Source organism: Salarias fasciatus, chromosome 8, assembly GCF_902148845.1.
Source record: "Salarias fasciatus chromosome 8, fSalaFa1.1, whole genome shotgun sequence".
NCBI lineage: Eukaryota > Metazoa > Chordata > Actinopteri > Blenniiformes > Blenniidae > Salarias > Salarias fasciatus.
The window spans coordinates 4,133,217-4,195,533 of record NC_043752.1 but is presented as its reverse complement, the minus strand read 5'-3'; the positions used below and the strand labels follow the sequence as shown (position 1 = coordinate 4,195,533).

Sequence of the window (62,317 nt, the reverse complement as noted above, 5' to 3'; positions counted from 1 at the left end):
TCTCTTCATCCGTAGTGCTTTTCTGTCCTGACCTAGAACATTTCTGTTTACTCAAGTTACTTTTCTGCCCCCTTGTAGTGTTTTATTTTTTCTTCCCTCACATGGTGCACTTGTGATGTCTTGTTGCACATTTCCAGTCACTCGTACACATTTTGTTTCCTCGTATAATAGCTGTATTCTTTTGATGTGTTTTGGCGTCTCTTATTTTGATAAATACTATTGCATTTTTGGTACGTTTGTATTTTTTTTCATCGTATTTCTGTTCCCTCTCATCACTTCCGTTCGTTTCTACTGAATACTCTTTTTTAAATTGCGTTCACTTTCAATGCTTTTCATCTTTTACAGCGACTTATATGTTTCTTCTTCCTATTTCATTCCTCATCTTCCTCATCTTTCACCTTTTTCTGATTGTCTTTTTTTCCTACTGTACATTTGCTCCTCCTCCTCCTCCTCCTCCTCCTCCTCCTCTCAGGCTGGATTTGTTTTTCTCTCTGGAGCACATGAGGTTCAATGTGACCTGCTGCAGGAGGGAGGAGGAGGAGGAGGATGAGGAGGCGGGAGGAGGAAGAGCGCTGCAGACGGAGGCCTCTGATTGGGTGAAAGTAGGTCAGGCCCGCCCACCGCTGCGAGCAGTATCCTCTGAGTGGGGCCTCAACATCTGATGGAAATCATGAATGAAGCTTGAACATAAGTCAAACACAAGTCCAGACAGATAAAGACATATTATAACATCTCCATCCCACACCTTTAATCGCAGCATGGCACTCTCTGTTCTTTTATTTTGATTAATATTCAGTCTCTTTAGTCTCTTCTAGAAATCAATTGTATTTACTTACTCTTTTCTTGTGTCTGTCTGGTGTGTTTTCATAACCTTTGTACTGTTTTTTTTAAAGCATTCTAGTTCACTGTGGTCTATTTTTCATCCTATTTCATTAAAATCAAGTCTCCTTCTCAGTTTTGCATACGTTTTACTGTCGTTATTAACATCTTTGCTCATTTTCTGGGCCGAACCTTGCCTGTTATGACATTGTTTCATAAATAACCATTTGATTTGTTTCATTATTGATTAAAACTTCCATCATGTAATTATTTCACTGCTTCAACATGATGGATGGACTCACATTACCGCCAGGTACATGTCTTTAAGTATGAAAGTATTACGCTTTGCTCAATAAAGTCGTGATTTGTGTTTGAATCACTTCATCATAGATTTAATTTACATAATCAATAAATCATGAAAATAATGGATTACAAGTACTTGTATACTGTAATCCAGTTATATTATGAGTATTTGTACATTTATGACTTTTTTAGGTCAAAAAAATGCAATGTTACTCACACTGCATTACAATTAATACCTAAATATACTTAATAAAAATACTGACGCTGCTGTAATCACTGGTACATTCATGGTGAGTGTGTTGTTCTAACGAGTGTGTGTTCTGTCGGAGTGTGTGTGTTCTGTCGGAGTGTGTGTGTTCTGTGGAGTGTGTTGAAGCAGCAGGATGAAACCTGAACAGCTGAACCTGCGGGGCTCCACGTGCACAGGGAAGGCGTGCGCGCGTGTGAGTGCGCGTGATGTGGAGGGAGGGAGGGAGGGGGGGGGGGGGGGGGGACGCAGGTTTGACGTCAGCGGTCCTGCGCTGTCACACGCGGACTCAGAGCTGCCTGCTGCTCGCTGCTCGGTCCCCGGTGCTCGGTCCCGGTCCCCGGTGCTCGGTGTGCCCGCCTCCCGCAGCCTCCGCTCCGGTTCCGACTCGTTCCTCCCGGCGGCTCCCTCCCGCCGTGGCTTTTGTTTTTCCTCCGCCGGTTCCACGGACGCAGACAGGCGCGATGGAGAAGATGAGCCCGGCTTTCGTGCCCGCGGCGACGCACGGAGTCCTGAAGTCTCTGCTGGAGAACCCCGTCAAGCTGCCGCTGCACCACCAAGGTGACGGTCCGTCCGCCCCGGGAATCGAACCCCCGACCCGAAAACTTTTATTCCTCTTCGCACAGAAAGCCTGCCCAGTGCACGCAGTGCGTTTAATTTATTGAGATATTTATTAAGATTTCAAAATGTTTCACATTTATATATGTTTATTTATAAACGATTCAATGCCTGTGTAATTTGAAAACAAGTTGATATTTAACTGTTTAGTTTGCAGATAATTTGTCACATTAAGTCAAGAGTGCTGATTTTTCACTCCAGAATAACTCCTTAACAACATATGTTACTGATACCTGAAACAGTTTATCCCTTCTGCACTGTTTATGAGCTGTTTTACCCAGTTGGTCCTGTTTTTTATCTTTATTTTGCCCATTTTACCCCATATGTGGTAGACGTTTTACCCATTTTGCTGGGTGAACTGTTTTATCCCTTCTGCCCTGAGAAGCAGACTGAACAGTAACTTGCTTTATTAGTTCCACAGAGGGGAAATGGCACAAATATGTAAAACAGTAGACAGATGCTGACTGATGCTTCAGTGTGTAGAGTAAAGAAGTGTGACTCTTCTGACCTCCTACAGCTTTCAGTAAGGAGCAGGAGAAGGAGAAGAGCCTGGAGGAGGAGCGCAGCGCCCCCCAGTCGGCCTTCCTGGGACCCACGCTGTGGGACAAGACACTGCCCTACGATGGAGACGGCTTCCAGCTGGAGTACATGGACCTGGAGGAGTTCCTGTCTGAGAACGGGATCCCCTCCAGCCCGTCCCACCACCACCACCACCACCAGCACCAGCACGCCCTGCCGCGCCAGCCTCCCGTCATGGCCCCGCCCCCACCCACACCCTCCGTGATGGACCTCAGCAGCCATGCCTCCACCTCCGTCCACACCGGCGTCATGTCTCCTAACTGCCTTCACAGCAGCCCAGCCAGAGCAGGTACCCCCCCCCCCACCTGAACATCTCTGACGGGCTCCATCCTCATCACCTCCACCCAGAGTTTTCACCATCTTCAGTCACTTTTACATCATTATGAGTTCATTTCTCGGCTCATTTATTCTTTTAAGTCTGAGATTTTGAAAGAAAAATAGTCCATTCACTGATTCTGTGTATCATTACAACGTAATTATTCAATAATTAACTGAGGTATACCGTACTCTAAATATGAATTATTCAGTGATTACAAAGCAGAGTGTCATCAGTGAAAAATGGAAGGCCCAGGACATTTACCTTGATGTACTTTAAACTAGGATTACACAAACACCATTGTTGGATTTTGGGTCTGCTGTTGACCACAGGTACTCATCAGAACTAAAACCAAACTCTGTGAGCATGAGCACTGGAGTGAGCAGGTTTCATAAATCAGATTGGCGGATTCCGGCACATCCTTTCAAATTTTCCTGTGTTTTTCTGAGAGCTGCTTGGTTTGTGTAGGTGGCTTCTCACTGCTGGAATCTGTTTTTATCAAAAGACAAAAAAAACAAAAAAAACAACAAAAACAAAACAGACATGCTGACAGCAGGATGGAGGGGCTAAATCTTTGTTTAGAAAAATCAATCAGCTCAGCGGTGAGGCGTTCACTGACTCACCGACGAGGAGGAGGAAACAGGTGAATAGGCTGCCCGTATCCCTGCTGTCACCTTTTTTTTAACTCGTAAATATATTTGTACTCAAATGAAATATGGAGCAAATGCAGAGATCATGAACAGTTTTTTTTTTCTTGTGAATCTCCGTAAGGAAATTGAACGAGAATGAAATCAACTAAAGATATCAATTTTTTCAATAAATGTTGCAAAAGACCCAACAGATACTGTATGTTGCTTGGTTGCTTGGGCAGTTGGTTGTTTTCTTGGTTTGTTGGTTGATAGCTGGATTGTTGGCTGCTTGGTTGATTGGTTGGTTGGTGGGTCGGATGTTTGGTTTATTGGTTGTTTTGTGAGTTGGTTGATTGGTTGGTTGGTAGTTTTGTGAGTTGGTTGGTTGTTTAGTTGTTTACTGAGTTGGTTGCTTGGTTTGTTGGTTGCTTGATTGGTTGGTTGGTGGTTTTCTCGGTTAGTTGGGTGGTTGTTGGCGAGATATCTCAATCAGAATGGTTGACCTCCAGTCTTGTGATTTTAGGGGAATTTGAAGAACATACCATTCTGATTCAGTTTTCTTTCAATATTAACTTTTAAAGTAGTTTGATGGTATGAAAAAAAACAAGAAGGTGTTTGTTTCTTCCTGAATCATTGATCGTCTCCTGGACGTTCTCTTTGACAGCTCAGCCGAAACTGTCACGTATGCAACTCTGTTTAGTGTCAGAATCCATTTTTTCAATGACCTTGCATATTTTCTCGCACTTTGTTGTACAACGTCAATCAAAAAGATTGAAATCATCAGAGTGATGTGGTTATACAGCGGTAGAGTTTTTACCTTTCTGCAGATTACTATACTGAGAGATTAAAGCTGCTTTCTGTGAGGGTCTGATGCTTCCTACTCTCCAAATGCTGCTATCGCAGATATTACAAGTTGAACCATTCTCATTTCCTTCTTTAAAAGATTTCTACATTTCTACCTCTGTGGGATTCGACTCCTGTGGCGTTGTTACATGAACATTCACAGCACGTTTCCAACAATGCTCAGCTTCTGGAAGAAAAAAAAAACACAACTGATTGGCTCAATTTGTTGATGTCCAAGCAATTAAAAAGCTTCACTCAGATGAAGACGAATGGACCTCAGCAAAATTTTTCACCCAAACACAACTCAGAACAAACACAAAGTTCTCCTGAAAATAAAAGCGTGTGTCGTGACGTTTCCACTCTAGAAGAATCTGCTGCTGCGCCTCCAAATATAGAAACTTAATCTGCTCAATAATCTCACATATCTGTTTTCCACCTCATGACTGCTGAGGGGGAGGAGGAGGGGTGGTGGACGGAGGAGGTCAGCCGGCAGTCAGAGGAGGAGGTAGACTAGAGGAAGGAGGAGGAGGAGACGGAGGAAGACTAAGAGGAGGGGGGATCTTCTTCACAGTTCCATCCTGCTTATTCAGATCAACAAACTGCAGCAGTTCACATCAATGTGATGAGATTTTCTTTTTACATTTGAAGAGATTTAAGTCTGAAACTGGTCTGAAACTGGTTGAAATTGTTCTGATACTATCTTAAATGGGTCTGAAACGAGCTTAGAACTAGTCTACTCCACATTTGCATTGCCCTAATGTGGAGTGGGCGGGGCTGGTTTATGAGGCTAAGTTTAAACTGGTCTTACACTAGTATAAATGGGTTGGAAAAGTAGCTTAAAGCTAGTATGAAATTGGTTTAAACTGGTCTGAAAGAGGTTTAAATGTGATCTCAGCTGGTTAGTTGAGATACTAATAAGTCAGTTAATAATCTGAAACTATTCAAATCATTTTAATCAAGCTGGTATGAAAAACAAGATTAAAATGGTCTGGAATTGACCTGAACTTGGTCCAAACTGCTTTAAAATTGGATTGAGTTTCTAAAAAAACACATTTGTTGATGAAAAGATAATGTAGAAAATTTGTGGTTTTCTTATCTTTGCTACCAAACCCCTTCAAAATACAGATAAAATACATCTGCTTGATTGCACTGTTGATCTAATAGAAATGTAAAAAGTGAGTGAGGACTCGTTCTGGGGATTTGTCTCCATCTGGCGGCTGAAGCTCAAACCAGCTGAAATTCAAATTGTATCAAAGAATTGCAAAGTGAAAAACTGGCTGTAATCTGATCTCAGATCAAAGATGCAACTGTTACCTGAAATGAGCTGCCTTGGCTGTAATCTGATCTCAGATCAAAGATGCAACTGTTACCTGAAATGAGCTGCCGTGACAGATGTGCATCTGCTAAACGCCGCTGTCCCCTCCTTCCTCTCAGGCCTCCCAGGCTCCAGAAACACTCCCAGTCCCATCGATCCGGACTCCATCCAGGTCCCGGTGGGCTACGAGCCGGACCCGGCCGACCTGGCTCTGTCTAGCGTGCCGGGTCAGGAGATCTTTGATCCACGCAAGCGGAAGTTCTCGGCCGAGGAGCTCAAACCTCAGCCCATGATCAAGAAAGCTCGAAAGGTCTTCATCCCCGAGGACCTGAAGGTAAGTGGGAGCCAGTTCTGAATGGAGAAACTCTTCAGACCTCCGCAGGGCAAAAAAAAAAAAAAAATCTATATATATATATTTACACACACATATATATATATATATATATATATATATATATATATATATATATATATATATATATATATATATATATATATATATATGTATATAAAATATGTAATTGTAAAAAGTCAGTGAATATTAGGATTCACTTTCTGGAAGACAGTGTTAATCTGTTTATTTCTGAAAATATTTAAAATTTGGATATTTTAATCTTAGTAGAAAATGTAAATGAAATTAAAACACACATTTTATAACACTGAAAATGTTTCTTTTTCATAAAATAGCTGCTTTGTCTGGAGCTTCTTTGGCTGCAGAAAATTTAAATGCATTTGTTAAATTAACCAAATAATTCTCTGATTTTCTGTGGATTTCTATTGTTAATCATGTCCTTTTCACAATTGTTCAAACAGTGAAACAAAACAATAGTGTGAGAATATTTTTAAGGAAACAATGATTTCCTGTTGAATTTATTTTTGATTTATGATTTTGAAATTATTGTTTTCATGAATGTATTTCATTTAAGATAATTTCCTTAAGTCTTTGACTTGAAAAATATAAGTATTATCATCTTTATCTTTTAAATTCTTTAATGAAGGAAACAGTTTACCTGTAATTTATTTTTGAAGAATAAATTTTTTTCTAAAAGAGACATAGTATTCCTAAATTTTGGTATTAATGTCAACAAATCTGAAATCATATATCAGGATTTTATGTTTGTTTGCAGATGACACTGAGTTCTTCTCTTCAGAAAAACATTAATATAACAGAGCAGACAGAGAAATGTCTGTATCATTTCATGTGTGATCCTGACTGATTCAAATGAAATTAATGCCCCTCCAGTACCACACAGGCAGTTGTATTGCTCAAAGTTTTGAGTATGTCACACTGAACTTTTGAAGTAATCCCTCCGTCTCTCTCCGACCCCCTCCTCCTCCCCCTTTGAGCAGGATGACAAATACTGGGCTCGGCGCAGGAAGAACAACATGGCGGCCAAACGCTCGCGTGACGCGCGGCGGCTAAAGGAAAACCAGATCGCCATCCGAGCAGGATTCCTGGAGAAGGAGAACTTGGCTCTGAGGCAGGAAGTGGCCGACCTGAGGAAAGAGCTCGGACGCACCAAGAACATCCTGTCCAAGTACGAGGCGCAGCACGGGCCTCTGTGAAAACACACACACACACAAACACACACAGACACTCCTCTGAGCTCACGGTTTCAGCGACTCGGCTTGCAGCAGGTCGAACGATGACGTCCTCTGCTGTGAATCACTTCATGTGAACACAAACATGTCCAGCGTCTTTTGTGTTCTCACAGATCAACACAAAGTTCTCAGAGTTCCCATCAAAGAAATCTCACACAGTCAAACCCAAAGTGACCCTCTGTCAAATGGTTATCCTGTTTTGAATGCAGGGATTCGGTGTTCCTCAGGGATCATTGCTAGGGCTCCTGAAGTTCTGTTTATTCCAAAGACTGAGGCTGGAACTAATTAATGGTTACATGATTTTTCAGTTTATTCATTCAAATGTCACAAAAGCATTAACAGAAATCGTGAAAGAAGAACATATACAAGTAGATGTACATATACTGATTTAGAAAAATGTTCTTGGTTTTTATTAGAAGTTATAAAATAGAGGAAGGTATCAAAAAACATGTGAGAAATGTTTATTAAACCCAGGATGCACTTTTGTTTCTAGTGTGGTGTACCAGGTGTACCACAGAGATCAACTCTGGGATACATAAATCTTTATTTACACGACCATTGAACCTGCCAATGATCACTAATAGGATGGATCACTGGATTAGATTCTTGATGATAAGGCTTGGAGTTCTAAGGTTTTCCAGTGTTTCTGAAACAGTCCAACATAAATTCAAAACTTAGATCTCAAAAGTTATGAAAATCTCAGAATTAAAAACAATTAATTGAATTTAAAGCATTACGTCTTGCTTGGTTTCAATATTAAAATGTAAATTTTTGATGAAAAAAAAAAAGAATTATCGAACTTTGAATTGAATTGATTTAATCTGGCATTCCACAGGGATCAACCCTCGAGACCTCTGGAGTTTATATTTATTCCAGCCTCATTTTTCATTATGGATAAGTCATCTGATTTTTCTAAACATAACTTTGCGATTCATAGTTTTGTCCATCAAAAAATTAGTTAGGTCTTGACTAAAATATTTTGGTGTTTGTTTTTTTTTAAGTATATTTACAGTCTATAGTGAAAAAATTCCAAATGAATTCATAATCTGAATTCAAAAGAAGATTATTAAAGTATTGTTTGAATCATTTAAAAAAAAAGTTTGTTTTTTTATTGATAGAAATATTGATTGTAGATTACTTGAGCACTTTTTGTTTGTTTTCAACCTTACTTTCTGCTGCGAGTTGACTTTAACACACCAACACCAGTTCCTCCTCACAAACTCCTCCTACTCCTCCTCAGCTCATCACGCCAACACCAGCTACTGACCTCTGGTCTCTGACCTTTGACCCCGCCTCCTCGGCACTTTAGCACTACTGCAGACTCCACCCCTTTACCTGCAAGGCCGCTCCTGTCTGTCCAGACCTTCTTTTCTTCTTTTTGTTTGTTGCTCTTGGAGCCTTTTGTTTCTCTCAGCAGTATTCAGTTATTCACAAAAACATAAAAACTATTCTGATATTTCCACACAAGAAAAATCCCCAAATTGCCAAATGAGTTTCGATTTGAAACATTTTTGTAAAAGCTTGTTACATAAGCTGTCTTCTTGTTTATTTTTTAAGGCAAACTGGGACAAAAAATGAATATTTGCCTTTATTTTCTCTAAATGTAATATTTTTCTCAATGTATTTTCATGTAGGTTTTTTTTTTTTTGCTTTAATTTCTTCATTTCATTGTAAAAAATTTTCTTAAGTTTTTCGGCATTTTAACATTAATTCAAAAACATATGAACTTCTGAAGTTATTTTTAACTATGTTGTCAAATATCTACAGTTTTTTCTGTGTGGAATTTGATCTCTTTAAAAAAAAATACCTTAGTTTTAAGGCATCAGATTTTTCCATCATTCTCAGAACATAAAAACAAATCATTCTCAGTTTGGAGTTTCTCCTTAAGTTGAATACATTTCAACTTTTCTACAAATTATCTGTGAATTTCAATTTTTTTTTCCTTGGTAACTTCATTTTATTTTTCCATAAAATGTGAAGAAAACCCAGAAAATATAGAAACCTTCTACATTTTAAGCATTTCGATAGTTCTCTTTGGGTTTTTTGGTGCAATAGCAGCTTCTTTATCAACACCTTTAATTTCATTCAGAGACAAGTGCACCCCCCGGTGGCCAAGCAAGACATGAATGTATATTTGTAATGTGTTTTACTTCTCAGTACTCTTTACTACCGACCAAAAAGGATCCGTGATATGAATATAAATATAAAGAGGATATATTACTACGATGAAGGTTTTAATGTTTTTACAGACTTTTTTTTTTGTACAGTCTCTTTTCCTACGTAGATCTCTCTTTGTGTGTATTTTGGAAACGTTTTCATTGGGAGGAGTGTATGAACTCAGAATATATATCATCAGACAGATGTATAGCCACAGATGGATGTATAGATATAGATATGTGTCAGGGTGAAGTGTGGGTATTATGGAAACCCTGTGCAGTTTCAACATACGGAAAGGCCTTGACCTTTCTGTTTTTACTTTGTAGGTTGATTGTGAGGAATGTATTCAACCAATGCTGCATTTCTCTGTTTGTTCGTTTGTTTGAGCTGAGACTTTTTTCTCCTGTATTTTAAAGGATATTAAAGAAAAAGTTCACATTCAGTCTGTTTTTTGTTTTTTTCTTGGGGGGGGGGGGGGGGGGGGGGGGGGGGGGGGAGTGTCTAGTTTGTCTTAAAAACTACTAAAACCCCAAATTTTCTAGCCATAATTCCCAATCTGACCACTGGGTGTCACTATTTCAATAAAAATACAGAATGTCACTTCAGTCATCTGACTGTGAAGGTCACCAAAGGAAAAAATACAACTTGGAAACTTAAAAAATTAGGTCATATAGCAGTGTGTGAAAAAGTGTGATCACACTGTATTTTGGTGTATGGCAGTGTTGAATTATTAGCAACTCTCCATGTGAAATTTCAGTAAAGTTAAAGTAATGTAAACGTTGTAATTCTTTCTTCTTCACTTGGAAATGAATAAAATCTGACCATGGACATGAAGATTTAACGTAAATAATGTAAATAAAGAAAAATACACAAGACAATCCTGAAAACATCAGCAGCAGTGAGGCTAAATTACCTAGAAAACACGTACCCACACACATTCGCAGTCATACCACACTTTTGGAAATTGTTTTATGGATGACCAGCAGGTGGCAGCATCAACTGAAACATTTCACTTAATATATTAATATGAGCAATAGACAGTAACACACACACACACACACACACACACACACACACACACACACACACACACACACACACACACAAAACATGATTCAAAATGATAAAGAAGCTAAACTATTTCTGCGGTTGTTTTCTGTCTTTCTTGTGTGTTGTTTTAGTATCACGTTATGTTTGGACTCTCGACTTTTTTTGGTTTCAGACATGTGTGTGTGTGTGTGTGTGTGTGTGTGTGTGTGTGTGTGTGTGTGTGTGTGTGTGTCTGTGCTCAGATTTCATGACAGACACCAAATAAAACTGCCAAGTTCAACAGAAAACAGGTTGTTCAGAGTTCTTGGGGACGGATTCGGAACGACGTGTCCCAGTTTGACCTTCTCATCTGAAACAGTTTCTCTTCAGCTTTTTCAGCCATCTGTCGTCTGGTTTTCCTTTTAAAAAATACCCGCAGATGGAGGACTGACTGAATAAAGAGTGCGTGAGGAATTAGCCTCGTTCCTGACGGCACTTTATCCTCCACATGTGCACACGAGCTCCGTCTCAAACCCAAACCCTCCCGTTTTAAAGACATCCCACGTTTCTTCCATTAAACAGCTTTAAGAGAGACGTCACAGCTAAAGCCCATCGAATTAACACACAACTGCGGGTTATATTCTTGAGAGGTTTTTTTTTTTTTTTTTTTAGTCAGAGTTTAACAAGCTCTGAATATAAAGCAATAAAATAAGCAGTTACTGTTAAGATTCACACTTCAAACATCTTGAGACTGCAGTTTGACTTCAGTTCTTCGTCCTTTCAGTGACATGAAACATCTTTAGATGAACTACTAGCTGTTAAATGTTAGTTATAGAGTTGGCTTGGACAAGTCTCTTGGGTATTTTTAGATTAGTCATTGTCTTGGGGGGGAAGTGATTGGATTTCTTTGTGAGAGTTTTGTTCATTCAAATGTAATTTCAAACAACATCAAGATCAAGAAACAGTTTCTATCCAGTCCAAAACCAGTTTAAAACCACTTTAGATATCAGCTTTAGAAGACTCCAATCGCCTTTTTTCCAAATTGGACTTAAACCAGTTTCAAACCAGTTCAAAAAACAACTTAACAGCAGCCCAGAGCCATTTTCAAACCAGGAGACATCAGATTCAGAGAAGTCTAATCACCTTTTTCTAATTGGAACTAAACCAGATTTGGAGCAGTCCAAACCTCAGGGTTCCTGTTTCGTGCTCATGATTCAGTGTTTTAGTCTCCTTGACTTCCCCTCCTTGTGTCTGATTGCTTCTCACTGCCCTGACGTCTTTCACTTGTGCTTCAGTGTTTGGGTGTCTTCACCTGAGGACTGTGGCATACGGTGGACTTTTCATGGCAAATTGTCCGTGCTTCAGCGTTGGTTGTGTACTTGTGATTTCTGCATTCCTTGTGCTGTGGAGTTTTGGATTAAAGACCTCAACTTTTCAAAGTGCTTCAAATAAAATAAGGAATTTAAGCGTCAGTGTCTGATCTAACGATCCTTCCTCAATCAGCGACCCTTGGAACTTCGAACTGATTTCAAACCAGTTTGCAAATCAGTTTCAGAGGAGCACAATCTACTTTTTCAAAATTGGACCTAAACCAGTATCAAAGCAGCCCAAAACCTGATCTGAAGCCATCCTAAAAGCAGTTTCAAACCAACACAGAAGCAGTTTCCATCCATCTTCCAAAACCATATTCAAACCAGCTTACAAAGCAGTTTCATAATTACCTTTTTCAAACTGGATCCAAACCAGATTCAAAGTTCCATAAAAAATTCTTCCACACTGGTTTCAAACCAGTCCAAAAATCAGCTTCATGGTATCTTAAAACCAGTCTAGAAAAGTTTTTCTAATCCGTCTGTAACTAATTGAAACCATTTTACTGAGCAGTCCAAATCCAGTTAAAAAAAAAAAAAAAGCCCAGTCTGAGGCAAGTTTCCTGGCAGTTTAAAGACAGTTTGAAGACTGGTGGAGACGAGTGGATACTGTTGTAGACTAGTGGAGACTGATGTAGACTGGTGTAGACTAGTAGAGGCTGGTATAGACTGTTGGAGACTCGTAAAAACTGGTGTAGACTGGTGGAGACTGGTGGAGACGAGTGTAGGCTGTGGAGACTGCAAACTGGTGGAGGCTGGCAGAGTGAAGGTGAGGTGACTGTGTCTGTGAGTCTGACTCGGGGTTAAAATGTTGCCTGTGGTTTGTTCTGCTTTGCTTTCAGAGTAATTTAATTTCAGATGTGGACTGTGTTGGCTCGCAGTCGCATCACACGGCGGCTGTTTAATTCGTGTTACGTGACGAGATGCGCTGACAGGTGTGCGCTCGCTCCTCCATTTGGCTGAGTGTGGTTTGGCCGGCGGCTCTCTAAAGTGTGCGGCCGCTGAAATCAAAATGGCAGCTTAAGTTATTAAAACTGAGCAGCTTTCATCATCATTGGCTGCCGGGAGTCCAGGTCGGAGGATTAATGTCCTTTAAAGCCTCACATCCACCAGCCTGCTGTCACCCACCCCCCTCCTCCCCCGGCCTCCCCCCTTCTCACCCATCCTCTCATCCCTCATTTCACCCCCCGCCGCTCTCTTTCTGCTCTTTCTGCTCTCTTTCTGCTCGCTCCGGTCAGCCGTCCGTCGGTCGTCACGCTCTCCTCCCCGGTCCTGCGGACTGATTTCTGGCGGACCCCCCCGGACCCGGGGCGAGATATGAAGCGCCATCATGGGTTTTATGGAGTTCTACCTGGAGATTGACCCCGTCACCCTCAACCTCATCATCCTGGTGGCCAGCTATGTCATCCTGCTCCTGGTCTTCCTCATCTCCTGCATCCTGTACGACTGTCGCGGCAAGGACCCCACCAAGGAGTACGCCCCCGACAACGCCCCGCCGCCGCCCACACAGTCGCCCATCCGCCTCGTGGTCATGCAGAACTCTCCCGCCTCGTCCCGCTACGAGCCCAACAACACAGCCGGCCACGGCGAGCCACCCACTCCCGACCTGAGCCGGGAGCGAGGGGAGAGGGAGCGCGAGAGGGAGAAGAGGAGCACGCTCGTCTGAGGAGGAGGAGGAGGAGGAGGAGGGGGGGATGGAATCCTTCTAGCATGTCAGCAAGGTCACGGTGAGTCGTTCAATGGAATTTTTTTAAAAAAAGTGAAAATCTACTGAAACCAAGCAGTAAAGTTAACAAAAACTAAATTCCATAGATTCATCTTATGTGTTACTGATTTTAATATATCAATATATTACCTAAGATATATTGAGAATATAAATAATCTAGAGAAAATGTAAATGGAATTTAAAAATTCTGAGCATGCCACAATAAAATTTTGTTGACAACTTGATTATTATTGACAAAAACATCATCAAGCATGAAAAAAATGACAAAGTTCTCATTGTTATGTATTTATTTCAACCCCCAAAAAATGCACAAATATTGAAAACATTTTTTTTCAGGGATGATTATCTAATAATTTATCAAGTTTTAATAAGTATAAACCGCAACTCAAAGTTGTAACGTTACATAAATTTATTTCAACAAGTGTCAGTGTGACCATACATTCAAGCTGTGAACACACATCTGCCAGGTTACAAATAAAGTGGGGACTCACAGATTGTCATTTACACACACACACACACACACACACACACACACACATATATATATATATATATATATATATATATATATATATATATATATATATATATATATATATATATATATATACACACATACACATATATTTAGGGGTATATAGGCACAAAGCACAACGCATGGGGGGAGCTGGGGGGGGCCGAGGGTTTTGTACAGGGACCCACGGTGCATGTTTTTGGCTGTGGAAGGAAACCTGAGGAAACCCGAGCACATATGGAGGAGAACATGCAGACTCCACAAAGAAAGTCAGCTGAACGGCGTTTGAATAAGGACGTTCTCACAGAGTGGACACACACACACACACACACACACACACACACACACACACACACACACACACACATAAATACGTTTCAATTTACCAACAACGTGGGGACACAACTCTGACTTCGCCAACAAAGTGTGGACACACACCTGTCGGTTTAGGAATGAAACGGGGACACACATCTGTCAACTCATAATCTGGGGACACACAACTGTGAGTTTACATTCTAAATAAGGACACACACGATGTACACCGAGCAATTGACTACAAAGTGAGGACACACCATTTAATTACTATAAAATTTGGGCACACACCAGACAAAATGGGGACACACACACACGTTGATTCATAGACTAAATAGGGACTCCTGACTTAACGGAAACACACGAGTCAATTTAACAACAGTGTGGGCATTCATGTCAATTATTTACCTACAGAGTTTTCTCTCTCTCTCTCACACATACCCCTCAGTTTTTGTGAAATAAAAAGGGGACTCCTGACCTGTGCCCATCACTTAGGACCCATGTGGGGGTCTTGTGAAGTGGATAATTCTGCGGTGTTGGGATTCATTTGGACTCACATTCTGTGCTATTACTGTCTTTTAAACGACACATCTGCTGGACAAAATGTTTTTGTCGGACATCACTTCTGGTACAGTGGCTGCAGCAAAAACACTCTGAGTAGTGCTCGCCGTCTGTCCCATGAGGATTAAAAACAAGATCAAAACCATGAGGGGAAACAAACTGAGGGGATTTGTTGGTTTGAAAATGGCAGATACAGAGTTGAGAAAAATAGAGTTGTGTGAAAGAACCTGCAGCTCTTGCGGTCATTAGTGGCGGTTCACGCTGTGCTGAGGGCATCTGGTCCATACAATCATACATGAATATGGGACACATTCAGGCGGTAATCCATCATACATATGTACAAATGCATGGGAATCAATGGCGAGCGACACACTGGGTGTCTCAGTGTGACATTGACGGAGGTCGCAGGCAACTACTGTTGCTCGTTAATCTCATTATCAGCAAATCTAAACCTTGTTAGTTAACATGACCCATTAGTTTCTGATCTGTGGGCACTTAAGAGACTGATCTTTTTTTAACCTTTCTTCAAGCTTTAACACTTCGCAAGCATGCACATGAATGAATTTAATACTCTCGATATCATCCTGAAATTAGCAAATATATGCTGTCTTCTGCAGCATCTGCACACAGCAGCTTTGATAAGACCAGATTATCTCATAATATGGATTTTCAAAAGGAAAACACCATCAAGTCATTAATGCATGGTTAAAACTGTATGGATTTCTCTGGTGGTGATAAGTATTCCCTCATAATGCTCCTTATATGAATCTGTAACTTGTGATGAAAGTTAAACTTTTTATTTCGTTAATTCACTTCTAATTCACTACTTTACTTATATATATATATTCACTGATGTCATAATAAAATACAACTTAAAAAAACAGGAAATATGTTGGCTCATATTATAAAACAACATTTTTTTGGGGGGGTATGGAACACTTTTTTCTGTTTTTCCATGCTATCTGACCAAATATTGAAAAAAATGCCTTTATAATAATAATAATAATAATAATAATAATAATAATAATAATAATAATGACAATAATAAGTATAAATATTATTTTATAAACTGTCATGGTCTCTGTGCAGAGATTACACACATATATACGGAACACCTGAAAACAATACAGTAAACTGATTATCTCTCACTATTACAAAGCATCACATTCATGTTTGATTCAAATGTAATCAAAGCACTTAATTACATTACACCAAATACAACTTTATACCATCTTTACTTGTGTTTCCTCTAATTCCATTCTGATTCTATTAAACTGAAACTTAATGAAATTACAAAATGTTTCAATTAAATCAAACATCAATAAAAATCAATCAAGGAATTTCAAAAAAATATTAATGATAAACAAAAATTGAAAAACTATAACAAACAAATCATTCGTTTATATTAATAATTAAAAAAAATACAATTACATTTTGGATATGAAACATTGGAAAATGAGTTGAACTAAACTAAAAAACTTAGCTTATCCCAAGAAATCACTGAACTGATTCGTCTCAGTTCGACTGGACACACTCTTCCAGCGGAATGATTACTTTCCCTGCAGGAACACGGACACAAGACCACGACTGTTTCATATAAATCATGTTTATGTAACAGCTTTATGCATCACACTTCCTGAACACTGTAATCGGATGTTACAGAAACGTCCATTGACTGAGCGAACAATTCACCACAAAGACAAAAAAAAAGGGAAATCATATTGATTCATAAACATCAGATTTGAACTGAGACTGAAAAGGATATCAGGGATGAAATGTCACATTAATCAAATAATCCTAAAGTCCATGAGAGTCATCCTCAGATTCTTTTCCACGGTGTGTTTCAGTGTATTTCGTTCGGTGTTTGACGTTCACAGATTCACATTTAATACATTTTCTCAGTCAGCACAGCACATGAGCATAACATTATGTCTGAATGTCTGTGGGAAACAGTAACTTCTGTCAGTACATTTGCAATCAGGCTTGATAAATTGCCCTGGCTGTCCTGTTTGCATGTGTCTGATTTAAAACAATGAGACGTTTTATGTTGACCAGTGTAACCACTGCTAACTGTTCCACACAATTCCCCCAGGTTTGGACGTATGGTTGTGAAATCAAACAACACATGAGACTGGAGGTAGTATCCAAAGCATCTTGGCCTTGTTAATTAATATAACTACTGTCCATTTTACCCAACAACCACCTGTCTCACTGCACTGACTCTCTACAGCCTTGAAGACTGTCATTTCAGGCTTAGAGGCGAAGGTTTCGGACTAAAGTTTTCACTGCCGTGGTGACCTGTGTGACAGTACAGATCACTCAGTTTTACTTTAACTAAACACACAACGAAAGTTCACTGCCACACTAGCGTTACCTGTTGAGATCTGTGCTGTGTGATGGAGATCAATTCCTCGGCTCTGATGAGACCAACACTCCTGTGATGGAGATCAATGTTCCAAAGAGTTTTGGCAGTAATTTCACAGTAACAGAACCCAGTTAAACGTTTTGAGTAATTGGTATCAGATGGTTTGGTTTTTTAGGTATATTCCATTTGAGACTATATTCAGCTGGTTTAGTTTTGTCTCCAAGGCTAAAGAGAACTGCAGAGATAGCAGCAGCAGCAGCAGCAGTGTGTTAATCGGTGTGTGAGGTCTACAAAATGTGATATTTGCAGCATCAAACCTGATCACCAACCCCAAACACTGGCGATCCTCACGTCCCCGACTCTAAGCCTCCTTTTCTGCTGCATGAAGATCTGAGTCAACCCGTAAGACCCCAACCCCTCCGCCCTCCCCCTCCTCCCCCGCCCAACGCACAGATGAAGTGAGCTGACAACATAAACCCTCAGCTGACAGAGAAGTAATGAATGGACAGACAAATCCCTTTGACGTATGGCGGACAGTCGCACTAACCCTTTGGTGGCCCCGGCAGTGGCTGGGTGGGGGGTTGGGGGGTGGCAGCAGATGTTGGTGCGTGTGGAGATTGTATCGTGTTAAAGAAGATGATGGAGAAAGTCTGATGACGTGAGCCTTAAGGGAAACCTACCGACCTCTGCCTGAGTGGCTAAAAACATCCCTTATCCCTGCCGTACGTGAACATGAAAAGGAATCACACAAACTGTCTCAGGAGGGGTTCAGGTACAAGGCTGCACAATGAAGAACCAAAATATTAAGTTGGAAACATGCAGTTCTAATCACTGCATTTGTTTTTTCAGGGTTTCAACCTCATCTGCGAATCGAAGAATCCCCGAGCTCCACCCTTTAACTCCACCCACCTGCCGGGACTCCTGCAGGCTGATGGGAACCCGACGAGGCCTGATGCTTCTCTGGATATTCTTGGATTGTAAATTCCATCTGGATTAGCAATGGCTGACTGTGCGTCACGACAGCGAACCAGAACCGTGAATATTGGCTGCTGACAGTGACTAACGGCGGCTATTTTCTTCTCCTACCAATCAGACTGTGTGTGAGGTAAAGCAGCCATGTGACGTTGTATAAAAAAAAGGAATCGGAGTCATGATTGCTGATCACAGACACAAACAAGAATGCTTGTGATCACAGCTCCTCCTACAGCCTCACTTTACGTTATTTGCATGTCAAAAGTAACTGTGAAAATCTAAGCGATCAAAGCTGACACAAGCAAAATGAAGCTAACTGGAGCTAACGAGCTGATGGGAACCTGATGAAATCAGGTCTTGATCGTAGCTCCTCCTACAGTTTCACTTTGTGTTGTTTTCACGTTGTGTACGAAGAAAAGTGACAGTGTTGGTCTGGAACGAATGAAAGCTAAAACTACACAAACAGAATGAAGCTCGCCGGAGTGAAAGAGCCAACAAACTGATTAAAAACACTTGAAAAAAGCAACAAGAAAAACATCAATGCAGCTTCAACTTTTATTGACTGGAGGGAGAGCCGTGACGTCAAAGATCGGGAAAAACGGCAAACTGGCACTTTAATCCCTCTTCCTTCCTGAAACCATGAAATCCTCCTCCACCAAAAAGACTCTCGCCATCGAGCCCCCCCCCCAGGGTCTGTCCCCTCCACTCATTGGCTGTGGCATTGCCTGACGGATGATCCCCCGACCATCATCACCAGCACCAACTTGTTCGTGTGCTCGTGCCACCAAGGCCCTGGATGGGACAAATCCTCTTACATAAAAAAAAAAAAAAAAACCCACCAGCAGCTGAGCAGCCCTCCGACAGCGGCATCCCATCCATCATATTTGTTGCACAACCCCGCCCCCCCACTTCACATTTCATGTTAGTGGATTATGTGAAGCCTGTATTAGGAGCATGTATTATGTGTTTCCTCTGCTGCAGGGTTTTTTTTTCTTTTTTTGTCCACGGGGAACGTTACGTAAGCTCCAGGTTGTCAAAGGGCGCAGATTTTGTCGTGTTCAGGTTTGACCTGTCGACTCATCTCAAACCACCACGAGGCTCAGGGCGCACCGAGCACGCAACGCCAACGCCTGGAACCCATCTGTGATGTAATCCAAACCGCAGAGGGAGGAAACACTGAAGATCAAAACCTTTTTCAAATAAAGAATTAGTTTTTTTTTTTTTTTTTGAAGTATTAATAATCAAATTTAACATGATAACAGATGTTTAACCTACAGTAGATCACAGACATGATTGTTCACATCTGAGAGAAACTTATACTGGACTAAATTTTTACTGTTCTCATGCTTGAAGCCTACAAACTGAGCTATTTTTTTTTTTAAATGGATATTTGAGGGAGGCAATATATATATACATACACACACACACACACACACACACACACACACACACACACACACACACACACACACACACACACACACATATGTATAAGGGTCCAATCTGAGAACAGAAAGCAACTTAAGGACTTTTAAAGTAATTATCAATGTAGATTCATGAAATCTGAAAAACCTGGATGTCACTTTCCATTTATACAAAGAAAATTGTTATATTTCACAGTGTAGGAATTCTAATTCTTGAACCTTTAAACGACAGTAACATTAAAAGCACTGAAAATCAACAGAGTGATTGATAAAATACTTCCAATCAGAGTGCTTATCAGGGTTTGTAACAGTGTGGGAGAGAAGACCGGAGGCCACCACAAAACCATAAAGACATTTACTTTCAGGAAAACAAACCTTGCTAAATATGTCATATGGAATATTATCTATGAGAAATTTCTTGGACTAAAATAAAACAAAATGCTAAATATAACAAAGATCAGCTTGTGGTTGAAGAATAAACTCAGTTTCAACAGTTTTACAGTCACAAGAAAAGAAAAGCGAAACACCTATTCAGAAGTTGCCTTGGATTCACCGAACTCCTCTTTATGTTTCCTCGATGTTTGAATCTCAGTCTGTGCTCCTCTGTAATGCATTAAAAATAACTGTGCATCTGTAACTTCACGATCTTTATCAATATTAAGTCAATAACAGATTACGATCATAACTCAGTTACTGAATCCTCAGTGGCTTCATTAACTATGTTCTGGATCAGAAGTGTGTTTACATCGCCTTTTGCGTACCTTTCTGAGAGTCTCTTCTTATAAGAATCAATTAAAATGAGGTAAAAACAACAAGTGTCGATATGAGTTTAAAGAAAGGGTTCCTAACATTTTAAAACAGAAGCCGCATAATTAGTTCAGCAAAGGCAACAATAGAAATCATTTAAAATATTGTCATCTACCAATCTGTTTACTGTAAGATTTGGCATTATCTGTATTGAGTTCTGAGCTCTTATTTGAAGGATACATTTGTATTTTTCCTGAAAGATGTTGATGAATAAAATCTGATTCGATGTAGCAGATTAAAAATGGAAGCATGACTGAGTGTAAAACCAAGTAAAATTAAGTTTTTTGCCATTTGAGACATTTCAAGTGATAATATTTTAGCTTTCATTGTTGAGAAAATTCCCGTTATCACAGCTGTGTTTCGAAAACAATGTCTTTTACATGGAAATTGTCACAGTTCAGACTCAGGCGCAGACAGAGACACAGCAGATCAGTCATTTCCAAAAAAAAAAAAAAAAACAGCAGCACAACACCAGTTCAACTGACTGTTAAAAGTTTTATGGTCCGACGCTGCATTCAGGTCTGAGCCAGCTTTATCGGGAGACAATCGTTTGTAGACCACGCCCCACCGCAGGTGAAAGCACTCGGGTAATCAGCTGCTCCCCTGCACCAGTCCCCACCAGAAGCACACGCCCACCTAAAGAAAAGGAAGGCAGGGAGAAAGCAGAAGCAAAGGCCTGCCACTAGCTGGAGCCAGAGGGAGGGGGCGCGACAGAAACAGCAGAAACACTGAAAAACATGTGGTTTCCATGTCATTCCCGGAGCTGCTGCAGTTGGTTGTCTTTATAATGAAACCACGTGCACACGTGCAAGCGGAGAACAATACTCTAAAATCAGTAACAATAGCGAGTACGTGAACAGTCAACTGTGTCTCTGGAGGCCGCCGTTGGTAGTATTGTCCATCAACACAATATGTGCAGAAATTCTGTTTTCTCCGGCTGTGGTGCAGATGCTCTGTAGAATCTGCATTTTGGTGACCCGTTGTAGCAATTTCCTCTGTGGTTCTCACAAAGCCTGGTTTTCATTGGCTCCGAGCACTGCTGTCATGTAAACGGATCCCCAAAACACAACACAGCATTTTTACCTGAAAACAGCCTGGTGTAAACGGAGGGTCAGTTTTTCCCAGATAAGATTGTTTTCTGCCTGAACTTCAACACGTGCGTTCATATTTCATCTGACTCCAATGTTCCAAACAATTATTGTGAGAATCTGCCAATAAAAAAGTGCAAACTGAACTGCTGTGTGTGATATGTAATTGTAAAGCCCCCCCCCTTTTTGGTTTTTGCCTCTGGGTCCATCACCACATGTAATCTGTTTCCTCTGCAGGTCTTCACAGCAGTCTATCTTCAGCTGCTTCGGCTCTCAGACTCAGTAGAGAGAAAATAAAAGTCGGTCATTCTGGTTCAGTGTCGCTCCAAACTCCTCAAGGCAAAGCAGTCCTGTTCCTATGCTCCCTTCTCCTCTCCCCCCTCCTCTTCTGGAAGTGATTCGAAGTGTGGAGTTCATGGATGGGCAGAGGTTAAGTCTTCATATCCTCCTCCTGCCTGTAAACTAATATCCTCTCTTCCTCTGAGGGGTGTGAGGACCAGAGGTCACCTGAGGTCACACAATCGCTGGTCTATCAAAGTTAAACCGGCTTCCGCAGCTGAAACTGGACCACAGCTCAGTCAGAGCCAAACATCGGGTCGTACATGTGGAGCAGAAGCTCCTCTTCCACCTCCTGCTGGCTCAGACGGCTGCTATTGTGCGTTGGCTCACATTCAAACTAGTTTTCCCAGATTCCCTCGAGCAAGGGCTGCAGACTCAAACAGCGCTGGGTAGTTTCCAGCTCGGCTACAGATTCTAGAAAGCGTCCTATTTATTTAATAAAACTAACTTCGTAACCTGATTGCATTACCGGCATATACTGTATTATCGCAGTGTGAGTCAAAAAGCAATGATGTGGTCACAAAAACAAATGACTGATTAAATAACAGAAAATCAAAGGTTTGAATGACTCTGCATGTACTTTTGATTTCCAATGAATCAATCAAACATGCATGTATTGAATGACAGTACCGGCTTCGATCCTGTTCTTTCCAAAAATGTGTGTTAAATATGAAAAACTTCATCAACGTGAAGAAGGTGCAAGATTTTTTCCTTTTGATTTTGTAATAAAGTTAAACATGGAATGAAAAATGTGTAGATTATTGGGATCACAAAAAGCATCATTGTTAAATTTTACTTACAGAATTAACTGGAAAAAAAACTTCACTTTTAACACTGATTTAGCTGTTTTGCTCTCCTGCACTTTCTACTTCCTCTCCCTGCTGCCTGGAGGGCAATATCCAAATACAACTCAACTCTGTGTGTGTGTGTGTGTGTGTGTGTGTGTGTGTGTGTGTGTGTGTGTGTGTGTGTGTGTGTGTGTGTGTGTGTGTGTTTAATAATAAAGGATTACTTGCAACATTCAAATAACATGCTTCATTAGCTCCTCCCTAAACTGTTCCCTAAAGTATTTTATTTGGATTTAAATCAGCCAATAAAATCACGCTGCACTGCCTCTAATTTGATTGGAGACACACACCAAATATGGCTTGAAGGGAATAAAGTCAACAAATCAATCGTGATGATCATTGCATTGCAGCAGGAGGAGGATGAGGAAGTCTAAGGAGGTCAGATGTTTTGGTCTCCATGATAAAACCACAGTGGTGTCAGTGCTTCCTTCAGCTCTGTGACGGCTTATTTTCTGCGCCTGCAGCTGACCTTGACTCTCCTGTGATGATGGAGCGATCTCACGCCTGAGGGGGAATTAGTTCAAAGTTTCAGAGGGTGTGCAGGAACAGAAACGCCATCCTGCTCTGAGCCCGATTCCCTTCAAACGCTGCCGAGTCGCCGTCTCTGTGCGTGCCAGGCCTTTTCCGTGTGAACCGGGGTGGAGGAGGGGGAATGTGTTACACCTCTGGTCACTGTGGCTGGTCACTGTGCTGCAGGAAGGGAAGGGAGGGTCGGGATTTCCCCTCTGAACCCTCCTCACACGACCCGAGGCCAAACACTGAGAACCAGAGCCACCTCTGCCTTATTCGAACAGACCAAACTGTGAGCTGGGAAAAAAAAACCTGTTAACTGAAGAAATGTCTGTCAGTGCTCTCAGAAAACACAGAATAATATAAATATTGATTAATAACATCACAATAACATGAGAAATATACAAATATGTATATAATTCTTTTAACCAAACAGTTTATCATCCTTCAAAATAGAGATATTTCATATTAGTTACTTAACATTTAATCCATCCAAAATACGTTTCCCAGGTTTGCCTCCTCTCTGCAGCCTGGTTTAAAGTGTTCACTCAGACTGTCCAAGGTTTTTGTTGGCATGTGTGGCTGTTATTTGAACAAGGTTCGGACCCCCCTCTGGGATCTCTGGTGCCCCCTCATGGAGATCCGGGACCCCCCAAGAAGTTTTCAGTGTTTGTGTTCTCAACTTCTTGTGTTTTCACCCCAGCAAAGGGGACAGGCTGTGCTGAGTGTGCATGTGAGTACGTGCGTGTGCATCCACAGAGGAGCTGGGCGTCTTCGTAACTCCCGACTCAAATGGCAGGTTTGGAGTTTTGTTTGATAAAAAAAAACAAACAAACAAAAGATTTGTTGTTGCTCTTTACTTGAGATGGGTTTCAAACTAATTTTGGACTTTCTTTTTCTTTTCTTTTCTTTGTTTTGACTGGTTCTGAGCTTACACTGACTGTCGATAAATCTGCATCAGTGGTACGTCTTTAAATTGTCATAAATTATCAAAGCAAGCCTTTCCTTTTCACATAAAGATATATTTTTATTTCTGAAACCTAAAATATGACCTCAAACTAATAACATTTGAGCTATACTGAAACAAAAGAAAACGAAAAAGTTTGAATGATCTCTCTGTTCAGATCACATCAAAATGGGCCCAACAGAACAAACCAGACTGAAAAAGGTAACTTTATATCGCCCTCTAGTGCCCATTTACATAATGACAACAACAATGTGTGGAGGCAGTAAATAAAAAGAGATCAATGGTTTAGTACTTTGTAATTTTTTATCCTACATCTTTAATCACATGGACAATTTAAATAAAATATCACATTCAGTTTTAACCATAAAATATTTCATGTCAAATTGTAACGATGAAAACAACCATTTTTTTGAGCGAAGCCAAAAGTCAGTGTTTGTTCTGTTTTCAAAAAGTTACTCAAAGCAATGAAATGAAATGTAATCAACACATTCATCAAAGTCTGAATTCTTGTTTTTTTTTAGCCAAACTGTGTGATGATGTCATCTGTTACAACTGTCACCATGGAAACTGACTCATCTTTTTCCCCCGAACCAAAGTATTGTCACCTGTTTGTTGTTACCATGGCAACCACCGTTCAACACACACATGCTGTTGTTAGTGAGTGGTTGATGGTGCCGACTGAGCCAATTTGGGACTCAACAGAAACACAGCTGAAATAATCATTGTTATTATTTATATTTTGTTCTTTCTGACTGAAATTCCTCTGATGAGGCAATGAAATAAAGATTTGCTGCATTGTGGAGCTTCACTTAAAGTTGAAGTTTATTGACAAAGGTTCAAGATGATGAGAAAACACAGGAAACAAAATACAGGCCACTGAGTTCCTTAAAAATGTCATTTTTTGGATACATTTTGAGTATTTTAGATGGTTTTCTATGTTTTGGGTTTGAATCAAAAACACCCTGCAGATTGAACTCTAAATCCATTTTGAATCCCAGAATAATGTCAAGAGGTCACAAGAAAAAAACATCTATACATAAAGATCAAGAGTACCTTCATTGTGTCTTTCATAGCTTATAGCAGCATGTCTAAGTTTACTTCTTCTACACCAGTGAGCTTTTTTAGCTACAACTCCAAAGACTCACAACATCAAAATTTTACATATTTTACTGAAATAAATATCTGCTTTCCTTAAAATTCCAAGTCATACTGGAGGCTGACAGGAATTTGGTCCGTGTTGTTTTGTAAGTTTTCCAAAGATTTCAACTTTTAAAATCAATCATATGGACCAAAAGATCTTTCACCGCTTATCCGGGACCGGACAATGCTACATAAACTATTTTCCAAGCAGAAAGGCAGAAGTATATCTAAAATTAAAAAAAAAAAAAAAAAAAAAAAAAAGAAGTATGTATAGTGAAATGACGTAAAAGGAAACCAAAGTCTTTGGTTTAAAGTGAATTGTTTGAATTGAGATCTTTGTGCAGGTTACTTCCACTGTCAAACACCTGAACTGGTCCACTGGCAGCAACATGGACCAAACCACTGTGAGACAAATAGAGAGGGGTAGATAATGCTATTTTATCATCACAAGTTAAAGGTGCTGTAGGCAGGATTCCGCATCTCCGCCATCTTGCTTAGGGTTACCTAAGCAAGATGGCGATTTGACCCATCTAAGATGGCGATTTGAAACCCAGCACAGCCAATCCTGTCCTGTTTTCTCTGACATCACACCCTTACGCAAGTTAAGCCCCTCCCACAAGAACGTGTGACGAACGCCACTCGACCAATCACGGTTAGAACCTCAGGGGCTCTCCTGATTGGTCAAAGATACCTGGAGCTGTCGAGATTCCTTTTCAGCTCAGAACAGAGAGATGGAAACGCTGCGCCCTCGCAGTAGTGCAATTATACTACACTCCTAAAAGATTATCAATGGATACTCTAACATTTAATCCAAAGAAAACACAGAAAAATTAGCATTGACTAGCAAAATCCTGCCTACAGCACCTTTAATTATTTTTGAGTTGAAAATTATCATGTGTTCTCAGCTTATGGGTGTAACAACAACTTTCATGAAATTGTAAATTTTGGATAGAATTCATGTTTTTCTGATATTTCAACAAATCCACCCCCCTCGGATTCTCAGCTGTTTCTTAGTCAAAGTAAAGCTTTGAAATAGCTCCTAATGATAAAAGTGGCTAAACCACAGAAATCGAGAGCTGAAACCGTCAGAAAATCCACAATCCTCAGTCAGGATGTTTGTCCATCACTTTCTTCAGGACTAACCGTTAAACTGGTGTTAAAGAGAGTTTTCTTCATCCTGCAGTGAAAAGTCTGAGCTTCGTACTTCCTTTCTCCTTCTTCCTGCTTCCTACCTCCGCCCCTTCCTTCCTCCATGTTCAGGCCACGCAGTACCCCTGACTGGCCAGCAGGGCGGTCTGACTCTCCCTGCGTTTGTCCTTCTTCTTCCTGCGCCGCAGCCTCCAGCAGAGGGCGCTGGAGCCCAGCAGGGCCAGCCCGGCGCCCAGCAGCGCCAGGCCCAGCACCGAGATGGGCGAGCCGTGCGAGTTGAAGGTGTAGGCCACGCCCGTCACCACCACGCCGGTGATGAGCACCACCACGCCGAACGGCACCGTGCAGCGGTAGCAGGACATCTCCGCACCGCCGGTCGCCGCCGTCAGCTGGACCTCGTTGATGTGGGGGACGCGGGTCACCACGAGGCCGTGCTGGTCCTTCCTGAGCCGGTCGCGACTCGGCTTGTCGGCGGAGACGGACGACGGCATCTTGGAGACGCCGGTCGGGATCCTGACGCCGCCTTTGCCGTGGTGGTCGTCTGGCATGGCGACCTTACTGGCGAGGACCAGATGAGCCATTTGGATTCTGGTGTCGGTGATCAGCCAATCACAGAGCAGCTAGCTGCAAACAGGAAGTCAAATAGCGTTGTTGAATTTGTTGTGGTTGTTTGCTCATTTCTGACAAAATTCTACAAATTATTGCTTAAATAAACTTAAAAGAACCTGAAATCATGTTGAAATTTTTTGCAACTTCATTTAAATACTAAATTAATTCCAGAATGAAAATAACTGTCAACTCTATTAAGCAGCATGCAACTCCATCCAGCAACAGGTCAACTTTCAGGTTCAGCTACTTCTATCAAATCCTTCCTTGCAGAAAGCCAGCCTGAGCAGTCAGAGTCTGGAATAATGAAAGAATTCAATCAACACATGGACAGGATATTCAAGATTTGAGATTTCAAGTTTTCCATATGAATCCCTGCAGTATTTGGCTGCTTGGGTTCAGACATGGACATTTTCCCCCTCTTTCATCCAGTCTGCTGTGATCGTGCAGTTTGCTGTAAAATCCTGTCTGAGTGCAGCGTGTCCACCAGACCTCCACCAGACCTCCACCAGACCTCCACCAGACCTCCACCTCCATTCATGTAGGTGTAAGAACTGTGGTCTTTTGGTCTCTTGTGTTTTGAGGGTCGTTCTATGTGACAACGGTGCTCGGAGTCACTGAAAACACAACTTTTTGAAAATGGCTAGCAAGGTGGAAGTTTTCGAAAATGCTCCGTCTCCATTTCCATGGAGTTCTTCTGCAAATGATTGTGTAGATAGACAACATTTTGTTCTCTTCGTGTGTGTTGTTCAATTCCAAAAACAACCGACAGTGCTGACTGGTGGCCTGGCATGCTAACTACATAGTTCCTGCTGTTTCCATGGAAACAAACACCATTTTCATAACACTGCTGTGTAAATGTGAAGCTTTTCTGAAGCGAAAAGACAAAAACGACGCGTTTTAATCTGTTGGCCTTGAAGGAGCAGAGCAGCGTTCATTTTAAAACAGCAGATCGGATCATAACGAAGTGGAAAAACAAGCAGAGGCGTAACCAGCTGAACGAAGACCGCCCGGCGTTAACTTAATTTCCCCAGCCGCTCCGTGACATTCACACTCTGAATTAAAACAAACGAGATTTAAAAAAAAAAAAAGAAAAGAAATCCTGCTGGAAGCATTTCCACTGCAGAAGAGGAGGCCTGCAGTGAGCAGGGCGAAGATGACGGTTCCATTTTCAAACCATCAAACAGGTTCAGGGTGGAAACATTTTCCAATGTGCTCATTAGCAAGCAAGCTTTCCTTTTGATTCAGCAAGATCTAATGATGATTAGATAGACGCATTAAGAAAGTCGCAAAGTCATCCACAAAAGAAATAAACAAATACAATTGTGAGAATTAATTTCTTAAAAAAATCCCCAAAAAAGATGAGAAATAAATTAAAAACATAAAAATTGTTAAGCAACTTAAAATTTCAACAATAAAAACATCCTCAGTGGCTTTCATGAATAAAGTATGGCATCAAAAATCACATTTTGAGATGTTTTTATTTTAAAAAGTTCACATACTTCTTATGAAATTAAACGTTTCGAATGAAGTCAATTCTTTTTCCAAAATCAAAATGCAAAGATTCATATTTATCAACATATTGATCTACATGCCACTGAAAGTCCAAATATGTTAAGTAATAATAAAACTGTTCATCTATTAGAATATTATCAGTTTTCCAAGTGTTACTGAGCTTTCTTAACTGTGAAATAGGTTAAAAGTTTTAATAAATGAGAGCAAATAAAGATTTTTGCAGCAGTTCCGTGTTTAAAATAACACAAAGAAAAGGGAAAATGTGGAGATGTATCATCATCTGTGAGAAAGTGAAAGACACTGTGAATGGATCATTTGCAGCAGTCAGAAAATACAGACAAGTAAAAACACAAAGAAAAATGAAACAGACATAAAACAGGTCAAACTGAGATAAAATGCAGATCAAGCAGAGCTGAAAGAGACTGTAGTTTGAGGTCTTGCTGCAGAATCAGAAATAAACTCACAGTCAGCTGCAGTCATTCCTCTCATCGCTCCACATCCTCTCTGCTCCCAACAGATTGGCCAACATGGATATCAATGGAGGACACCTCCTCCTCCTCCTCCTCCTCCTCCTCTTCCTCCTGCTCTGCTCAGACTCAGGCAAAACACTTTAACTCCTTCCTCTCCCGTTCAGTCACTCCCTTCCTCTCCATTAATCCACTTGAGGATTCAAATGTGTCTGTTTCTTTACTTCACAAACTCCTCAAACTGTTTGGCATAAAACTATCAAGAGAGAGAGAAAGAGGCTATAAGGACAAAACTTTGAAAAAGTCCAGAAACCATAAAACCAAGAGCTACAATTTCTATTAAAAATGTTTACTTTTTAAAATTGTATAATTTTATATCTATTTTAGAATGACTAATACCATACCAATGGTAGTAAGAATTCATATTGTATATCCACAAAGCACAAAAGTATTTGTAAAGTATAAATGCACAAACAACAGTTTTTTCTTATGTGCAGACGAACAACATAATAGGTGGTTTTCATGGTGCCCTCCAACGATGGGAATAAAGCTGACAGGGTCAATATAGTGGCACAGAAAACGAAAAACTACAGAAGAAAAAGAGATCTGTGTCCCATTTTCTGTTTGTAAAATATCACTTTTAGTTTGATGAGGTTATGCTATTTTGTTTAGTCAAATGAACAAAAGATCGTTTCTTTTCTTTCAGGAAAGAATAAGAAAAAGCTGTGGCCCCGCTGACTGCTGAGGAGTGCACAGTGGCTCAGTCTGCGGTGCACGAACACGTCTTCGGACCGCTGCAGACAAGAGAGCCGAGCCCCTCTCGCTCCTCGGAGACGTCGCAGATCAGCAGAATAAACAAAGCCGGCCTGATTCCTCCCACATGTTCCAGTGTGCAGGTCTGCAGCTGCAGGGTGGAGGCTCCCACAAACACCATCTGCGCCGTCTACTTTCAGTCGTCCTTCTTTCTAAAGTCTGTATGTTTTTAGGGTTGACTAATGACGGGACTCAGAAGTGTCACAGACAGTGGTTTGGGTGAGCGCGGCAGTGGTTTTACTCACAGGCGATGGTTCATACCTGTTACCTAATTTTTTTTTGCAACATTATCAATTCCAGAATACTTCAAGCCTTTTGTTGGTCCTGTTGGAGTCAGATTTCATCTAATTAAATAAAAACCAAGAGAAGTCCAGCGGTCAGGTCAGATCTTTCCAGTATTTATTATAGCAATCAGAGATTATTCGTTCTGTAGAATGCCAGGAAGTATTGAGTATTGAGAAGTTTTGCAATAACAGTACTCCATCACAAATAAGCTTGAAGGACCTGAGACCCGACTTCCAACCTCAACCTGTCCGAAGTGGACAGACTTCAAATGAGAGTGGAGTCATCATTCTTCAGTTCATCAATCTGCTGTTAATCAGGATCCTATCTGTCCCCCTGTTCCTGTCTGACTTCCTAACCTCATGCTTCCAATCTTTCAATTAGCCTATCGTCTCTGGTCTCGTCCAGCTTCCCCGAGTATTTCATCTTCCCCCGTCTGCCTCCTCCTCGCCAGGTAATCGTTCTTGATCTCATGGTAACATCCTGCTTTCCCTTGTGTTTCTTTCTTGTGTTCTGCCTTCTGCTTCTCGACTCTGCCTCCTGGGATAACCCTGCTCTGAAAATGCATTTCGAGTCTCTGTCCTTTTGGGCCCGAGCCAGTCCCGCCCCCATGTTTAGGTCTGGTTGAGGTTCTGTGGAGCCCTACTATCTGCACATCTTGTTCCAGTGCGGCAGGTTTCTCGTTCTAACACTGAAATTATGTTGCACTTTTTTCATTTACCCTCAGGTAAAGGTATTTTTGACTGAAGGTGCATCTTGATTCAGCTGCCTCACGTCAGATAGATAGATAGATAGATAGATAGATAGATACACGGCAGCATCGTCTTTCATGTAACTCTAGAAGAAACAAAGTTCACGGTACTAGGAAAAAACAGATGATGATTAAATCAGCAGATGTAAACATCTGTTCTCACTCTCAGATTGAGGTTTTGGGGGGAGGGGGTCTCCACAGCAAGTGGTTCAACACAGCGGGACCCAAGGATGAGGCCCGGAGTCGGGGCGCGAGGGAAGTCTGGAGGTTGGTGAAATGTGGGTCCCAAGTTTTAATCTCAACAATCACTACAATCCAACAAGTGACAAGTGTCAACAATGGCTCTTGAAATGTGAACAGGCAGTGGATGTTAATAAGGTGATGGATCCTGATTTTTGTAGAGTGAACAGACATTGGTCCTTGATGTGTTGGCACACTATGGTTTTATGCAGTGGCTTCTTTCTGTATTCAGTCTAATCTGCTGTGTTCATACATTTATCCATAATTTCTGAATCGTTAAATGAGATTTTTTTAGGAGCTCTCCAGCTGCCTCACTCAAGCTGGTCTTGTTACCCCTGAACCAAGTTTTCTGCTGCCCTCAGGCAGTTTAATCTGTCTGCCAGATTGTATTCAGCATTGAGTTTCACAGGTGAAAATGTGATGAACTAACAGAAGAGAAATCTTGAAATGATTTGCACATCACTGATTTTAGTTTTTCTGGAGATGACACTGAAGACTGGAGCTACTGATTTAATTTTGCCTCAGGGGCTGCTGGGTGACTGTGTCTGATCAGTCAGAGGAAAACAAGTCATTTAAATGTAGATACTGTTCTCTCCTTATCGACGCTGTTCCTCGGTGCTGAATCTGCTCCTGCTCTGTGGCTCAGGCATGATGGGAGCTGTGAGCTGCAGAGCGCCGTCTCTGGAGATGTCCTGTCCCGCTTCCTGTGTAGAGCAGATGTTCATAAACGGGGTAACGGGGCAACGGGGTGAGCACGCGCTGCTCTTCCTGTCTCCTCCAGCTGGGGCGCCGTGCGCACGCCGTGGATCCAAACTGAGTGGAAACTTCAACTTTGCAGTTTTTGGTTACTAAGAAAAGCTTCAGTGTGTGTGTGTGTGTGTGTGTGTGTGTGTTCTTGTATTTCTATCCTTGTCGGGGCCAAATGTCCCCACAAGGATAGCAAAACGTGGAACGACGTGCCTTGTGGGGACCTTTTTCCGGTCCTAAGTAGGAGAAACAGTGTTTTCTTGACCATGTTGTTGTTACTGAAAAAAGTAAAAGTGCAAAAACATTTCTTTAGGGTTAGGCTTTGTTGTGGTGTGGGTTAGGGTTAGGGTAAGGGTCAGGGTTAGGGGCTAGACATGAATGGGAGTCAATGGACGGTCCCCACAAGGATAGAAATACAAGACTGTGTGTGTGTGTGTGTGTGTGTGTGTGTGTGTGTGTTTTACGATCTGTATAAGCTCTTTTTATTTATGAGCACCATGATGTTGCCGTGGGTTAAGTCTCGACCCTGAAAGGGGGGACCCGGGTTTGAATCCATGTTGTGACAGGAAGTGCATCCTGTGTGAAAAACCAGCTGAGTGGACTCCATACATTACAACAGCTTTCTGCGGTGGCCGCTGTGAAAGGGCAAATCAGTTACAGCTGTCTATAAGAGAAGAACCGATGTGTGTAATAATAAGGGGGGTGATAATAAGGATAATAATAATAAGGGAGTGGTGTGAGCGCATTTCACCATTTCACCATCGTTTCTCAGTTGTTGCTGATGTTTTGCCCATGCATCTCTTCATATCTGTTTATGGTGAGTGAGAGCCACCCAGTTTGTCCTGTCTCAGTAGGCTTCAACACTGTCGACACAGAATGGATCACATGACTGACTGCTGCCCCTCAGCGGTCAGACCTGGTCAGTGCAGGCAGACTGACAGCAGGAAGTAGAAACTCCAAACTGATTGGAGGTGGTTGAAGTCAGTTTTACTGTCAGTGTAACAACAGTTACATGATGGGATATGTGTTCTCACGTGTGTAACAGTACATTTGATTTTTATTTCACAAATGGAAAAACCTGCTTTCAAGGGTGAAGTTGCAAAAGGAAAAGAGCGATGAAGAAACCATACATTCAAAATAAAGAGCAGTGGACAAAGACTGGCTTTTCATAAGATTTATTTGAATATTTTAAGTTTCCCACATGAAAATAACCACAAAATTGATAGAAATACCTCAAAGAAAATGAGGATAATCAATGGAGAAAAGTCCCGTAATATTTGTCAGATCCTGTTTTAAAATAAAGAGAAATTACTACTTTTCATTGTCATGGTTTGTTTGTCTTCTTTCAGATTTTTTGTCCTGATCAGGATCTGTTGTTGATGGCATGTAAACAAGATTTTGATTAAATTTGGACTTGACCTCACTTGTATATTCTGATCTCATCATCATGTCTATTGTGTAATTAGCTCACTGTATGAAGATTCTTCTGTCCTCTAACACAAATTCTGAGTTTAGGTCTTTTGGAGATTTTTTCTTTTGACTTGTTTAAAGTTTTTCTTTTAATGGTCTCTGTTGCTGCTCATTCCTGTCACGCTGCCTTGGGGCACCATATAAACTGAAAAAGAAACATGGTGGAATTTTTCCACAGATTTCAGCAGTAATATTTTTGATTGTAAAGAAATTAAACTACTGAGGGAGAAGGTAAAGGACGGAACATCATTTTGACACCCCTCACTGAGTACTCGAGACCCTTCCACTGTGACCAAATCATTCCATTAGAAAAGCGATCGATAACATGGCCCCATTGATAAATCCCAGTAGGATTGCTGTCATAACACGCATTGTACCAGTATGCCCCAAGGAAACGCTGTGCGCAGTTTGTTGTGCTGTTGTCTTGGTCGTTGTCAAAGGTGGAGAACTTGTTCCCATTATGAACACTCAGAGAGTCTCCTGCAGGAACAAAAAGAGACGAGACAATGAAATCCAGACCGTGCTGCTGCTCACGGAGACTTTACAAAGCTTCTTTTTCTCATTGAAAGAAAACTGGAACAAGCAACCAATGATAGACACCATTAAAATTATGTGTTATTCACCGGCGCCCCCATCGGTGAATCCTGACACGTGCAGCTTGTAGCCGTCACACTCAGCATCAATATAGAAGGAATCATACTGAGCGTACACACACTCTCCATCAAAGTCCTCCAGGACGACTCGCAGCTGATAGGGTCCATCCTCGGTGAGTTCGTGGAGGTACTCCAGACCTGCACATATCGATTCAAACATCACTGATCTGATAAGATGTGTTGTGTCTGATGGAGGATGAAATCGGAGGTTGTGGTTTCACCCTCCTTATGATCAGTCCATTTACTGACTGATAGTTTAATCTGAGTCCTCACCGAGCCAGTACTCTCCAGCAGGGTCCCCAAAGCCATGCAGGTAAGCTTCCCAGGGCCTGTAGAAGTTCAATTTGCCATTTTCCCTATTCAGGAAAACCTGGAAATACAAATTGTACCATGCAACCATTTACTTGGTCAGAGACTCACTTTATTCCCAGTAGTTGATGCACGATAATCATGATACTATACAGGCTTTGGAAATGAGTGAAGATCAAAATATAGAGATGATTATTAATGTATGAAATTCCCTGGTTTAATACATCCAGCTAGTTATTACTATGTAATAATGAATTATATTCTATATGTCATTCTCTCTCATTTACACTCAGTTGTCTTTATTCGTGCAGATTTAGTAGTATTCTTAAATATCCTTCATCACCACAAATTTTTAAACCATTTTTTTTTATGAATACATTATTGAGAGCTGAAGGTACAACATGAGACTCAACAACTCACCGTCCAGCTCCCCCTGTCTGTGTCAAAGTCACAGTACACCTGCACATATCACAGGAGAGACAACACAAGGTGAGGAGATACCAGAGAATCCAGGATTCGAAATGAGGGAAGACATGATGACATATGAAGGGATGAGATGAGATGAGTGTAGAAGACATGAGATGAGATTAGACAGTGTACCTTGACACCATCCAGATCAAACTGGGTTGGATAGACGGTGTAGACTCCGCTGGTCAGGCTGACGTCCCCCTCCACCTCGTTGCAGGACTGTGGCCGTTTGGTGGGAAAACATGTGGTCATGAGAGGGAGGAGGAGGAGGAAGAAGGACAGCAGCTGGAACAGAGGAGAGCAGGAGAAGTTCTTGGCACCCACTGAGAAAGTCCTCCATTCAGAGCTATTGAGAAAACGCTGCAGCAGTTTCAAACGGCTCCGTGTGAAGTTTTGCTTGAGTTCAGCTGAACACAGTCACAGACTCACCTTCATGCTGACTGTTGTTCTGAAGCAATCTGATGAAAACTGATAGTGGGAGGTCACTTTAGATCTGCAAGAATCAAACGAGTTCAACCATCAGGGTTTTCCAGAGTGGATTCACACTGGGGCATCCTGCAGCTTCAACTCAAAACGAAGCAGTTCTGTTGTAGTTTGAAGCTCACCTGCAGCTTCACAGGTGTCTGCTCCTCTTCATCCTGTCACACTGTCGAACTTCATCGCTTATATCTGTATGGAGCTGAAAGCACCACTGTAGACTAACCAATCAGGGAGCAGAACCACCCTCGTCAGCATCTGTGTGACCTAAATATGTCTATAAACTGTCATAAATCAAAGTTAGCATCATTGAAAAAAAAATCTTTTCTTGTGAGAACACAATGAAGGTTAAAATAGACAGAGACAATTAAGTGTTTGAAGCTGGAACGAAATATTTTGTATAATTACTTTTAATTGAAATGAGAGTGTACATACCAGAGAACAGGGCAGGGCACTCCTTTGACACTGCTTCTGAGAGGGAGAAAAACATCTTGCCGGTTTGGAGGATGGTATGATCCACGGTATCAAGCCTTACAGCTCGGCCTAAAGCCTGAGGTCCTCTGATCAGAACTTGCTGAGAGTTCCTCGGACTCATTTTAAAACTAGGGGTGACCGCTCATTCATATCCACCGCCCCTGGCCTCTGGAACGAGCTTCCTCCATCCTCATTTCCCAACATCAGCACACTGTAGGCTTGCAGGGTGCGGTTCTCAACTGGTTTTCCTCTTATCTCTCAAAAAGATCATTTGCGGTACGTATAAATGCGTTTGCGTCTTCTGTTGCTCCTCTCTCATCTGGAGTGCCTCAAGGCTCTATTCTTGGTCCCATTCTGTTTTCATTATATATGCTGCCGCTTGGTCAACTTATCTCCAGTCACAACATCCAATTTCATTTTTATGCAGACGATCTCCAGATTTATCTTCCAGTTATCCATAATGCGCTAGACCCTCTCAATAACTGTCTCCACTCCATCAAACAGTGGTTGTCCCAGAATTTCCTTCATTTGAATGAGGAAAAGACTGATTATATCCTCTTCAGTCCTGACCCAACCCGCAGTTCCCCAGATTTTGGTTCATCCACTCCACAATTTGCTGCTGCTGTTAGGAATCTGGGTGTGATTTTTGACAATGGACTTAACTTTGAAAAGCAGATTAGTTCAGTTGTGAGGGCGGGCTTTTTCCAACTAAGGCTTCTGAGCAGAGTTAAGCCATTCTTGTCCCGGGCAGATTTAGAGAAGGCTGCTCATGCTTTCATCAGCTCAAGGCTTGACTCTTGCAACGCCCTTTACGCTGGACTTAATCACTCACTCCTCCATAAACTTCAGTTGGTTCAGAACGCAACAGCTTGTCTCATCTCCAACTCCTCAAAATACTCCCACATTACTCCGGTCCTTCAAGCTCTCCACTGGCTTCCGGTGCATTTCCGAGTCCAATACAAAATTCTGGTGTTTGTGTTTATGGCTATAAATGGGTATGCCCCCCCTTTACATCTCAGAGCTGTTGGAAATTCATCAACCTGCCAGGACACTACGCTCGTCGAGCCACACCTCCCTGGTTGTCCCTCGGGCAAGATATAGAAAGTTTGGTGACCGCTCTTTTGCTGTTCTTGGCCCGAAGCTCTGGAACTCTCTTCCGTTGCATTTACAATCTGTCACTGAACTTAATGTCTTTAAATGTCATCTGAATACTCGCTTATTCTGTTTAGCATTTGACCTTTAGCCCCTTTTGAACTGTGTTTCTTAAAGTGTTTTTACTTTTTTATTTTATTTTACTCTGTTAAGCGCCTGGTGCTCCTTTTGGCAGTTGGAAGGCGCTTTATAAATAAAATTTGATTGATTGATTGATTGATTGATTGAATGATTGATTAGGTCTCTGACATACATGGGAGCCTGGCCATGTAGGGCTAGGAGGGTCAACACCAGAATTTCGAACCGGATACGGAATGCAACTGGGAGCCAGTGGAGAGATTTTAACACAGGTGTGATATGGGACATCATGTTGGTTTTGGTCAGCAGCCTCGCAGCTGAGTTTTGGACATACTGAAGACGGGCCAGCTCTTTATTGTTAAGGCAAGTGAACAGGCTGTTACAGTAGTCCAGCTGCAAGGATATAAATGCATGAATTATCATTTTAAGCTTGTTCTTTGATACCATGTGTCTGAGCTTAGCGATGTTGCGCAGCTGGAAGAGACAGGTTCAAACCAGATGCCTTGAGTGGTGGTCTAGTGACATGGCACTGTCAAAGATCACCCCAAGGTTCCTCAGTTCGGTTTTGGTTGAGGGGCTCAGATCACCAAGGTGCTGCTTAATAGTGGGGATGGCACTGTCTGTGGCAATGATGAGAGTCTTTTTTTTAATTTAGTTGGAGGCAGCTGTCATTTAACCACTGCTTGGTTAGTGACAAGCAGTTCATCAGTGAGTTCTGTTTGTGAGATTCAGAAGGCTTTAATGAGTAGTACAACTGAAGGTCGTCAGCAAATAGGTGGTGGGACACATCACTGAACTGCTGGATTATCTGACCCACAGGGAGCATATACAGAAGGAACAGGAGGAGTCCCAGAACTGAGCCCTGAGGCACACCACACTGCAGGTTGGCTGACTCAGACATGATGTGGTTTGCTGACACACTGAAGCTCCTACCAGCCAGATATGAGGAGAACCACTGGAGCACTGGACCTGTCACCTGACAGACCAATCAGGTCCTGCAGCCTGTTTATCAGGATATGGTGGTCAACTGGCTGAAGACAGGTCCACTAGGACCAGCACTGTGCATCTCCCCAAGGCAGCTGACATCAGGATGTCGCTGGACACTTTCAGCAGAGCAGTCTCTGTAGAGTGTTGTTTACGAAAGCCTGACTGAAACATGTCGTAGAGGTCGTGCATTTGTAAAAAAGATGTGAGCTGTTTCGCCACTATCTTATCTAACATTTTGGGCAAGAATGGGAGTTTAGATATCGGCCTGTAGTTTTTAAATTCATGTTGGCCCAAATTAGGTTTCTTAAGTTTAGGTTCTACAACTGCATGCTTGAAGGTGGAAGGAAACACACCAGAAGAGAGCGACAGGTTGAACATTTTGGTCACCCGTGGTCCAACTGTGTCAAAAACACTCACAAAGAGCTTAGCTGGTAACACATCTACAGAACTGGAGGAGGGTTTTGTTTTAGCCATCAGTGCTGAGATGTCTTCAAGACATACAGGGGTAAAGGAGGACCCCACATGCAAAGGCGCTGGGATTTTGTCTTTTATGGCTCTGATTTTTATCAACAAAGAAGTTTGAAAAATCATTACTGTCAGCCTTACAGTGCACAGGAGCAGCCAGCAGAGCAGGGGACACAATGGAACTTATGGTGTCAAATAACACTTTAGGATTTTTCTTATTTGATGCTATCAGTACAGCAAAGTATTTGGATCTTGCCTCCTTTATGGATTTATTTAAGGAGGACATTAAATCCCTGAGATGTAGTCTGTGAACCTCCAGCTTCGAGGATTTTGAAAGGCGCTCAGTTTTTTTGACACAGTCTTTTCAGGCTCAGGATGTTGGAGACCAGGGAGACGGCTACTTTCTGGAGACATGACTGCATTTTAGTGGTGCCACTCGGTCTATAATAGAGCCACAGAGTGAGTTAAAACAGCCCATAAGGCCATCAACATCAGTGCAATGGGTCTGACCACAAGTGTCAAATAGGGCACAGAATCTTTTAGCTCCCCCCTGACCTGCCACCTTAAAGTGGTGGGGGAGTTTGAGTGCCCACGTGATCCCAGGAGCTATGTTGTCCGGGGCTTTATGCCCCTGGCAGGGTCTCCCATGACAAACAGGTCCTGGGTGATGGGCCAGACCAAGGGCAGGTCAATAGCCCTTATGAATATATTACAATCGAGGCCCGTGACGTCGCCCGGTATGGCGCAGCCGGGGCCCCACCCTGGAGCCAGGCCTGGGGTTGGGGCTCGCAAGCGAGCGCCTGGTGGCCGGGCCTTTGCCCACGGGGCCCGGCCGGGCTCAGCCCGAAGGGGCGACGTGGGCCGACCCTCCGGTGGACCCACCACCCGCCGAGGGAATCGTAGGGGCTGGGTGCAATGTGGACTGGGTGGCAGCCGACGGCAGGGTGCCCGGCGACCCGATCCTCAGACACAGAGACTGGCTCTAGGGACATGGAATGTCACCTCGTTGGGGGGGAAGGAGCCCGAGCTTGTAAGGGAGGTTGAGAGATACCGGCTAGATATAGTCGGGCTCACCTCCACACATAGCCTGGGCTCTGGAACCCAACCTCTCGAGAAGGGCTGGACTCTCCACTTCTCTGGCGTTGCCCGTGGTGAGAGGCGGCGGGCTGGTGTGGGTTTGCTTATAGCCCCGCAGCTCAGCCGCCATGTGTTGGAGTTCACCCCAGTGAACGAGAGGGTCGCATCCCTGCGCCTTCAGGTCGGGGATAGGTGCCTCACTGTTGTTTCAGCTTATGGGCCGAACAGCAGTGCAGAGTACCCGGCCTTCTTGGAGTCCCTGGGAGGGGTGCTGGACAGTGCTCCGACTGGAGACTCCATTGTTCTACTGGGGGACTTCAATGCCCACGTGGGCAGCGACAGTGAGACCTGGAAGGGGGTGATTGGATCGCATGGCCTCTCTGATCTGAACCCGAGTGGTGTTCTGTTATTGGACTTCTGTGCTAGTCACAGTTTGTCCATAACGAACACCATGTTCGAGCACAGGGGTGTCCATAAGTGCACTTGGCACCAGGACACCCTCGGGCGGAGGTCGATGATCGACTTTGTTGTCGTGTCATCTGACCTTCGGCCACGTGTTTTGGACACTCGGGCGAAGAGAGGAGCAGAGCTGTCGACCGATCACCACCTGGTGGTGAGTTGGATTTGCTGGCGGAGGAGAAAACCGGACAGACTTGGCAGACCCAAACGTATTGTGAGGGTCTGTTGGGAACGTCTGGTGGAACCCTCTGTCAGCATGGTTTTCAACTCCCACCTCCGGGAGAGCTTCTCTCATGTCCCGAGGGAGGTTGGAGACATTGAGTCCGAGTGGACCATGTTCTCCACCTCCATTGTCGAAGCAGCTGCTCGGAGCTGTGGTCGTAAGGTCTCCGGTGCCTGTCGTGGCGGCAACCCCCGAACCCGGTGGTGGACACCGGAAGTAAGGGCTGCCGTCAAGCTGAAGAAGGAGTCCTATCGAGCCTTGCTGGCTCATGGGACTCCCGAAGCAGCTGATGGGTACCGGCAGGCCAAGCGAACTGCAGCCCGAGCGGTTGTGGAGGCAAAAACTCGGGTCTGGGAGGAGTTCGGGGAGGCCATGGAGGAGGACTATCGGTCAGCCTCGAAGAAATTCTGGCAAACCATCCGGCGCCTCTGGAGGGGAAAGCAGGTCTCCGCCAACACTGTTTACAGTGAAGGTGGGGAGTTGCTGACCTCAACTGGGGGTATCACAGGACGGTGGAAGGAATACTTCGAGGACCTCCTCAATCCCGTCGCCACGTCTTCCGTGGAGGAAGCAGAGGCTGAGGTCTCAGAGGTGGACTCGTCCATCACCCAAGCTGAAGTCACCGAGGTGGTTGGTAAGCTCCTCGGTGGCAAGGCACCGGGGGTGGATGAGATTCGCCCTGAGTACCTCAAGTCTCTGGATGTGCAGGGACTGTCTTGGTTGACATGTCTCTGCAACATCGCGTGGCGGTCGGGGACGGTGCCTCTGGATTGGCAGACCGGGGTGGTGGTCCCCCTGTTTAAAAAGGGGGACCGGAGGGTGTGCTCCAACTATAGGGAGATCACACTCCTCAGCCTCCCCGGGAAAGTCTATTCCAGGGTACTGGAGAGGAGGATCCGACCGATAGTCGAACCTCGGATTCAGGAGGAACAATGCGGTTTTCGTCCTGGTCGTGGAACAGTGGACCAGCTCTATACCCTGCATAGGGTGCTCGAGGGTTCGTGGGAGTTTGCCCAACCAGTCCACATGTGTTTTGTGGATTTGGAGAAGGCATTCGACCGCGTCCCTCGTGGTGTCTTGTGGGGGGTGCTCCGGGAATACGGAGTCCGGGGCCCCTTGTTAAGGGCCGTCCGGTCTTTGTATGACCGGAGTAGGAGTCTGGTCCGCATTGCCGGCAGTAAGTCGGACCTGTTCCCGGTGCATGTTGGACTCCGGCAGGGCTGCCCTTTGTCACCGGTTTTGTTCATCATTTTTATGGACAGAATTTCTAGGTGCAGCCAGGGGTCGGAGGGGGTCCGGTTCGGGGACCACAGGATTTCATCTCTGCTTTTTGCAGATGATGTTGTCCTGTTGGCTTCATCGAACCAGGACCTACAGCATGCACTGGGGCGGTTCGCAGCCGAGTGTGAAGCGACAGGAATGAGGATCAGCACCTCCAAATCCGAGGCCATGGTCCTCGACCGGAACAAGGTGGCTTGCCCTCTCCAGGTAGGTGGAGAGACCCTAGCCCAGGTGGAGGAGTTTAAGTATCTTGGGGTCTTGTTCACGAGTGGGGGACGGATGGAGCGTGAGATTGACAGGCGGATCGGTGCAGCGTCTGCAGTGATGCAGTCGTTGTATCGGTCCGTTGTGGTGAAGAGGGAGCTGAGCCGAAAGGCGAAGCTCTCGATTTACCGGTCAATCTACGTTCCCACCCTCACCTATGGTCATGAACTTTGGGTCATGACCGAAAGGACAAGATCCCGGATACAAGCGGCCGAAATGAGCTTCCTCCGTAGGGTGGCTGGGCGCTCCCTTAGAGATAGGGTGAGGAGCTCAGTCACCAGGGAGGAGCTCAGAGTAGTGCCGCTTCTCCTCCACATCGAGAGGGGCCAGCTGAGGTGGCTCGGGCATCTGTTCAGGATGCCTCCTGGACGCCTCCCTGGGGAGGTTTTCCGGGCATGTCCCACCGGGAGGAGACCCCGGGGAAGACCCAGGACACGCTGGAGAGACTATGTCTCTCGGCTGGCCTGGGAACGCCTTGGGATCCTCCCGGAAGAGCTGGAGGAAGTGTCTGGGGACAGGGAAGTCTGGGCATCCCTGCTGAGACTGCTGCCCCTGCGACCCGGCCCCGGATAAGCGGCTGAAGATGGATGGACGGATGGATGGATCTTTTAGCTGTGGTTTCAGTAATGATCCTCCTTTCTACCTTTGTAGAGGCAGGCTGAGGTTCAGGTGGAGTAGTCAGTTCAAAAAACACACAGCTGTGGTCACTCAGGTGGACATCCTCCACACACACATTTCCAACATGGAGGCCTAGAGAGAAGACCAGGTCCAGAGTATGACCTTTGCTGTGGGCAGGGCCTGACACATGCTGCTGGAAATGAAAGGATTCAGTCAGAGATAAGAGCTCAGCTGCTGGGTTACATGAGCCATCATCAACATCCAGGTTGAAATCTCCAAGGACCAAAACTTTATCCAGTTTCATGATGGATGATAAGAAGTTATTGAAGTCATTTAAGGAGACTCCAGCAGGGCAAGGAGGGCAGGAGATCAGGAAACAGTGACATGTATTAGATGAGTCAATTTTCATCATTTGGGACTCAAATAAGGTGAAGTGGTCAGTGTTCATCATCCTGCAAATGTACCTATCCCAGTAAACAGCAGCAAGACCGCCCCCATGGTGACAGGGGCGGGGCCAACCCAGGACTGGGCATCCAGCAGGACACAGCTCCTTCAGGTGGATAAACTCCCTGTCTCTCTGTCTTTTGTCTCTCAGGAGGCCACAAGAGCAGGGCTTAAAGAGTTCCGTTGCCACGACGGACTTCCGTCAGTTGAAAAAATTAAGAAAAAAAAATAGTATCATAAGCGCATATTGACTGGGTGCCGCTTTTTCTGGCTTGCGTGCTTTGTCAATTAAGTTGTTTTATTCATTTGGTCTGAAATGTCATATGCGCAAGGTTACAGGCTTTGTTGTTGTCGCACCTCGTCACAATAAATCTATCCTGATAGCGAGAGTACATGGGGACTTTTATTTTGTAGGTGATGCGGGAAGTACATGTACATATTCATAGCCCCGAATTTACAGCAGAAGAAGAGTTTTTCTGCCGTAAGGAATACATTTATCACTGTGGTTTTGAAGACATGACTTGGTTTATACAATCTACAAGAACAATGCAGCGTTAAAAGCACACGGGACACCAGGAGGCTAAAGCCAGGTTTACACTTGCATGACTTTATGCCACGATGTTGTCGTGGCAAGGCGTGCCGATCTGGAGTTAACTCGTTGCCACGGCCCCAATTCATGTCGTCCCTGACATCACCGGTCCCAAGCCAAGTCGGCCCCCGATCAACTCGGCCCCGACTCCCGATCACCTCGGCCCCCGACCAACTCGGTCCCAAGTAATTGGGAAAAAAAAAAAAAATTCCGGTAAATTTGTCTGGTGCGCCGCCGCTTTTCTGGAAGGACATTAAAAAAAAAAAAAACTTGAGGATCAACTAAAATTCTGCCTTTCTTCGGATCCTTAAACATTTTTACTGGACATCTTTCCAGAAAATCTTCCTGATGACCTACAGTTTCTTTTGCATCTTTTATTAAATACTGCAAGAAAAATGGTGACAATTGCTGGTTGAAACCTGAGCCTCCTTCAATTGCACAATGGACACAAAAGATTAGACACGTTTACTTAATGGAGTGATTGACAGCCCAACTTCAATTAAATATCCCTCTCTTTGAGAGATGGGGGGGGGCAATTATAAACTTTATGAAAGAAGACACAAGCCTATGACTTATTTTCTTTTTCTTATTTCAAATGTTATGTAAGTGTGTAACTTACATAAGTGTGAGATAGGACAGGCAGATAAGTATCTTCTACAAAGTCAGAAATGATCCACTCAAGCATGTGGATAAAGATCAAGAGAGTTCATCGACTACAATAGAGACAATGGTGAATGACATATAGTTATGAAGCATTGCCAGAAATCCATCAGAATTCTCTGTGTTGATTGGAGCTCCACCTTAAATCAGCTTATACTGCATACAAGCTATGTACACCCAGCCTGCAAACCACCCTCTGCCACTGGATCCTGGAATTCCTGACTGGCAGACCCCAATCTGACGGGTCTGACCAGTCTGACGAGTCTCCTCTCCAACAATGTCCCCAACTCCTGAGCTACCCAAAAATGGATCAGTCTTAAAACTGAAATTGATCTTGTCTCCACTGCTAAAGCAAAACAGCTTCTCCATAAGGCTCATCATCTGATATATGAATATGGTGACAAGTCTCGTAAACTGTTGGCTCATCAGGCTCGTCAGTCCTACATTTCAAGGCAAATAATACAAATCAAGACCACAACAGCCTCTACCACAATGGATCCTGGTCAGATTAATGATACATTTTTTGAATTTTACACAAAACTTTATACCTCAGAGAGTGAAAATAATTCAAGATTGAGTCTTTTTTTGAGGATCTAAATGTACCACAGTTAGATGAAGCTGAAATAGCCACCCTTGACAGCCTCCTCACATTACAAAAGTATGCAGTCCAGTAAGGCCCCCGGTCCTGATGGGTTTATATCAGAATTTTACAAAACTTTTTCAAATGACGTTGCCCCTTTCCTGTTAGCCATGTACACTGAGGCGCTATCAGACGGTCAGTTGCCAACTACCTTGAGACAGGCTTCTATATGTCTCCTACCTAAAAAAGATAAAGATGTGTTGCTCTGTGAGTCTTACAGGCCAATTTCGCTCCTCAATGGGGACTACGAAGTTATTTCGAAATGTCTTGCCAGACGCTCAGAAACAGTGCTCCCTTGTATTATATCTCCAGACCAAACAGGATTTATCCAAGGAAGATATTCCTTTTAGAGCTGGGATTTATGGCTCTTTGAAGGGAGCCAGCTCCTGAAGAGTCGTTCATTTGAAAGAGCCGTTCAAAAGACTGGCTCCCTGGCTCCCTCATAGTGTAGAGGCAATCTGTTACTTTCTGACAACTGACACGGTTACTGTCAGTTATGAGTTGTTATCTGGTGCTTTAATTTGTTTAATGACACAGATTTAAGACATGTTTTTTCTGATACACATTAAATTGTGGCTTACCTTGCACGTTGTCCCCAGAAAAGTCCTTCAAAATGCTGCTACGTGTCCTTGAACTGAGCATTTTGTGTGTGTGTGTGTGTTTGTGTTCGTGTTCCATTGCTAAAACCTCTGATAAAGCGATAAATACAGTGTTACAATTTAACTGGTTTCCTTGTTACCTGGTGACTGACTTCCTTTAGCACTTCCTGCTGCCGCTGCTGCTAGTAGCAGCAGATGTTGAAATCAGACTCATAAAAGGTCCAACACGGCTTTTTGTCTGGTTTTTAGCATCTATCAGCAACAAGGGACGAGAAAGAAACCCAGTCGCCAATTAATAAGGAAACCAGTTATTCCAAAACACCGGCTCAGCTCCGGTTTCGAGACACTTCTCCTCCGCTAGTTAGCTGCTGCGTTCAGGTGACTGGAGTAAGCTGCGGAAAACTGAAACTTGGTCGTTCACATGAAGGCAGCGGTGGCAGCTGGACTCAGGAGGGACTCAGGAGACACTCAGGAGACACGTGAAGGACGCATGGACAATTTGCACAAAGGAACGGCTCCCAGACAGCTGTGAACCGGATCTCGTCGTTCACTTAAAAGAGCCGTTCAAACGAACGGCTTGTTCATTGAACGTCACAGCACTAATTCCTTTTTCAAAACCCGCAGGCTTTTTAATGTCATATACATGGACCCTCAGGGAGACACCCCTGAGTAGGGTGGCCATTTCCACAACACCAAAAAGGAGAAGCGGTCAGGCGGGGGGGGGGGGGGGTTCATATGTTCGTAGGAAAAAATAATATTCCTGAAAAGGTGAGTTTTTCATAATATTTGTATTTATTTATAACATTTCAAACTACAGTGCAAAAATATATATAACTTTTTATGTAAACAACAAGTGTGCACGATAGACTTTACAGAGTTCTGCAGCATATATCTTGTCATCTTCAGGTGATGTTGCTTCCCGAAAAAATGACTGCAGGGAGAAGGCACCTGCAGCCCGTCTGCTGCATTGGTGTTTCTCTGTGCCCGCGTGCCTTTCAATGGCCGCCTTTCCTTGGGTGCTAATGTCAACATCACACCGACAAAGAGTGCAATAAGCATGTAAATCACCTTTGCTGCTCTTGCTAATAAATGTGTGCTCTTTTGACCACTCTGAGTTGAATGATGTCTGTCTTTTCAGCATGCTGACATTCAACAAGGGGCAGCTAGCACATGGGGACAGGGGCGACTTGTCTACATTATTGTAACCAATGAGAAACCAGAGAATTGAGTGACACTGCTATTAGCCAATCATTTTTAACCCCATTTCTTTTTTTTAACCAAAAGTCTTACACCATTGGACGATATGCAATGTTGCATTCAGGTGCAACTCTAAAAGAGTGGACAAATGAGCGGCCGGCTTGAGGCTGCGCTGGACGCCGGACAAGGCGTTTAAAATCCAGAATGTCCGGCCTAAATACGGACGTATGGCCACCCGACCCATGAGCTAGTGATATCCATGGATGCAGAAAAAGCTTTTCCCCCATATGATTTTAATGTTTTCTTACAAAAAAAACAAAACAAAAACAAACAAACAAACAAAAAGGCAAACAAATGTAAAAATGAGTAAATAAAAACCATTCAAGACATACTCAAATCAAACCCAATCACATATACCCATCCCTCCCTGGCTCAGATGAAAATCAAACGTACAGCATGAGCACAAAGAATAGCACTTAATCTGGCAGAACCTGCAATTCCTTAAAGTATGAAATAAAGGGTTCCCATTTAGAAAAGAACTTGTCAGTACATCCTCTCATCGTATATTTAATCTTCTCAAGTTTAAGGAAGAACATGAGGTCTATAAGCCACTGTGATACAGAGGGAGGATTGGGAGATTTCCACTGCAGGAGGAGGCAGCTCTTGGCAATTAAAGAGGTAAAACTAATAATTTCTTTTTTGACCCGTTTTAATTCCCTAGACTTATAAGGAGTACCGAAGATAGCAGTAAATGGACAGGGCTGTATAGCTATTCCCATTGATTGAAAAGAAATTAAACTTCAGAGAGAAACTGGCGTTTGACATTCTACAGGTTTATGTTCTGTAGGCTCAGATGTTATATCACTGGAAGAAGTAAATACAACTTACTTAAACTTGTAAATTTTGTTCCATTACTCAAAAAAATATGAATCTACTGATCTGGAGACACTGATTATGTGAAAATGCTGAAGATTTTTGCTCTTGAAAATTTTTTGGGAAAGGTTTTTGATAAGTTTTGACTCAACGAAGCAATGATACATTAAAGTTTAATGGAATTGGAATTTAGCATTTTGAACTTAAATTAACTGTAATCACAGTACAAAGCAATTATAGATGACTTTAAGATGAATCAACTGACATGCAGTGCACTGAAATTAAAAAGCTAAGTTTAAACACTGCAAAAAACAATTGATGTTACAGATTATCTCAAGTTAAATAGACTTGACATTAAGTGTCTTGAAATTCATAAACTAAGTGTAATTACTGTGCAAAGGAATTGATATTGCCGATGATTCAAGTTAAATAAACTTGACATTCACTGTATTGAATCCATTGCAATTTCAAGTTACATTTTCTTAAGCTTTAAGTTCATTGTAGTTGCTCCTTAAAGGCAACCAGTTTCCTCCCATTTTTTTCAGGAGGGTGAGCTCAAACGGTTTCAGTCTAAAGACCGGAACATCATTATGATGCCCTTCACCGAGTACTCGAGACCCTTCCACTGTGACCAAATCATTCCATTAGAAAAGCGATCGATAACATGGCCCCATTGATAAATCCCAGTAGGATTGCTGTCATAACACGCATTGTACCAGTGTGCCCCAAGGAAACGCTGTGCGCAGTTTGTTGTGCTGTTGTCTTGGTCGTTGTCAAAGGTGGAGAACTTGTTCCCATTATGAACACTCAGAGAGTCTCCTGCAGGAACAAAAAGAGACGCGACAATGAAATCCAGACCGCGCTGCTGCTCACGGAGACTTTACAAAGCTTCTTTTTTTCATTAAAAGAAAACTGGAACAAGCAACCAATGATAGACACCATTAAAATTATGTGTTACTCACCGGCGCCCCCATCGGTGAATCCTGACACGTGCAGCTTGTAGCCGTCACACTCATCATCAATATAAAAGTTATCATACTGAGCGTACACACACTCTCCATCAAAGTCCTCCAGGACCACTCGCAGCTGATAGGGTCCATCCTTGGTGAGTTCGCGGAGGTACTCCAGACCTGCACATATCGATTCAAACATCACTGACCTGATAAGATTTGTTTTGTGTGATGGAGGGTGAAATCGGAGGTTGTGGTTTCACCCTCCTTACGATCAGTCAATTTACTGACTGATAGTTTAATCTGAGTCCTCACCGAGCCAGTGTTCTCCAGCAGGGTCCCCGAAGCCATGCAAGTAAGATGCCCAGGGCCTGTAGAAGTTCAATTCGCCATTTTGCCTATTCAGGAAAACCTGCAAATACAAATTATCCCATGCAGTCATTTACTTGGTCAGAGACAGATTTTATTCCCAATAGTTGATGGATGATAATCATGATAAGGTACAGCAGGTGTCGGCAATTAGGGGTCCGTGGGCCACATGTGGCCCGCCGAACCGTCCGATCTGGCCCGCGAAATGGTTTCCAACACACGCAGGCACGCACCCACCCACCCCCCAGGCCCGCGAACGGACACAAGACCTGTACGGACGCAAACGTCCCCACCCCCCCTGTCCTTTGGGCCTGGGAATCAAAACACCGCGCAACACCCCACCCCCTGGCAAGCGATTCAGGTGCCTTGAAAAAAAGTGGCGCTATCGCAAATTTAACTGCCGACCACTGCCGTACAGGCTTTGGAAGACAGGAAACTCAACAACTCACCGTCCAGCGCCCCCTGTCTGTGTCAAAGTCACAGTACACCTGCACACAACACAGAAGAGACAAAATGAGGTGACAGGAGATATCAGAGGATCCAGGATTAGAAATGACGGAAGACATGATGAGATATGAAGGGATGAGAAGAGACGAATGTAGAAGACATGAGATGAGATTAGAGAGTGTACCTTGACACCATCCAGATCAAACCGAGTTGGATAGACGGTGTAGACTCCGCTGGTCAGGCTGACGTCCCCCTCCACCTCACTGCAGGATCGTGGCCGTTTGGTGGGAAGACATGTGGTCATGAGAGGGAGGAGAAGGAGGAGGAAGGACAGCAGCTGGAACAGAGGAGAGCAGAAGTTGTTCTTGGCAGTCAATGAGAAAGTCCTCCATTCAGAGCTATTGAGAAAACACTGCAGCAGTTTCTAACAGCTCCCTGTGAAGATTTGATGGAGTTCAGCTGAACACAGTCACAGACTCACCTTCATGCTGACAGTTGTTCTGAAGCGATCTGATGAAAACTGATAGTTCGAGGTCACCTTAGATCTGCAAGAATCAAATGAGTTTAAACATCAGGGTGTTCCGGAGTGGATTCACACTGTGGCACCCTGAGGCTTCAGCTCAGAATGAAGCAGCTCTGTTGTAGTTGTGGACTCACCTGCAGCTTCACAGGTGTCTGCTCGTCTTCATTCTGTCACACTGTCAGACCTCATCGCTTATATCCGTATGGAGCTGAAAGCACCACTGTAGATGGACCAATTGAGGCGCAGAACCATCCTCGTCAGCATCTGCGTGACCTAAATATGTCAATAAACTTTGTCATAAATCAAGCCCGGCAACACTGACAAAATTTTCGTGAGAGGACAATGAAGGTCATAAGAGACACGCTGGGATGAAATAGGTTGTATAATAACTTTTATTGAAATCACAGAGTACATACCAAACAGCAGGGCAGGACACACTTATGACACTCCTTCTGACAGGGAGGAAAATATTTTGGCAGTTTTGAGGTCAGGCCAGTTTATTCAGTCAAACTTCAAACAAGTAGGAAATTCTTATTTGCAAGATTACACAAATTTCGATTTGTGTAAAAAAAAAAAAATCTATTCCATCAACAGACCAGCCGGGGTGTCCTCTGTCTCTTTCTCTCTGCATTATTATTTGAACCACAAGCAGCAGCCATAAGACAGACCAACAACATAAAAAAAAACTAAAAAGGAATACAAACAGTACATGGAATCCAATTATGCTTATATGCAGATGATATGTTGCTCTTTCCAACAAATGCACTGACTTCTCTTCCCGAGTTAAGAGGCTCATTCACTTTCGTTTTTAACATTCAATTAATTGGAACCAATCATTTGTCTTGTTTTTACCTCTGTTCTTCAATGTTTACCCAAGGCTCTGTTCAAACCAGGGAATACTAAATATTTCAGCTCCATATACAGCTCATGGTGAACCTCACTCAATTTTACAATATCATTTGTGGTCTTTAAACGTCTCAACATTTTGTCACGTTACAACTTCAAATGCAAACTTTTTTCTGTGGACTTTTGTGATAGACCAACACAATATGCTGCATAATCATACAGTTTCAGGAAAATGACATATAGCCTTCAAGTGCTTCTACAAATGAAACATTGAAAAAAAACTGGGGAGTTAAAAGATTCCTTTCTCTTTGTTCTAAACTCTCATAAGAATCCAGTGTTACCAAGACCGTTCAGAAGTCACCTAATTACCTCCGCCAAGGAGGCTATGGAATCACCTCGGTTTGTTGGTTTATTTGTTAGCAACATTACGGAAAAAGTTATGAACGGATTGCAATGAAACTTTGTGGAAAGGTGGGTCTTGGGCTCACTTAGAATCCATTAAATTTTGGTGATGATCTGGATCACTGTCTGGATCCAGGAATTTTTCAAAGGATTCTTTATCATTGAGCGATAGGGTAGTGTTTCACATAGTTGGGCAGGCCCACCGACAGGGGGCGTGTGGCGTGCAGCATGGCGGAGGTCTACACTGTCTGACTGCCAAATACCAGTTTCTCAATAGAGTCCATCTGTGTGCAATCTGATATCAGTATGAATCCAGCTGAAGGCCTCCAACATTCATGAGAGAACATTTATAAAAAAAAATGGCATGTTAACTACCAAAGCAAAAAACACTCATTGATGGGATCAAGTTGTGGATAAGTTTAAGGCAGAGTTGAACTTGAAAAATAAATCTCAAATTTTGAACATTTTACGGTGCACCATGCAATCCATTAACCAAAAAGAAAGTTTTGCACAACTGTAAACCTGCCAAGACATGGTGGACATGGCCATCCACCTACACTGACAGGCTGGGTAAGGAGAGCACTGATCAGAGAATCAGAATTCTATGGGCTCTAGCTTCGTAGACTGCGCCGAATCCGCCCGCTGTCAGCGGAGCGCAAAGTGCACCGTCGGCGGATAAAGTCAGTGGGGCGTGTCCAGAAAATTGTCCTAATTTCGTGAACCAGGCGCAGTCACGCCTCCATCCCGCCCACTGGCGCAGGTGGCACAAGAGGGAGGAGAGAAAGTGGGTTTAACCCAGCTGAGAGTAATTTGACCAATCAAATGAACACCTCTCCTTTTTTTCAAATGCACTGCAGCAAAGGACACTGCTTCATTAACATGATGAAATACATTTTATTTCCTGGCCTCAATACTAAACCATAGTGAAGCAACAATGTATATGAAGGTATTTTAAAATAAATAATCTCTTGAAGAGCTTGGGGAACCAGACAAATGAAATAACAATGCAGACACATTTACAGGCTAATACTTCTTTCAGAGCGCCGATCGGCTCCGCCGAGGTCTTTACATACAGTGCGCGCTTTTACGCACGGCACTATTCATTCACAAAGAAAGACAAGGCAAACTGACAGGTGCATGGCTGTAGCAAATGCATCGTGACAAGATGCAAGATCAATAAAACACTCTAAGAGCCTGCCCAAGACTGTCCGAACCGTGTTTTGATCCGATGGTGTGAAATAACTTCTGACATCGTGTGGGTTTCCTCCTCAAAATCACAGGTAGAAATGATGATTCACCTGCTTTTTACGCTGTTCAACGCATGCATATACAGCCGTGCGGGACCCACATAGTTTCCGCGCCTGCAATATGTTCATTTTATTTTTTTAATCAGATCAATCAACTGAATGAAGCCGCTGTCATTGCGTGGAGTGTGTTGGTCAGCTCCAGTGACAAACGGACTGGTTGTCCATATGAAGGATTTTCTTTAAGCTGGTTCAAAATGACCTGAGAGATCTTCCGAGCACAAAATAGAAACTGTTCATGCATGAATGAGGCGACGCAAAGCGGAGAGTCCCTCATTTTCGACTCGTTCATGATGACAGAGTTGGTGTCACAGCTCTGTAGAGACAACGTTTCCTGCTCTGGGCCCGGCCAAATTGTACATTGACCCACTTGAAACAATTTTCGCGTGTGGTTTGTTTTTCTTTTGTCTTTTCTTTCTTTCTCTTTTTTTTGTGTGTGTGTGTGTTTTTTTTTGTTGGTTCTTTGCCTGTGGAAGATCGACAGCGGTCGAAACCTAGCGCGAAAATAAGATAAACAAAATATTAAGTCAAGAGGATCAGCAAACCTTTTAATGCCTCATGTCTGCTTTATCAATGCCTCAAATCAGGTTTTAAAATTTATTTAACTTTTTACAGTGCGCATTTGCGCAGCGTCACCTCTCACTGACACTCCGCGCACTTATGTCCCTGATAAACACGCACACACACACACCAACACACATAAAAAAGTTGTATTATTAACCGTCAATAATAATCAAAAGCATATTAAAATTAGTAAAATAAGTCTCCCCGGCTGCGCATCAGGACGGACACCTTCCCACACGGTAACGTCCTGATTCTGCTCATTTGATTCTGGGACTACAGGCTTGACAGGACAAAGGTTTTTATTTAGAAAATATGTTCGTTCTAAAATTAATTTTTGAAAACGAAAAATACATGGTTTGCTGTACTTTGATGGAGAATATAATATTTTACCTGAATCTGTAATTGGCACCTCTGGAGTCGCTGGGCCAGTGCTCCTGCTGTCAACTACTGTGTTCATTGTTGTGTTTAATTTTAATACATTAGTTGTTTTGTTTTTTTTACACCATTTTATGTTATAATTATTTAGTTGTAAACTGACAGCAGCCTACAGTAATTCTCTATACCTGGAGGTGACGCGTGAGCGCTTCATGCGCCACTGCAGGTTCTGCTCTGGACTGTACAGCAGCTGGAGGTCGATCGGGTATTTTTGGGGCAGCAGGATTAAATTTGTTTCACTGTTTGGCGCGTGCCTGTTCTGACTCTGATTCAGAACATTCCTCCTCTTCACTCCAGTCAAGATCGCTGATGTCCGACACGTCTCCGCCATCCGACTCCCCCTCACTGACCTCCTGTATCATTGCTAAAGCTTCTTCCACCTTACATCTCTTATTTATGCCTGTTTTTATTGTCTTTCTTTTGGGATTTGCTTGATATTTTTGGCCGTCTGTCTGATTGTCTGCTGTCAGAGCGAGCTCCCTGTTCAGATGCGCGCATGAACCAAAACAAATCAATAGCAGAAAAAAAAAAGCCCCGTGAAGTGTGTCTTTTTTTATCAGCAGTCTGTGAGACCACTGTTGGCCTTTGGAGGTATAAATGCTTTGTAATATTATGTGTGTCATTGTTAGGACCTTATTTGCTTCAGAAAAACATACAAGACACATATTTAGAAAAAGTCAAAGAATTAGAGGACAGGGAAATTATTTTTCACAGATTTATTTGAATTCCAAAAACCCAAACGGTCTGTCAGACCATTTTGGATGTTCTAGTGCTAAAGAAGATAATAAAAACAATTATGTGCTTCATGAGTGATTCTGTGTATCTTTCATGACACTGACAAGCTGTGAGTGTCATCAGATCCTCCGCTCCCCAGCCTGCTCACACCTTCTGCACTAAACTCTCACTGCGCCCAGCTGATTCTGTCGAGCCCTCCCCCTGGTGCGCCGCCACGTCCATCTCGGCGCAAGTGCAGCAGACCGGCCAGAAACCCTCTTCTGCGCCTGTCGAAAATAGGAATGCGCTGCCTCCGCCGGTGATCATCGACAAGTTGCGCCGTCAAATTAGAGCCTTATCAGTCCAGAAAACCACGCCATCCTCCCAGGAGCCCAAAAGAGACCGATCTGAGATATGGGGCTGCAAACCCCCACAAAAGCCATCAAGCCAAGAGTCTTTAAAGCCCATGGCACCACAGGCCAGGTTCCAAGGGTTTTTAATGTCCTAATTATTCTGAATTTGATCTACAGGCAGTTGCATGGAGAAGTCACATAACCTGCTGAGCCTGCAACACACTGCAATCATGCTTGTTAATGGTTCACCACTGTGAGTCATGAAATACTGTTTCATGTTCTGGTTGAACTTGTACTTTGTTTCATGTCAATTTGAATATTCATTCTTCAGTTACCAATCAAACAGTCATGATCATCATCTCCAAAATATGTCAAACCAACATGTCACATTCAAATTGAAATCCTGAAGACTGAAAGGAATTTTCATTGTTCAGCTGCCCCAGGTTGTGAGCTGCTGGACATTACAAAGAAAACTGTAAGAAAAACTTTAAAGTTGTTCAAATCAAATGAATCTTTATGCTTTGTTCTGCTAAACTCTTTTAAGTATCTTCATAATTTGTAAAGAATATTTACAGTAGTTCTGTAAATGCCAGGCATGCGCTCATTCAATTTAAAGTCGTCCATAGATTACACTTTTTAACCTTCTAACTTGCAAAAGATCTACAATATTCTTCAGATGAGTGTATTAAATGTTCAGTCGAGAAGGGTACTTTATCACATCTTGTAAGGGCATGTAATAAGAATAAGGTCAAATTATTTCAATGTGTACCCTGCTGGCAAGAAAAATGATTGTGCTGTGTTGGAGGTCAGACAAGCCCCCCATCATTTCACATGTGGCTGAAAGAATTGGGTAACGTTTTAAATTTGGAAAAACATCAGATACACTATTTCAAACCAAGTGTTTTTGACAAAATGTAGAACCCCGTTTTGAGTAGATTGGAAAATGTACATTGATTTCAGATTCTGCTGAACCTTTTATTTACAAGTCTTTGTTTAAATTATACATAAATTGTACACCTCCAACTGTCTTTAATTAGGGATTACTGGTATAACCACCTTTTTTTATGTGTGTGTGTGTGTCTGCATGTTTTGTACTCCTGAAATGAAACAACAAAAACAAACTGAAAAAAAAAACACACAGCAAAGGGAAGAGTGTGGGAAACTGACGTCAACAAGCTACTCACAGCAACAAGCACGTTCGAAGGAAAAAATAATATTCCTGAGGATGCAAGTTTTTTATAATATTTGTATTTACTCAAAACATTTCAAACTACAGTGCAAAAAAATATATACAACTTTTTATGTAAACAACAAATGTGCATGATAGACTTTACAAAATTCTGCAGCAGATATCTTGTCATCTTCAGGTGACGTTGCTTCCCGAAAATGGAAGAGCGTGGGAAACTGACGTCAACAAGCTACTCACAGCAACAAGAAGGCACTTGTCAGATGACATGAGTGCATCTGGACAGCAGCATGATTATTGTCTTTCAATCATAAAGATTAACCAAGCTTCAAGGTCTGAAAAAATATATATATTCATAATTTGGGTTGACATTTTATTTACAACAGTTGGCTATTCACTTTTTTAACTCAATGCAGGAGCACTTGTTTATCCGCATTTATATTTTAATAAGTTTTAATAAGTGGAAGAACATTTTTTTTGTTTGTTTTTTGTTTTGATTTGTTTTTTGGGAATTCTTTTCACTTTTTTTTAATTATACTGATGCTATAACTGGATTGTGGTTTGGGAGGGGAATGATTTTGCTTTGCAATGATTTTTAAATGTATGGGTCTGTACAATAAAGAAAAGTCAATCAAAATATGAATTTAAAAAAAAGAAACATAAAAAAATGATCTGCGTTGATGGGAGCCCAGCTTTAATCCAATTATACTGCATACAAACTATGCACACCCAGCCTGCACGCGCTCTACCACTGGATCTTGGACTTCCTGACTGGCAGACCCCAGTCTGACGAGTCTCCTTTCCAACAACCCAAAATCCTAAGGTATTATATCAACACTCCATATTTTAATCTCTGAGATAAATTGTGACTCCATGATTGCTATCAGAACCACTTGGGCGCGGGATCTTAATTTCACAATGAGAGGTCACACATTAGAATCAATCAACAAACACATACACTCTTCTAAATGTGTCAGACATGCTCTCCTACAATTCAAAGTAGTTCATAGATTCATTGCTCTGAAACCATGCTATCCCAAAACTGTCTAGATGTTGACGTCACTTGAGATAAATGTAAAATTGCACCAGGTCCACTTTTACGTATGTACTCATCCTGTCCAACTTCAACACAATTTTGAACATCCGATTTTAAACCAACTCACAGGTCCTCAACCATCAATTTCAGCCTCATCCTCTCACAACTGTCTTTGGCTCCAGATGATTCAACTCATCTTTTTGGCTGCAATGCTGTTCATTTCCAACAAAAATGACCTTTGAAAAAAAAAGATGAATTTATTAAAGAAAAAGACGAGTGAACAAAGATTGCCATTTCATAAGATTTATTTAAATAGGCTGAAGTTCCCACATGCAAACAACCAGAAAATATAAAGAGAAGCATCAAAGAAAGTAAAACAAACCATTGGATAGAAGCCCTCTAATATAATGAAATGATAATGAAAAACTGGGAATTTTCCCACAGATTTCGGCCAGAATGTTTTTGATTGAAAAGAAATTAAACTTCAGAGAGAAACTGGCGTTGGACATTCTACAGGTTTATGTTCTGTAGGCCCAGATGTTATATCACTGGAAGAAGTAAATACAACTTACTTAAACTTGTAAATTGTGTTCCATTACTCAAAAAAATATGAATCTACTGATCTGGAGACATTGATTATGTGAAAATGCTGAAGATTTTCGCTCTTGAAAATTTTTTGGGAAAGGTTTTTGATAAGTTTTGACTCAACGAAGCAATGATACATTAAAGTTTAATGGAATTGGAATTTAGCATTTTGAACTTAAATTAGCTGTAATCACAGTACAAAGCAATTATAGATGACTTTAAGATGAATCAACTGACATGTAGTGCACTGAAATTAAAAAGCTAAGTTTAAACACTGCAAAAACAATTGATGTTACAGATTATCTCAAGTTAAATAGACTTGACATTAAGTGTCTTGAAACTCATAAACTAAGTGTAATTACTGTGCAAAGGAATTGATATTGCCGATGATTCAAGTTAAATAAACTTGACATTCACTGTATTGAATCCATTGCAATTTCAAGTTACATTTTCTTAAGCTTTAAGTTCATTGTAGTTGCTCCTTAAAGGCAACCAGTTTCCTCCCATTTTTTTCAGGAGGGTGAGCTCAAATGGTTTCAGTCTAAAGAACGGAACATCATTATGATGCCCTTCACCGAGTACTCGAGACCCTTCCACTGTGACCAAATCATTCCATTAGAAAAGCGATCGATAACATGGCCCCATTGATAAATCCCAGTAGGATTGCTGTCATAACACGCATTGTACCAGTGTGCCCCAAGGAAACGCTGTGCGCAGTTTGTTGTGCTGTTGTCTTGGTCGTTGTCAAAGGTGGAGAACTTGTTCCCATTATGAACACTCAGAGAGTCTCCTGCAGGAACAAAAAGAGACGCGACAATGAAATCCAGACCGTGCTGCTGCTCACGGAGACTTTACAAAGCTTCTTTTTTTCATTAAAAGAAAACTGGAACAAGCAACCAATGATAGACACCATTAAAATTATGTGTTACTCACCGGCGCCCCCATCGGTGAATCCTGACACGTGCAGCTTGTAGCCATCACACTCAGCATCAATATAGAAGGAATCATACTGAGCGTACACACACTCTCCATCAAAGTCCTCCAGGACGACTCGCAGCTGATAGGGTCCATCCTCGGTGAGTTCGCGGAGGTACTCCAGACCTGCACATATCGATTCAAACATCACTGACCTGATAAGATTTGTTTTGTGTGATGGAGGGTGAAATCAGAGGTTGTGGTTTCACCCTCCATACGATCAGTCAATTTACTGACTGATAGTTTAATCTGAGTCCTCACCGAGCCAGTGTTCTCCAGCAGGGTCCCCGAAGCCATGCAGGTAAGACGCCCAGGGCCTGTAGAAGTTCAGTTCGCCATTTTGCCTATTCAGGAAGACCTGCAAATACAAATTATCCCATGCAATCATTTACTTGGTCAGAGACAGATTTTATTCCCAATAGTTGATGGATGATAATCATGATAAGGTACAGCAGGTGTCGGCAATTAGTGGTCCGTGGGCCACATGTGGCCCGCCGAACCGTCCGATCTGGTTTCCAACACACGTACGCACCCACCCACCCACCCCCCAGGCCCGCGAACGGACACACGCACCCCCTGTACGGACGCAAACGGACACAAGACGGCCCTCGTGCTAATACCCACCCACTCGCCCAGTCCGCAAATCGAGGCGGCGCTAACCCCCCCCCCTCCCGTCCTTCGGGCCTGGGAATCAAAACATCGCGCAACACCCCACCCCCGGCAAGCGATTCAGGTGCCTTGAAAAAAAGTGGCGCTATGCCAAATTTAACTGCCGACCCCGGCCGTACAGGCTTTGGAAGACAGGAAACTCAACAACTCACCGTCCAGCGCCCCCTGTCTGTGTCAAAGTCACAGTACACCTGCACAAATCATAGGAAAGACAACATGAGGTGAGAGGAGATACCAGAGGATCCAGGATTAGAAATGAGGGAAGACATGATGAGATATGAAGGGATGAGATGAGATGAGTGTAGAAGACATGAGATGAGATTAGAGAGTGTACCTTGACACCATCCAGATCAAACCGAGTTGGATAGACGGTGTAGACTCCGCTGGTCAGGCCGACGTCCCCCTCCACCTCGTTGCAGGACCGTGGCCGTTTGGTGGGAAGACATGTGGTCATGAGAGGGAGGAGGAGGAGGAGGAAGGACAGCAGCTGGAACAGAGGAGAGCAGAAGTTGTTCTTGGCAGTCAATGAGAAAGTCCTCCATTCAGAGCTATTGAGAAAACACTGCAGCAGTTTCTAACAGCTCCCTGTGAAGATTTGATGGAGTTCAGCTGAACACAGTCACAGACTCACCTTCATGCTGACAGTTGTTCTGAAGCGATCTGATGAAAACTGATAGTTCGAGGTCACCTTAGATCTGCAAGAATCAAATGAGTTTAAACATCAGGGTGTTCCGGAGTGGATTCACATGGTGGCACCCTGAGGCTTCAGCTCCAAGCGAGGCAGTTCTGTTGTAGTTGTGGACTCACCTGCAGCTTCACAGGTGTCTGCTCGTCTTCATCCTGTCACACTGTCGAACCTCATCACTTATATCTGCATGGAGCTGAAAGCACCACTGTAGATGGACCAATTGAGGCGCAGAACCATCCTCGTCAGCATCTGCGTGACCTAAATATGTCAATAAACTCTGTCATAAATCAAGCCCGGCAACACTGACAAAATTCTCGTGAGAGGACAATGAAGGTCATAAGAGACACGCTGGGATGAAATAGGTTGTATAATAACTTTTAATGAAATCACAGAGTACATACCAAACAGCAGGGCAGGACACACTTATGACACTTCTTCTGACAGGGAGGAAAATATTTTGGCAGTTTTGAGGTCAGGCCAGTTTATTCAGTCAAACTTCAAACAAGTAGGAAATTCTTATTTGCAAGATTACACAAATTTCGATTTGTGTAAAAAAAAAAAATCTATTCCATCAACGGACCAGCCGGGGTGTCCTCTGTCTCTCTCTCTCTGCATTATTATTTGAACCACAAGCAGCAGCCATAAGACAGACCAACAACATAAAAAAAACGAAAAAGGAATACAAACAGTACATGGAATCCAATTATGCTTATATGCAGATGATATGTTGCTCTTTCCAACAAATGCACTGACTTCTTTTCCCGAGTTAAGAGGCTCATTCACTTTCGTTTTTAACATTCAATTAATTGGAACCAATCATTTGTCTTGTTTTTACCTCTGTTCTTCAATGTTTACCCATGGCTCTGTTCAAACCAGGGAATACCAAATATTTCACCTCCATATACAGCTCATGGTGAACCTCACTCATTTTTACAATGTCATTTGTGGTCTTTAAACGTCTCAACATTTTGTCACATTACAATTTCAAATGCAAACTTTTTTCTGTGGACTTTTGTGATAGACCAACACAATATGCTGCATAATCATACAGTTTCTGGAAAATGACATAGAGCCTTCAAGTGCTTCTACAAATGAAACATTGAAAAAACACTGGGGAGTTAAAAGAGTCCTTTCTCTTTGTTCTGAACTCTCATAAGAATCCAGTACTACCAAGACCCTTCAGAAGTCATCTAATTTGTCAATAGGTTCCATCAATGTGCAATATAATATCAGTATGAATCCAGCTGAAGCACTCCAACATTCATGACAAAACATTTATAAACAAATGGCATGTTAACTACCAAGGCAAAGAACAGGTAAGGGATCAAGTTGTGGGTAAGTTTAAGGCAGAGTGGAACTTGAAAAAATAAATCTCAAATTGTGAACATTCTATGGAGCACCTTGCAATCCATCAACCAAAAAGAAAGAGTCTTGCACAACTGTAAACCTGTCAAGACATGGTGGACATGGCCATCCACCTACACTGACAGGCTGGGTAAGGAGAGCATTGATCAGAGAATCGGAATTCTATCAGTCCAGAAAACCACGCCATCCTCCCAGGAGCCCAAAAGAGACCGATCTGAGATATGGGGCTGCAAACCCCCACAAAAGCCATCAAGCCAAGAGTCTTCAAAGCCCATGGCACCACAGGCCAGGTTCCAAGGGTATTTAATGTCCCAATTATTCTGAATTTGACCTACAGGCAGTTACATGGAGAAGTCACATAACCTGCTGAGCCTGCAACACACTGCAATCATGCTTGTTAATGGTTCACCACTGAGTCATGAAATACTGTTTCATGTTCTGGTTGAACTTGTACTTTGTTTCATGTCAATTTGAATATTCATTCTTCAGTTACCAATCAAACAGTCATGATCATCATCTCCAAAATATGTCAAACCAACACGTCACATGCAAATTGAAATCCTGAAGACTGAAAGAAATTTTCATTGTTCAGCTGCCCCAGGTTGTGAGCTGCTGGATATTACAAAGAAAACTGTAAGAAAAACTTTAAAGTTGTTCAAATCAAATGAATCTTTATGCTTTGTTCTGCTAAACTCTTTTAAGTATCTTCATAATTTGTAAAGAATATTTACAGTAGTTCTGTAAATGCCAGGCATGCGCTCATTCAATTTAAAGTAGTCCATAGATTACATTTTTCACCTTCTAACTTGCAAAAGATCTACAATATTCTTCAGATGAGTGTATTAAATGTTCAGTCGAGAAGGGTACTTTGTCACATCTTGATGTAAGTTGAAAGGAATCACAACTAATTTGGAGTCGAACTCTGTGATTGTCTTTCTAAGGTAATGGACAGAAGGGTGTTATGTACTCCCATCACCATCCTGTTCAGTGTGACAGAGGTTGGATGGGCATGTCATAAGAATGAGGTCAAAATTATTTCAATGTGTACCCTGCTGGCAAGAAAAATGATTGTGCTGTGTTGGAAGTCAGACAAGCCCCCAACATTTCACATGTGGCTGAAAGAATTGGGTAACGTTTTAAATTTGGAAAATATCAGATACACTGTTTCAAAGTAACAAAATGTTTTTGACAAAATGTAGAACCCTCTTTTGAGTAGATTGGAAAATGTACATTGATTTCAGATTCTGCTGAACCTCTTATTTACAAGTCTTTGTTTAAATTATACATAAATTGTACACCTCCAACTGTCTTTAATTAAGGGATTACTGGAATAACCACCTTTTTTTATGTGTGTGTGTCTGCATGTTTTGTACTCCTGAAATGAAACAATAAAAACAAACTAAAAAAAAAAAACAAAGCAAAGGGAAGAGCGTGGGAAACTGACACCAACAAGCTACTCACAGCAACAAGAAGGCCCTTGTC

The 62,317-nt window shown here is 42.5% G+C and overlaps 5 protein-coding genes across 7 annotated transcripts; 1 reads left to right on the top strand and 4 right to left on the bottom strand.

Moving 5' to 3' along the window:
• The first annotated feature begins 1,797 nt into the window (after window positions 1-1,797).
• Window positions 1,798-14,098, top strand: LOC115392945 (hepatic leukemia factor-like). 3 transcript variants are annotated; one of them, XM_030097642.1, is made up of 5 exons: window positions 1,802-1,936; window positions 2,505-2,855; window positions 5,789-6,003; window positions 7,017-7,235; window positions 14,058-14,098. In XM_030097642.1, the coding sequence occupies exons 1-4, from the start codon at window positions 1,834-1,836 to the stop codon at window positions 7,233-7,235; spliced, it is 888 nt and encodes a 295-aa protein (XP_029953502.1). In that variant the 5' UTR covers window positions 1,802-1,833; the 3' UTR covers window positions 14,058-14,098. The 3 variants fall into 3 exon arrangements, with proteins under 3 accessions (XP_029953505.1, XP_029953502.1, XP_029953503.1); XM_030097645.1 differs by lacking the exon at window positions 14,058-14,098 and having other exon boundaries at window positions 1,798-1,930; window positions 7,017-8,861; XM_030097643.1 differs by lacking the exon at window positions 14,058-14,098 and having other exon boundaries at window positions 7,020-8,861.
• A 12,083-nt stretch (window positions 14,099-26,181) lies between these two features.
• LOC115393188 (transmembrane protein 100-like) lies at window positions 26,182-29,184 on the bottom strand. The gene is made up of 2 exons (XM_030098049.1): window positions 29,132-29,184; window positions 26,182-27,170 (listed from the first exon to the last, which is right to left on the bottom strand). Exon 2 carries the CDS (start codon window positions 27,125-27,127, stop codon window positions 26,654-26,656), a length of 474 nt encoding a protein of 157 aa, XP_029953909.1. The 5' UTR covers window positions 27,128-27,170; window positions 29,132-29,184; the 3' UTR covers window positions 26,182-26,653.
• A 2,632-nt stretch (window positions 29,185-31,816) lies between these two features.
• LOC115393720 (microfibril-associated glycoprotein 4-like) lies at window positions 31,817-35,302 on the bottom strand. Its single transcript, XM_030098830.1, has 7 exons — window positions 35,297-35,302; window positions 35,000-35,086; window positions 34,820-34,858; window positions 34,364-34,460; window positions 34,061-34,228; window positions 33,658-33,917; window positions 31,817-31,924 (listed from the first exon to the last, which is right to left on the bottom strand). The coding sequence occupies exons 1-7, from the start codon at window positions 35,300-35,302 to the stop codon at window positions 31,817-31,819; spliced, it is 765 nt and encodes a 254-aa protein (XP_029954690.1).
• Window positions 35,303-47,989: 12,687 nt separating this feature from the next.
• Window positions 47,990-49,494, bottom strand: LOC115393719 (microfibril-associated glycoprotein 4-like). Its single transcript, XM_030098829.1, has 5 exons — window positions 49,375-49,494; window positions 49,193-49,231; window positions 48,690-48,786; window positions 48,387-48,554; window positions 47,990-48,243 (listed from the first exon to the last, which is right to left on the bottom strand). The coding sequence occupies exons 1-5, from the start codon at window positions 49,492-49,494 to the stop codon at window positions 47,990-47,992; spliced, it is 678 nt and encodes a 225-aa protein (XP_029954689.1).
• An 8,180-nt stretch (window positions 49,495-57,674) lies between these two features.
• LOC115393718 (microfibril-associated glycoprotein 4-like) lies at window positions 57,675-59,236 on the bottom strand. Its single transcript, XM_030098828.1, has 5 exons — window positions 59,117-59,236; window positions 58,935-58,973; window positions 58,375-58,471; window positions 58,072-58,239; window positions 57,675-57,928 (listed from the first exon to the last, which is right to left on the bottom strand). The coding sequence occupies exons 1-5, from the start codon at window positions 59,234-59,236 to the stop codon at window positions 57,675-57,677; spliced, it is 678 nt and encodes a 225-aa protein (XP_029954688.1).
• Between the last annotated feature and the right edge of the window lie 3,081 nt (window positions 59,237-62,317).

Excerpts from the sequence above, each read along its gene's own strand:
- LOC115392945 (XM_030097642.1), top strand. The coding sequence starts at position 1,834 with ATGGAGAAGATGAGCCCGGCTTTCGTGCCCGCGGCGACGCACGGAGTC. Across the intron at positions 2,856-5,788 it reads CAGCAGCCCAGCCAGAGCAG|GCCTCCCAGGCTCCAGAAAC; the intron begins GTACCCCCCCCC and ends CCTTCCTCTCAG. Across the intron at positions 6,004-7,016 it reads TCATCCCCGAGGACCTGAAG|CAGGATGACAAATACTGGGC; the intron begins GTAAGTGGGAGC and ends TCCCCCTTTGAG.
- LOC115393188 (XM_030098049.1), bottom strand. The coding sequence starts at position 27,127 with ATGGCTCATCTGGTCCTCGCCAGTAAGGTCGCCATGCCAGACGACCAC.
- LOC115393720 (XM_030098830.1), bottom strand. Across the intron at positions 34,461-34,819 it reads CAGACAGGGGGAGCTGGACG|GTTTTCCTGAATAGGGAAAA; the intron begins GTGAGTTGTTGA and ends TTGTATTTCCAG. Across the intron at positions 34,229-34,363 it reads TGCTGGAGAGTACTGGCTCG|GTCTGGAGTACCTCCACGAA; the intron begins GTGAGGACTCAG and ends CGATATGTGCAG.
- LOC115393719 (XM_030098829.1), bottom strand. The coding sequence starts at position 49,494 with ATGACCACATGTCTTCCCACCAAACGGCCACGATCCTGCAGTGAGGTG. Across the intron at positions 48,555-48,689 it reads TGCTGGAGAACACTGGCTCG|GTCTGGAGTACCTCCGCGAA; the intron begins GTGAGGACTCAG and ends CGATATGTGCAG. Across the intron at positions 48,244-48,386 it reads ATTCACCGATGGGGGCGCCG|GAGACTCTCTGAGTGTTCAT; the intron begins GTGAGTAACACA and ends TTGTTCCTGCAG.
- LOC115393718 (XM_030098828.1), bottom strand. The coding sequence starts at position 59,236 with ATGACCACATGTCTTCCCACCAAACGGCCACGGTCCTGCAACGAGGTG. Across the intron at positions 58,974-59,116 it reads TTGATCTGGATGGTGTCAAG|GTGTACTGTGACTTTGACAC; the intron begins GTACACTCTCTA and ends TGATTTGTGCAG. Across the intron at positions 58,472-58,934 it reads CAGACAGGGGGCGCTGGACG|GTCTTCCTGAATAGGCAAAA; the intron begins GTGAGTTGTTGA and ends TTGTATTTGCAG.